Genomic DNA, 72,089 nt, shown 5'->3' with positions numbered 1-72,089 from the left:
CATGCGAAGATCTTGTGACCTGCTTCAGGTGATGGTCAGAAAATCCTTCCTAGGTTTCATAACCTCTTATATGAGAGACCAGTGAGGAAAGGTCCAAGACTTTCCTGCTTTTGCTGTATTCTCAAAATCCTTCATCTGAAAATATTCAGGTTTTGGGGAAAGGCAGGTGTTGTGGTGCAACAGCTTAAACTGCTCGTTGGGATGCCGGAATCCCATATCAGAGTACCTGGCTCAAATTCTAGTACGCTGCACTTCTGATCCAGCTTCCTGCGAATGTGCCTAGGAGGCAGCAGATGATGATTCAACATGCTTGGTTTCCTCCCACCCATCTACCAGGGAGACCAGGATTGAATTCTGGATCCTGACTTTGATATGGCTCAGTGTTGGCTGTTGAAGGCATTTGGGGAATGAGCCACTAGATGGAAGATTCTCTCTCTCTCTCTCTCTCTCTCTGTGTGTGTGTCCCTCTCTCCCTCTCTTCTCTTTGTCATTCTACCTTTCAAATAAAAAAAAATTAAAAATATATTCTAGTCCATGTGTCCTGAAATCCATCATTTGAAAAGTTAGCAGAATTCCTATAGAAATGTTCCCAAGGAGGAGGTGACATTGGCAGAATGGTGACGGATTGTCAGTGGTGGACAGATGATGAATAGCAGTGGGTCCTGGGGAAGATTGGGAACTGGACTCAGGCTGGAGTGCAGCTGCCCCTCAAAATACCTGCTGCATATGGAGCATTTACTGTGTTACTTACAATGTTCTAGGCCTGTCAGATGGGTGCAGTAATTCTCACGGCAGCCTTTGGAATTGGGTATTACTATCATCCGTGTTTTACTAATTAAAAAATGGTCTCAAAGTAGAGGCTTGCTCAAGGTGCTGTGTTAGTGAGTGATAGCTGCAGGCTATGCGGAGTCCAGGCACGTCCACCCCTGGGGCTGAGGTTGCTCTTTATGGCATGCAGCTCAACGTTTTCTCAAGGAAACAGATGGCACAATTTCTTTGAAAATTGTTTTTATTTACTTAAAAGTCAGAGAGAAAGAGAGAGAGAGAGAGATTTTACAATCTGCTGGGTTCAGTTCCCAATGCCTGCAACAGCTAGGGCTGGGTCAGGCCAAAGCCAGGAGCCTGGGACTTTCTGGGTCTCCTACATGGCCGTAACCATAGCACCAAATCCCTACCCCAATATGGCACATTCAGACTGGGTAGTTTAAGGTGATTTTAATAAAGGGGTTATTTTTAAGGATGTTGGCATGCTGATTGGGAGCCAGAGGGAATGAGGGTAGGGCCCTGGAGCAGGGAGCAAGGAGGCATTATGGTGGCCCTTAAGCCTGGAGGGGGAGGAGGAGAAGTCAGCAGTGGGATCTGGGAAGAGGTACAAGGTAGCTTCATTTGGCCCTGAGGGAAGGGAGCCTGAAGTGATAGCCTCTCTTGCCATCCTGTAGCACCCAGATCTTATCAGGCAAACTCAATGGAAAGCAAAGGATCAGCAACCTGTCTTGGGCTGTAGAGCAGGATGAGGAAGAATGGAGAGTAGACACTGAAGTGCATGGAACTTCCAGCATGGTCAGGCCAAGGGACCTGGGCTGGGAGAAGCTGGAAAAGCTATCTGGGCCCATGGTTGGACCCGTTTAGTTATACTTCCCAGCTGTGCACTGAAATATGTGACATTAGGACCATCCTAGGAGATTCAGCCCCCTTTAGTGCCACAAAGCCCCACAACGGCTCCTTCCAATTCCGGGGCTCAGAGGACTGATAATGAAACAAACAGTTCACCTGGCTTGTTCTTCCAGAACCTCAACCTGCTCTCACACTGCTTCCCGATACTTGCTATGGATTTTTCCGGTACATTCCCAGCAATCAAATGCTGGCTGACAACGTGATAATGGATTATAACTTAGGGGCAATTTAGAAGAACCGTGCCTTACTCCTGTGTATGTGTGATGCATGGCTAGAAAGACATAGAATGAATGAATGAATGAATGAGTTGGAAATGCTGTAAGCTAAAACTGAGGTCAGAATGGGACTGTGCTCCTATGCAAAGTGTCCTGGCTCCGCCCTGATCCTCACGCTATGACTTGGCCCTGGAAAGCTGGCCAAGACAAGGATACTTTGATGGAGTCGCTGTAGCGCAGGAACACGAACGTGTTGGCTGGGTGTCCAGATTCACTGTGAATCCTGAAGTAACAGTGCAACCCCATGTATGATGCCTTCTGGGCAATTTTGTTGTGGTTGCCTCTGTCTCCTGGGAGCATCTGAACAAGCAGCACTTTCGAGTTCTTATTTGGGTAGCTCTGAAATTCCGTTCATTCACTTGTGAACATTAATATGAAGCATTGATTTAGAACTTCCAGTGAACAGGAAGTGGAATTAGATGGACATGAGAAATAATGAGATGGTTTTTAATTTTTGGTGGACTCTGCGAGTTTTCATTTGCTGCCTCCCAGCCATGTCTTTCCTGGACCAGCACACACATCACAGAGCCTCCAAGAGTGGTTCTGTGATGGTAAGCGTGGTTTTAAGTTTCCATAAATTTTGCTATAGCCACTAGGAGGCTCAGGGCCAACCACCATCTTAACACTGCCTGGAACATGTTTCTTATTTTTCTTGCTTGTGGATTCCTTTTTTTATTCCATGTCATCATTATTTCAGTTTATGACTTTTAAAATAGACACCCCAAACTTGTCTAGGCAGAAACAGAAGATACATTAATATAAATAGAATAGAACTGAGAATTTACGGTGTAAATAGCATACTGATTTGTTTTTTAAAATCAGTCTTGGTTGCTTGATATCACCTGTTAAAGTCATAATGCTAAAACACCAGATTGTCATTACTAAAGATCATGGCAGCAAGTGACGCCCCTGGTTTACTAGCTGCCTTCAGCTGCTCAGGCTGTTGTAACAAAATACTGTGGAATGGGTAGTTGACACCATGAAAATGAATTTTCTCACACTCTGGAAGCTGGAAGTCCGAGATGACAGTACTGGCAGGCTTGGTTTCTTGTGATGGTTTCTTCCTGGCTTGCAGGTGGCTGCCTTCTTCTGTGTCCTCACGTGGCAGAGAGAGTGAGAGCAAGCTCTCTTGCTCTTTCTTCTAAGGACACTAATCCCATGGGATCAGGGTCCTACCCTATGACTTCATTAAATTATAATTACTTCCTTAGAGGCTTCATTTCCAAATATAGCCACACTGGGGCTAGAGGGACAGCACATGGATTTGCGTGGGAGGAGGGACACAAATATTCATTCCATGCACGGCACTCAACAAAGTGGGTTGAATGCTAGATCCCAAGAAGCATGGGCTATTCTTTGAGTCTGGCCTCTGGCACCATTACAACACAACTGTATTCTCCTTTCTGTGCTCATCGTTACTAAGTTCCTTCATGAGACATATTCTGTTTATATCTACCCCAGTAAAATGGAAAAAAAACCAAGGATTTTTGTGTATTTATCTCTGGGATAATGCCTGGCACATTGTTGGATCCAATGGACAGTCAGTGAATGAATGAATGAAATGAATACTGGTATGGATTTCCCAGTTAAGGGACAAAGAAACAAATGGAGTAGCAGGTATTTTGCAAAGGGATGAACATTTTAAATTTTGGGTAGAGTGAGAAGTTTCTGGACCATTGAACAAAATATTTTGCAGGTCCACAGCAAAGAAACATTCACACTATCCTCATGCCTTCTTGCTGTGTGTTTGATTTCAAGCTAAGCATTTATCTGGGCATAAAGAGTCAAGGCATTCAGTGGAATCAAGGGTATGTTTTTCTTACTTTTGATGTATTGAATAGTTTCTCACCATGGTGATACATTAAACTTGATGCATTGGCAATGATTTCTTGAGTACTTGATGTATTCAATTAATTTATAAGCTACCTTTCCATTGTAATTTAGGAATTGTAGTGTGTCTGCTATAGTCTGTATTTAGTGGTTTCTGAAACCTCTTAAAAGTATTTCCTTGAAGTGGGCATTAGGTGCAGTTTTTAAGCTATAGCCTGGGTCTGCCCACATCCCTTATTTGAGTGCCTAGGTTCCAGTCCCTGATCTGCTCTTTATTCTAGCTTCCTGTTAATGTGCACCTTGGAAGACAGCAAGTGATGGTTCAAGTACTTGTGTAATGGGATAAGTAAGTCACTTTGTATTCCAAGTTCTTGCCCCCACAGACATAATAATTCAAAGCAGAGGCATAAACCCAGTTCACAAATGAGAGCAGGATTTATCTAAAAGTGGGAGAGTAAATATCCACTCACATGAGTGTGGGCAACACCAAGTGGAGAGACACCTGTTGTGAGTGGCCCAGAGAATTGCCTATAAGAAGACAATGTGAGAGAGGGCCAGAGAAAGACTCATAATCAAAGTCCTAAAGCCAAAAGCAAAAGGGCCCCATCCATGTGGGTCAGTCCCTTTTATGAGGTAGGGGGTAGTACCCTAATTGAATTACAAATAGGGTGGAATTCAGTGTGCGTGAGGCTCTCTGGGAGTTTCCTGGCTCCTCCACTTGGCACGTAACTTCCACGAAGCTGTAATGGTGTCTCCTCGTTCCTGGCCCCCTGTAAACCACAGGGGTGCACTGTGGGAAAGTGGGCATACTGGATTGACTGGTAAGGAGTAGGGTTACAATGTAGGGATAGAGGCAGAAATTATAATTCCAGATTACCTATTCCTGCTCTATCTTCTTGCCTAGTTTCCCCATATCACGTGGGTCTCTATCATCCATGTAGAAGACCTAGACTGAGTTCCCAGTTCCTTGTTTCCTCTTGGCCTTGCCTTGGCTGTTGCAGACATTTGGGGAATGAATTAGTTGACGGAGACCTCTCCCTCTGTCTTTGTCTTTGTCTATTGTTCTTTGTCCCTCTGCCTTTCAAATAAATTTAAAAAAGAGAAGTATTAAATAATCAAATATTATTTGGACATGTGATAATTCTAGTGAATGAATTCTTTTTTTAAAAGATTTATTTTTAGGCCGGCGCCGTGGCTTAACAGGCTAATCCTCTGCCTTGCAGCACCGGCACACTGGGTTCTAGTCCCAGTTGGGGCGCCGGATTCTATCCCAGTTGTCCCTCTTCCAGGCCAGCTCTCTGCTATGGCCCGGGAAGGCAGTGGAGGATGGCCCAAGTGCTTGGGCCCTGCACCCGCATGGGAGACCAGGAGAAGCACCTGGCTCCTGGCTTCGGATCAGCGAAATGCGCCAGCTGTAGCGGCCATTGGAGGGTGAACCAATGGCAAAAAGGAAGACCTTTCTCTCTGTCTCTCTCTCTCACTATCCACTCTGTCAAAAAGAAAAAATAAATAAAAGATTTATTTTTATTTATTTGAATGGCAGAATTACAGATAGGCAGAGGTGGGAGTGGGGAGAGAGAGAGAGAGAGACAGAGAGAGATCTATCTATCTTCCATCTACTGGTTCACTCCCCAGATGGCAGCAATGGCTGGAACTGGGCCAATCTGAAGCTAGGAGCCAGGAGATTCTTCTGGGTTTCCCACGTGGATACAAGGGCCCAAGGACTTGGACCATCTTCCACTGCTTTCCCAGGTGTATTAGCAGGGAGCTGGGTTGAAGTGGAGCTGCTGAGACTCAAACTGGCTCTTTATGGGATGCCAGCACTGCAGGCAGCAGCTTTGCCTGCTATGTCATAGCACTGGCCCCAGGGGAATGAATTATTTTTAAAATATTGTTAGGGATGCTGATGCCCTTCTTGTAAATTGAATCAGAGGAGAGGAAACTGTCTTTATTTATTTCACTATTTTAATTAAAGTAGAAGTTGAGTGACTGTGAAACCAACTCCCCAGTGTTCTTGGTCTCCCCAGTACTATAGACCACAGCTAGCAAATGTTTACTGAAAATGTTGAATTTATGAGCATCCTAGTCTGTGCACTACTATGTCAGACATTGGCAGAAATAGAGCAGAACCATAAGGCAGGACCTCCTCTGGTTTACTGTCTCTCTAAGGAGATATTACAACCAATAAATCACTTGCAAATGATAGAGTAGAAGGAGCACATGCTATTTATGGTGCTGAGTTGCTGAGAGCTCTGTCGTGGGCCATCTCCTCTCTTTATACTCACTCCTCTGGCGATCTCTTTTAAAGCCTTTAAAGGCTTTAAACACTGTCTTCGCACTGTTGACTCTCAAATTTATGTCTTCTACCCAGAGTTCTCCCAACTGCAAATCAAAACAGTTGCCCACCCAACCTCCTTGGGCTGGCCTCATCATCCCAGTAAATGACATCACCATCCACCTGGATGGTCAAGCCACAAATCAGGGAGTCATAAAGCTTCTCCCTGGGGCTGGTACTTGTGGCATAGCAGGTAAAGCTACTGCCTGCAGTGTTGGCATCCCATATGGGTGCTGGCCAGTTCAAGTGCTGGGTGTTCCACTTCTGATCCAGTTCCCTGCTAATGCTCCTGGGAAAGCAATGGAAGATGGTCCAAGTCTCAACTGGTCTTCTGATCCAGCCTATGCTCTTCCTAGCAAGTGGTATCAGAAACATGGATCTGATTACATGACTTACACAAAATCCCTCAGTAAAATCTGTACACAGAGTTGTGCAGAGCTATACACACACAGATGAAGAATGTCTGTAACACTTGGTAGAAGCTGAGTAAGGTCTGTAGCTTGGCTAACAGTAGTGTACTGAAGTCAGTCTCCTGATTTGATACTGTCCTACACTCACACACTGTGCCATCACTGGGGTAACTGGGAGAACTACTGTGCACTAATCTGTGCACTAATTTTGCAACTCCTTTAGAGTTTATAATTAGTTACCAATAAAAATTTTTTTAAATGCTTAAACATAAAGAAAACCTTCACCGACTTCCCTCTGTCGCAAATCCAGATCCTTCCCGCGGGCAGAGAAACCGTTGCCTGCTGTGACTCTCAACCCCACCTGATGTCACTCTCCAGTCACTTGTCCTCAGCTACACTGGATTTCTGACAGCTCTGAAAACACAGCAAATGCCTTCTCGCCCCAGGACATTTCCATATGCTGTGACATCTGTCTAGAATGCTGCTCTCAAGGCTGGTTCTTCCTCATTTTTCAAAGAAGTCTTTTCTGACACCTCATATATTCTGGATCCTGACTTGGGTCTTGTCTTTGATAGAACTGTTTGTGATGTATACTTTGCCTAATGTTCATTGGTAATTATATTCTAGTGAGAGTGAGAGAAAACGAGCTGATTATATCTGTGTATTGTTGGTCAGTAGGATAGTGTTCGGGATATCATTGGTGTTCACTAAATATTTATAGATAAAAGAGAAAGAAAAAAACAAACTAATTTGCTTTAGGTTCCCAGGAAATGGGGATGCCGGTGTTGAAAAAAGGTTTAAGAAAATTTCAGGCAAGCTTGTTAAAATACAAATTAGCTAAAAATATCTGGTTTCGTAAAATGTTGCTGGTGTCTATGTGTGTGTGTGTGTGTATAAGATTCTATCTTTGAATCAGAAATATAAATCGTGTACATATACAATTCCATTTTATGCTTTAATTACTTTGAAATTTTGCTGTCTATTGGAAAATCACTTGCAGGAGTTATTATAAGGTCTAGATGTTTTAAGTCTCCATCAAAAACCTTTGAATTTATTTAAATACATTTTATCTGATATTTGTGTACAAGAAGAAGTGTGCGCTACATTTAGACTAACTTATGTTTTAAAAACAATATTATTTTATTAAAATAATATTTATTGTTATATTCTTACTAAAGTTCTAAATTTACATTTCAGATAATTTGGAAAATACAAGAAGATAAAAATAAATATAGATGTCCCCTTATCCAGAGATTCATACTTTTATTTTCTTACTATTATGTCTACAACTATTTTATTACCAAAATTGAAAAGCATAGTGTATATGAAATATTATATCTTCACTTTTATAAGTTAACATTAACATAAGCCATTTTATGACAACAGGTATTGCTTGAAAGCAACTTTAAAAAATTTATTTCTTTATTTCTTTGAAAGGCAGAGTGACAGAGAAAGAGGGAGGAACAGAGAGAAGGAGCTATCTTCATCTGCTAATTCACTCCCCAATGGGTGCAATAGCCAGGTCTGGGCCAGGCTGAAGTCAGGAACCAGGAACCCCATCCTGGACACTCACATGGATAGCAGAGACCAAAGTTCTTGGGCTATCTCCCATTGCCTTCCAGGCACAGTAGCAGGTAGTTGGATTGGAAATGGAACAGCCAGGACTCGGCCTGGCACTCTGATATGGATTGCCAGTGTCACAAATGGCAGCTTAACCCACTGCACCACACCATTGGTCCTGAAAGTGGCTTTTAAAGTAATAGGAGTTATATACTCTGATTTCTCTTCAGATCGTATGAATCGTTTGCCTTTTAAAGTGTTAGATGCCATGATTTATTTCAGCATTCTCCTACCATGTGGGTATATTTAATATTGCTATTATCTTTTATGAAATTTATGGGGAAGATGTTGGGATGCTTCAGGTTAAGCTGCACCTTGGGATGCCTGCATTACAGGTCAGAGTGCCTGGAATCAAGTCCTGACACCTGCACTTCTGATCCAGATTCCTATTAACACCTCTGGGAGGCAGAAGAGGGTGGACATGATGGCTCAAGTACTTGAGTTCCTGCCACTCAAGAGGGAGACACGAATGGGGTTGAAGGTGCTTGCTTTTGGCCTGGCCCAGCTCTAGCAGTTGTGGGCATTTGGGGAGTGAAACACAGATAGAAGCTTGCTCTCTCTCTCTCTATGTGTCACTTCTTTATCTTTCAAATATATAAATGCATTTAAATATTTAATAATTTTAGACTATTTTCTACTTTTCCAAACTTGCAATGAGGCAAACCTCTCTGCATCAAATATTTTTCAGAGTTTCTGATACATTCCAGAAGCATTGCTTTCCCATGTCTATTACTGCTTTTCAAAGCTCCTCTGGCATTTCACTTTAAACTGAGATTGCTATGAGTCAGGCCTATTTTGGATTCCTTCCAAGAGATGTGTTACTAAGGCCCAAGAACGGTCTCACTTGGGGGTGGTCTTGCATTAAAAATGACCTCAAAGCACGAATATCTAAAGACAGGATTACCCTATGTCTCCTGTACATTGAGTTCCTCAGTATCTAGGGGGAAATGTTTATATTTTGGTCTGGATGGCTGCCTGCGCTCTCATTTGCAGAAAAAGGTGGAGGACGTGGGCTAGTGTAAATTTCCAGAGCCTTCCTTTCATCAGCGAGAAGTTAGCATTGTTGAATAGATACCTGTGCTTCCGCTGGTCCCTGGGTGCTTGAGGAATTTAGGGCATGAGTAAAAGAGATGAAAGGAAATAAAGTCAAAAGACCTAGAAAATCTCACATGTTGAGTCTGAAAACAGGGTTTCAAGCTTTGTGAATTCTACATTCACAGCAGTGCATCCTGTCAGATCCGAGCCCTGGCTAATCTCTTTGGAAAATAGCACTGCCATTTGAGACATTTTTAACATGAAGCAAATGAACAACTGAAATTACAATAGGCTGACAAGTTTTCTGGAAAAGTAGTCATTTTTATTCTTAACGAGGTAGGAAATGACTACACTGAACCCAGTGAGTATTTTTGGCTCTTCCACCTGGGTCTTCAAGATTTTTCTTCAAAGTTGTGTTGACTGAACACAGTAAGGATATTTTTACAGGTCTGGTGGTGGTAAAACACAGAGACTTAATAACAAGTAAACAATGTCTTTGTGCATGTGTGTAGACAGAGTATTAATGTAGAGTTGTGTATCCTATTGACTGTGGAATTCAATATAGATATATGTGTTGGATGTCTCTTCTTAGCTCTCTTAAGAGCCTATGTGAGTGCCTGGTGAGAAGTCCAGTAACTCCAGAACAACAAAGTGTGGCATAAATATTTCTACCTTCAAAGTGGCAGTTCCAGTAGGGTTAAATTCCTTTCACACTGTATTTCCTGTTGTTCAGGAGCTTGCCTTGCTAACAGAGATACCATCACTGCACTTGTGTCATGCTTCCCTTTGAAGGCACGTTTGGGTGTTAACTAATTACTAGGCAAATAGACTAGTATTTCTAAGAGTTTATTTTTAACTATGATTTTGTACTATGATTAGGCTATCTATATGAATCTTTTCAGCAGTTTTCTGAGAATCTCTCTGTAACATCAGAGATAAAATTGAGAGATGGTAGAGCAGCAGTGATGTTAGCACTTGATGAGAATGTGGCGCTAACAAGGACATGATCACCTGAATACCAGAAAAACAATTACACTGATGCAAGACAGGTAATCCTCACCTTCCCCAGGCCTCTCATAACTTGAAGCTGTCTGTCATGAGAGGAGCCAGATCAATGGGACAAGGTGTTCAGCCCAAACTTAACTGCCTGTGGCAATGAGCTGCAGTCATTAATACAAATGACTATGATGACTTTCTTCTTAGCTAATGGAAAATCGAAAATACGCCCCTAAATTTACCCTGGCTTTTCCTTGCAAGTGTCCCATGTCAACTGTCAATGCTAACACTTCAGCCAAGACACAAAGGAGGCACTGTCCATGCCCATAGAAGGGAGGGAAGGGAAGGCATTTTGAGGATCTGAGGCCCTGCTGGAAGCCCTGCTGTGCCAGATGCAAATGTCTTTTCTGTCCAGTAGTCTGCAGCCTGCCCCTGGGATGGCTCTTACCACAGCATAAGCTCTCAGGAAATATTCATCCATGGAATGAGGAACCATGTCACCTGCCCCTTGAAAACCACATCTGACCATTCCTCCACCTTCTAGCCCAACCAAAGAATCCATCTCTGGCCTAATCTGTGATTGGAGTAAGGGAGGTCAATACAGAATTGTATTTTTTTTAATTAAAAAATATGCATTTGAGAGGGGGAGAGAGAGAGAGAGAATATTCCTATTTGTTGGTTCACTTCCCCCACAATAGCTGAGCCTGGGAGCTAAGTAAGGTTCAAGCCTCTGGGTTGTTATGGGACCCATGAGTGTAGGGGACCCAACCACATGAGCCATCAATCACTTGCTGCTTCTTGGGATGTGTATTGGCAGAAAGCTGGAATCAGGAACTGGAGCCAGAACTTCAGCCCAGGCACTCTGATGTGAGATGCAGGTATCTTAACAGCTGGGACAAATGATTGCCTCAAGGATTTTCCTGATCATATCTTTTTTTAATTCTTTGAGAAATATATTTTCTAATCCTGGGAGAGTTTGTCTACAACTTCTTCCCCCACCCCACCCTTTTCTCTGTTTATTATTACAGTTCATATCACTTTTGGCTGAATTGTTATGCAGCTAAAACCAAGTGCTGTTAATACATTTGTACAATTAAAGACAATACTATCAATTCTATCTATATAAAGTTAGTAATTTTCAATTTCAAAAGGTTGTAATTAGTACATAAATGTAAAGTGTCTCATTTCTTTTAAGAGATAGGTGTCTATAGTCCTAGTGTGATAGAAGTAAATGCACATGATAAACCAATTCAAAGGATGTTTAAGAGTGACCATTATATCCCACAATGAAATCTCAAGGTCTGCTTTTTTTGAGTGGCCAATAAACACAGTAGGAACTAATTATCTAACTTATTTAATCTATTATTTTTCTTAAAGTTATCAGACATCATAACTTTTCTCCCTTTTGTACTGACTATGCATCACTGAAAAGAACAGGCATTTTCCTACTTAACCATAATGCCATTATCACACCAGCAAAATCAATAGAAATTCTGGGTGAGTGTTGTGGTATAGGTCACTGCTTGGGATGCCTGCATCCCGTATTGGAGTGCCTGGGATGGAGCCCTGCCTCCACTTCTTTTTTATTTTATTTTTTTAAAAGATTTATTTACTTATTTGAAAGGCAGTGTTACATAGAGGCTGAGACAGAAAGAGAGAGAGAGAGAGAGAGCGAGAGAGAGAGAGAGAGAGAAAAGTCTTCCATGCACTGTTCATTCCCCAGTGGCTGCAATGGCCAGAGCTGGGCTGATCTGAAGCCAGGAGCCAGGAGCTCCTTCTAGGTCTCCCACATCAGGTACAGGAGCCCAAGCACTTGGCCATCTTCTATTCCTTTCCTAGACCACAGCAGAGAGCTGGATTGGAAGTGGTGCAGCCAGGGCATGAACTGGTGCCCATATGGGATGCCGGCATTGCAGGCAGCAGCTTTACGTGCTATACCACAGCACCGGCCCCCTGCCTCCACTTCTAATCCAGATTCCTGTTAATTCTTACCCTGGGTCGGCGCCGTGGCTCAACAGGCTAATCCTCCACCTTGTGGCGCCGGCACACCGGGTTCTAGTCCCAGTCGGGGCGCCGGATTCTGTCCCGCTTGCCCCTCTTCCAGGCCAGCTCTCTGCTGTGGCCCGGGAGTGCAGTGGAGGATGGCCCAAGTCCTTGGGCCCTGCACCCCATGGGAGACCAGGAGAAGCACGTGGCTCCTGGCTTTGGATCAGCGCCATGCGCTGGCCGCAGCGGCCATTGGAGAGTGAACCAATGGCAAAGGAAGACCTTTCTCTCTGTCTCTCTCTCACTGTCCACTCTGCCTGTCCAAAAAAAAAAAAAAATGCTTACCCTGGGAGGCAGCAAATGATGGCCCAAGTACTGGTGTCCCTGCTGAGAGAGCTGGACGATCAGGTTCTCATCTCATGGATCCAGTCCCTGCTGTTGTGAGCATCTGAGGAGTAAACCAGCAGATGGAAGACTGAACTCATTCTCTCTCTCTCTCTTCTTCAAAGAAATAAAAATAAATAAATAAATAAAATTCCATAATTGTATTTTCAAAAATGCTAACAAATTATTTTTCTCATTGTATCTTCATTTTTAATTTATAATTTTTCAAATTAAAACTTATATTTATAAAAAGAGAACAGATTTCATGTATTTCACAGGTAGAGTTCTAAGAAGATAACCATATTTCATTACCTCCATATCTCCCTTCCACAATCCCCCTCATTCCTTCCTTTCTTTTTTTTCTTTAATTTTTACAAAAATATAATTTCAGTACAGCCAATCCAGGCTTAATACACCATTAACCATAACATTCAACAAGTAAAAAGCATAGAGATCAAAGTCCTACAGGAGTATAAATAAGGCAAAAACCAACAATCAAATCAGAAGATACCTGTTTCATTCCTATACATCTTTTTGTATTCTATATTAACTACTACATATAAGAGAAAAAATATGATATTTTCCTGTTTGGGACTGGCTAATTTCACTAAATATAATTGTTTCCAGTTGCATCAATTTTGTTGCAAAAAATAAGATTTAAATCTTTTTATGGCTAAATTGAATTCCATAGTATATAATATGACTTACTTTATCCAGTCATAAGTTGATGGACCTTAAGGTTGATTCCATATCTTAGCTATTGAGAGTTGAGCTGTTATAAACATGGGGATATAAATAACTGTTTCATACACCGATTTCATTTCCTTTTGTTAAACTCCCAGTAGTGGGATATCTGGGTCATATGTTAAATAGGATATCTGGGTCATATGTTAAATCTATTTTCAGATTTCTGAGGAATCTCCATACTGTCTTTCATAATGATTGAACTATTTTACATCCACCAACAGTGGATTAGGCTACCTTTTCCTCCACATCCTCACCAGCATTTATTTTTTGATTTTTGGGTGATAGACATTCTAACTGGTATGAGGTGAAACCTCATTGTGGTTTTGATTTGCATTTCTCTGATAAATAGTGATCTTGAGCATTTCTCAATGTGCCTGTTGGCGATTTGTATTTCATCCTTTGAAAAATGCCTGTTCATTTCCTTTGCCCATTTATTAACTGGATTGTTTGTTTTGTTTTTGTTGAGTTTCTTGAGCTCTTCATAGATCCTGGATATTAATCCATTGAAAGTTTCATAGTGCACAAATATTTTCTTCCATTCTGTTGGTTTCCTCTTAACTTTGTTGAGTATTTCCTTTGCAGTGCAGAACCTTCTTAGCTTGATGTAATCCCATTTGTCAATTTTTGCTTTTATTGTCTGTGCTTCTGTGATCTTCTCCAATAAGTCTTTGCCTGTGCTGATGTCTTGCAGAGTTTCTCTGATGTTTTCCTGTAGAAATTTGATGGAATCACAGCATAGATTTAGATCCTTGATCCAATGCAAGTTGATTTTCATATCAGCAGTAACGTAGGAGTCTTTGTTCATACTCTTACATGCATAGATCCAATTTTCCCAACACCATTTGTTGAAGAGATTGTCCTTTCTCCAGGGATTGATTTTAACTACTTTGTCAAAAATTAGTTGGTTGTAGCTGCATGGATTAATTTCTGGGGTTTCAATTGTGTTCCATTGGTCTACATGTCTGTTTTTCTGCCAGTAGCAGGCTGTTTTGATTATAACTGCCCTGTAGTATATCTTGAAATTTGATATTGTGATGACTCCAGTTTTGTTTTTGTTGTTCAAGATTATTTTAGATATTAAAGGTCTCTGGTGTTTCCATATGAATTTTAGCAGTATTTTTTTCTAGACTTGAGAAGATTGTGCTTGTTATTTGTATTGGATTGCATTGAATCTATAAATTGTCTTGAGTAGTATGGACATTTTGATGAAATTAATTCTTCTAGTCAACAAACATGGAAGATTCTTCCATTTTTTGGTGTCTTTTCTATTTCTGTCTTTAATGTTTTATAATTTTCACTGTAGAAATCTTTCACATCCTTGGTTAAATTTATTCCAAGGTATTTATATTTTTGCAGCTATTCTGAACTGGACTGATTTTACAAGTTCTTTCTCAGCCGTGGCATTGTTTTTGTATGCAGAGCTATTGATTTTTGTGTGTTCATTTTATATCCTGCAACTTTATCAGACTCTCTTATAGCTCCAATAGTCTCTTAGTGAAGTCTTTTGGTTTTCCTATATATAGGATCATGTCATATATACACAAGGATAACTTGACTTTCTCCTTTCCAACTTGTATCCCTTTGATTTCTTTTTGTTTGTTTGTTTGTTTGTTTGTTTGTTTAATGGTGCTGGCTAAAACTTCCTGAACTATATAGAACAGCAATAGTGAAAGTGGACATCTTTGCCTGGTTCTGGATCTTAGCAGAAATGCTTCCAACTTTCTCCCATTCAATGTGATGCTGGCTGTGAGTTTGTCATTTATTGCCTTGATTGTGTTGGGGAATGTTCCTTCTATACTCAGTTTATTTAAGGTTTTTAACCTTAAATCACTAAAGATGTGATGTTTCATCAAATACTTTCCTTGCACCTATTAAGATAATCACATGTTTTTTTCTTCAATTTGTTAATGTGAAGTATTGCACTATTGATCTGTATTTAGTGAACCATCCCTGAATATGAGGGATAAATTTCATTTGTTCCTGGTGAATATCTCTGAAGTGTTGTTGGATTTGACTAGGTAGTATTTTATTGAGGATTTTTGCGTCTGTTCATCAGGGAAATTGGTCTGTAGTTGTCTTTCTCTGTTGCATCTTTTTCAGGTTTGGGAATTAAGGTCATGCTGGCTTCATAGAAGAGGTTTCAGAGGACTCCCTCTCTTTCAATTGTTTTGAAGTTTGAGAAGAATTGGAATTAGTTCTTGAAAAGTCTGGTAGAATTCAGCAGTGAAACCATTGAGACCTGGGTTTTTCTTTGTTGGGAGGATCTTTATTACTGATTCAATCTCCATCTTGGTGATTGGTCTGTTTGGGTTTTCTGTGGCTTCATGACTCAATTTTGGTAGATTATATATGTTCAGAAATCTCTCCATTTCTTCTGGGTTTCCCAATTTGTTGGCATACAGTTCTTTGTAATAATTCCTGATGATTCTTTATATTTCTGTGATATCTTTTGTTACATTTCATTTTTCATCTCTGATTTTATTGATTTGGGTCTTCTCTTTTGGTTATTTGGTCCAATGATGTATCAGTTTTGTTTTTCAAAAAAAGCAGCTCTTAATTTCTCTGATCTTTTGGTTTCAGTTTTATATATTTCTTCTCTAATTTTAATTATTTCTTTACTCCTACTAATTTTGAGTTTTGTTTGCTTTTGTTTTTCTAGGCCTTGAGATGCATTGTTAGATCCTTTATTTGATGCCTTTCCAATTTCTTAATATAGGCACTGTTATAAACTTTCCTCTTAACTCTGCTTTTGCTGTATCCTGTAAGTTTTAATGTGTTGTTATCTTCATTCATTTCCAGTAAGTTTATTATTTCCCTTATGATTTCATTTATGACCCTGATATGTATTTCATGTTTATTGTGTCATAGTCTATTTTTTCTGGTATTAGGATGGCTACCTCTGATTGTTTTTGCTTTCTTTTAGCATGGAATATCCTTTTCCATCATTTCACTTTCAATCTGTGTATATCCTTATTGGTAAGGTATGTTTCTTGTAGGCAACAAATAGATGGGTCTTGTTTTCTATACCTTTAACCAGTTTGTATCTTTTAATTGGAGAATTTAAGCTGTTTACATTCAAGACTATTATTGATAAGTAAGACTTGGCCCTGGCATTTTTCCATAAATATTCCTATTGGTTTTTATTTTTATTTACTTTGTAATTTCACTAGGGGATTTTCTGCATCCACATTTTTTCATAATGATGAATATTTTTCTGTTTCTGTGTGTAGCACATCATTAAGTAGCATTTGTAAGGCTGGATGAGTGGTGACACATTCTTTCAATTTCTGTTTGTTTTGGAAGGTCTTTATTTCATTTTCATTTATAGATGAGAGCTTTGCAGGGTACAGTATTCTGGGTTGACAATTTTTTTTTCTTTAAGGACTTGGACTACGTCTCTCTATTCTCTTCTTGACTATAGGGTTTCTAATGAGACATCAGCTGTCACTCTAATTGGAGATCCTTTGAAGCTAATCTGGTGTTTATCTCATGCTCATTTTAGAATCTCTTCTTTATATTTGACTTTTGAAAGTTTGACTGTAATGTGTCATGGTGACTATCTTTTCTGATTATGTCTATTAGGAGTTCTATGTGCTTCCTCTATTTGGGTGTCCCTATCTTTCTCCAAACTAGGAAAGTTTTCTGCTATTATTTCACTGAATAGGTATTATAATCCATTCTCTGTTCTCACACGTTCAGGAACTCCTAAGAAAGATATCTATCCCATGAATCTTGAACTTCTTTCTCCTCCTCCTCCTCCTTTTTTTTTTTTTTTAAAGATTTTATTTATTTGTTTGAGAGGTAGAGTTTCAGACAATAAGAGGGAAAGAGAGAGAAACGTCTTCCATTTGCTGGTTCACTCCCCAGATGGAGTGAGGAATTGGCTGGAGCTGGGCCTATCCGAAGCTAGGAGCCAGGAGCTTCTTCCGGGTCTCCCACAGGGATGCAGGGACCCAAGCACTATCTTCCACTGTGTTCTCAGGCCATAGCAGAAAGCTGGATCAGAAGAGGAGCAGCTGGGAATAGAACCAGTGCCCACATGGGATGCTGGCACTGCAGGTGGAAGATTAATCCATTGCACTACAGGGCCAGCTCCCCTCCTCTTCCTCTTTCTCTTCCTCCTTCTCCTCTTCCTGTGCCTCTCCTTATCTTTCTCCTCCTCCTCCTTCTTCATTGCCTATTTCCAAAAATTTGTCTTCTAGCTTGGATATTCTTTTTTTTCACCATTCTGTTGTTAAGACTGTACCCTGTATTTTTTATTTGACATATTGAACTCTTCGTTTCCAATATTTCAGTTTGTTTCTCTATAATCTCTATCTCCCAGCAAAATTTTTCATCCATGTCATGTATGGATTACTGTAACTCACATATTTGCTTCTCTGGGTTTTTGAGTAATCTTATGACCATTCTTTTGAATTCCTTTTCAGATATTTCACCAGTCTCTTCATCTTCACATTCTAATATTGATATGTTGTATTCCTTTTTTGGGAGTCATATTTTCTTCCTTATTTGTGTTTCTTGTATTTCTACATTTATTTTTAAGGCATCTTTGGAAACGCTTGTTGGTTCTCTTCTCTGAGTGATTTTACCTTTGAAATATGATTCTTATCTTTTATCTTTGAAATATGCCTCTATGGCTTAGTGGAGTGTCTGCTCCTTCAGTGGATATCCAGAGGCTTATGCTGGGTGGGGCCAGAAAGCTCTGGTCAGTGTTTGAGTGTGGTGCAAGAGACTAGGGTGACACCCAAGTTGGGCATCATACGTCTCTTCTTGTCTTCAGCGATGGGGATTGTACGATTGTGTCAGCTGGCATGATCACAGCATTAGCATCCTTGTGTCAAGGTGAACCAAACCAGGGTGGGCCCACAGTGTCTAGATGCCTCCACCTTGCAGGTGCATGAACCACTCAAAGGATCTGTGTGTTTCTCAGTGTGAGAGTGAAACCCTGAGCCCCTTAAGCCAGACAGTGATTGCCCAAAGACCCAGCCACATCGTCTCACATGCTCAGTCACAGAATTCCCATAGTTACAGGGTGTAGCTCTCCTGTAGTCACAGGGAGCAAGAGACCTACTCTCAGCACCAGAAGAGCTCTCAGTGGATGAGAGAGCTGTGGTGTTCCCAGAGCCAGTTAGCCAATAGAGGCTGTTCTGTGCTCCACCTTGGCAAGTCGAGTGGGCACATTGATAGAGTGAGTGCAGGGAGTACTTCATGGATAGAAGTGTATGCCCTGCCCCCTGCCAACCCTCCAGTCCAGACTCAAAGTCAGTGGGGAGCATGGATTTATCCCTCTATTAAAGTCACTCAGTCAAGTGCAGGCTGCAGCAGCCTCTACTGGCCTTATTAAGATGGCGTTTCCTCCATGCTGGTTGTTCAGTGCCTTGTTCCAAGAAGATGGTATCTCCTCTAGCCACCAGTGTCCTGCCCGCTGCTGCCTCATTGACTGTTCCCTCAGCTCCATAGCATCTCTATTTTTGTAGAATTTCCTCTGCAAACTACTCTCCAACTGTCCCCTGACAATGCAGTTCCTCCTCTTCTCTTCTGTTATCTTCCTGTGGTCAGAATCAACATGTCTTTATCCTAGTCAATCTCCTTGGATCCCTTAAAGGTATTTAACCCAAAAGGTATTTACAGTTGCCTTATTTTGAACCAGGACTCGGTCAAAGTCCACATATTGCATTTGGTTATTATGTCTTTTTTTTTTTTTGAAATGCCCCCTTTAACCTAGAAAAATCTCCTCTCTCTCCAGACCTCGCTTAATTTGATGAAGAAATCCAGTCCACTCTTCTGCAACAATTAACCTTGTTTCAGTAACTGCTAAACCATCCCGACAATGGGAAAAGAGTCTTACTATTTTAAAAGTGGTGTCTTCATTTCATGATTGATCATTTTGGTCTGGGGTTTACTGAAACTCAACCTTGAAGGCAAAGAAAACAAAAGAAAAATTCCCAATCTTGATTTGAATCCCATTCAGATCCATTAATTCCGTGGCAGGGTCCTTGTGATTTCATTCTGTAGATCTGTTTTGTTTTTTAAGATTTATATATTTATTTGAAAGGCAGAGTTACAGAGAGGCAGAGGCACACACACAAACACACACACACACAGAGAGAGAGAGAGAGATCAGAAGCTAGGAGCTAGGAGCTTCTTTCAGGTCTCCCATGTGGGTGCAGGGGCCCAAGCACTTGTACCATCTTCTACTACTTTCCCAGGCCATAGCAGAGAGCTGGGTTGGAAGTGGAGCAGCCACAACTCAAACTGGTGCCCACATGGTACTGCAGATAGTTGCTTTACCCTCTATGCCATAGCGCTGGCCTCCTGTGGATCTCTGAATTGATGGCTGCTTTCATTGTTTGATGCCCAGGTTCTCTGCCCACCATGATTTCTTCCTACTTCTTCTTAGTTCTCAGTGCAACGATCTTTTTCTTGTGAGTTGCCTTTTGGAAGGAATGCGATCAACTACCAGCTTCATAAAATTTCTCCCTGGCAAGGAGCCTCTATCAAGTGGAAGGATGTTAACGAAATTTCCTTTTTACTTGGGTATACTACCTACTTGGGTATACTATCTACTTGGGTATACTATCTACTTGGGTATAATACTTTCCTTTTTACTTGGGTATACTATCTACTTCTCTTGTTTCTCATACCAAAAAAAAAAAAAAAAAAAAAAAGCTTGGGAGGCAGAATGGAAGTTACCCCTAATATGCTCTTTGGTCACCTTAAATCTTATAGTGCATGGGCATTGAAACTATGGGGAAAGTGTCCCTTATTCTCAATGAAAGGAAAATTACCATTTAAAAATACGATTTTTCAAGGAAATGTTTAGAAACTGTTGTTATGAGGCTGATGTGGACACATAGCAGGAAAGCTGTTAATCTGCAGCACCAGCATCCCATATGGGCCCTGGTCTGAGTCTGGCTGCTCCACTTCTGATCCAACTCCCTACAGATAAACCTGAGAAAGTGGCAGAGGATGGCCCAAGCCTTTGGGCCCTGGGAGGAGACTATGTGGGAGACCTGGAGGAGGTTCCTGACTTTAGATTGGCCCAGCTCTGGCCATTGTAGCCATTTGGGAAGTGAACTAGTAGATGGAGGACCCTTCTCTCTTCTCTCTCTGTAATTTTGCCTTTCAGAAAAGTTAGATGAATCTTTAAAAAAAAAATAAAAGACAAAGAAAAAAGTAACTGGTACCTACTAGCTGACTAGTATAGGTTGTTATCGATCGCTCTATCTATCTTATCTATCTATCTATCTTTATTTATTTTTTAAGATTAATTTATTTACTTCCCAAATGGCAGCAATGGGCCAGACCCAAGCCAAGAGCCAGGCACTTCATCCAGGTCTTCAACACGGGTGCAGTGGCCCAAGCACTTGGGCCATCTTCTGTTGCTTTCTCAGGCACATCAGCAGGGAGCTGGGTCGGAAGTGGAGCAGCCAGGACTTGGAACGGAGCCCATATAGGATGCCGGCACTGTAGGTGGCGGCTTAACCTGCTGCACCACAGCGCTGGCCCCTTTTTATCCTTTCTTACACTTGTAGACTGAAGTGCTTCCATTAGCCTGTGCTCCAGTTTGACCATATTAAACTGGGTGGCACAGGTTAGCCTATTCATCTTCCTTGGCCTTCTATTCTCAATCTAAAAAGTGAGGAGGTTGAGCTAAGATCCCATTCAGTTATAGAGCTTGATGACTTAAATTCATTAATAGCAACTTTAATTTATTTTTTTATTTTTTTATTTATTTATTTTTTATTTTTTTTATTTTTTTGACAGGCAGAGTGGACAGTGAGAGAGAGAGAGACAGAGAGAAAGGTCTTCCTTTTGCCGTTGGTTCACCCTCCAATGGCCGCCGCGGTAGCGCGCTGCGGCCGGCGCACCGCGCTGTTCCGATGGCAGGAGCCAGGTGCTTCTCCTGGTCTCCCATGGGGTGCAGGGCCCAAGCACTTGGGCCATCCTCCACTGCACTCCCTGGCCACAGCAGAGAGCTGGCCTGGAAGAGGGGCAACCGGGACAGGATCGGTGCCCCAACCGGGACTAGAACCCGGTGTGCCGGCGCCGCAAGGCGGAGGATTAGCCTGTTGAGCCACGGCGCCGGCCTAATAGCAACTTTAATTTTTCCATTTTGTCTTTCGCTTCCTCTCTCTTCTGACAGGCCCTTGGTTTTATGTGTGCTAGAAGCTTCCAGAATGATTAGGGAGCCATGAACCAAGAAGTCCTTGTTCTTAATCTTCAAGTATGACTTTGCTGAACAGATAATTTCATGTCTGGGTCTATAAACTTTAGATTTCCCACTTATGAATACCTGACTGCTTAAGTCTGCTGCATTTGAATATGATTATATTAAAATGTGTGTTATCATAGAGTTGCTTAGAACTGGTGGGATTAAAACATAGGGAGCAGGAAAAATATGGTAGTACTGAATGAAATAGTTGAAATTCAGCACATGCATTGCTTACACTGAAAAAAAAATGGAATGTATATTGGGCACACACCCTGTGCTGGCATGTGCAGGACCGTTATCTTACTAAGGGCCACTGTGAAACTGGTCCACTCATTTTGGGAATGAGCAAAGTAACTTTACCTCGTGTATAACACAGTGAGGATCCAACTCGGGTCTTCTGCCTCTCATACCAACTCCTTCCCAGTGTTTAAGTCCAACTTTTAAAGTTGTACATTAGAGCAATATTATTGTTTATTCTTAGACTGTGCATAATTCAAGAACTGTCCCCATTTTTCTCACGTGTTATCCCACAGAACAGATCCCACAGACAACTTTAGACAGCTTTTCAGGATCATTCCTACTTGGAGAAAAACAGCCACAGGATGTTTGTGCCAGGCAGTCACAGAAACCACGACCTCGATTTGTGTCTTAGAGCAGCTCTTTGATGAAGCTGAATACCAACTTGAATTCCTGCTTCCCGTTTAAAAACGCACTGGTTATGAATGTGTATGGCTCTTTCCCTCTCTCTGCTTTCTATTTTTGCTGTCTGGTAAGCACAGCCGTGGCCTTTGGAAGCAGCTGGGATATAAATACAAAGTGGGAATTGAGGTCCATTAGGAATGGAAGAACAGCTGAGGGAGCACAGCAAAGCCCTGGGCTCTGCAGGGCCGACCGACCAGCCCAGGCACGTTGGTTTCGGGCTGATTGACTCGTTGGCTTTGTGCTGAGCAGGCTTTAATGGTTTAAAGGTTGGCAGAGGCAGCAGGATCTCTTGCCACGAGACTGTCCACCTCTATTTGTAATCTGCCTGGTAATTAAAGCCAGACTTTTTGATGGAGCATCCTCTCTGGCAGCATTTGAACTGTGGTATTATATTGTATGCTCATTTCTAACTCCTTGTTAGAGGTGCATAGTACATGCTAGTAAAATACTTAAGGTTGTCATGATTCAAAATTAGCTGGTATACCCTACCTGCTGATAGAGGTGTTACTTCCTGAATGTGAGCCCTTGTGTTGGAAGGGTGCTTATCTAAGAGCACAGAGAATGTTTATGACATTTGTGATTTGTTTGGCAAACCTTGGCAGAATTTTTGTTTTGGTTGTTTTGCTTTGTTTGCTTCTGAATGGGTCATTTCTTAAACTTCTCTTGAGGGAACATTGCTATTGCTTAGTAATGAGAGTTGACTTTTGATTAAATTGTAAAAAGTAATTAACATTTTCCTATCAGGAGACTAGAGGTCATGGACATGTAAAAATGGAAAACTCTGTGTATATTCAGCCAATAGCTAATTGTACTAAACGTTTGTGAAGGGCCTAACAGGTACCAGGCATTGTAGCAGTACTTGACTGCATCTCAGAAACACACAGCTCTTTTTCCATGTTGAGTGAATCTCAATTTTTTTTTGTAAAATGTATGCAGATATTTATATATATTTTCTACTACAATCATTAAATATTGTTTTGGTTTTATATATCTTGATGTCATATGACTAAAACTTCTAGGCTCCTTTTTTCTTCATCTGTTCCTCAGTTTGCTGATTTGTAAAATGGGCATAATGATAGTACCTACCCTGTAACTGTTGTGAGGATTAAACTAGTTAATATGTGTCAGTGTAATCGAATGCCTGCCACGAAGTAAGCGCTCAATCTTAGCATGTGTTCTCATCACTGTCTAGTAATTGTCTGGATTCGCTGCTTCTCTGGGTTGCTAGGAGCATTCTAATCATGCAGCATTCTCCCACAGGCTCATTCATTGAAAACCTTCCCATCACACCCCAGCCAAACTTGCTCTTCGTGCAGAATTTCCTGTCTTAGGACTTGGTACCACAAGTAGCATAAGCCAGTGCTTCCTTCCACTATGCTCCCATCTGCTTCCTTGTGCGATTCCTTGTCTTAGCATGTCCTTCTTTTTTTAAAAATGTATTTATTTATTTGAAAGGCAGAGAGAGGAGGTCTTCCATCCACTCGTTCACTGTCCCAGTGGCCACAATGGCCGAAGCTGGACTGATCTAAAGCCAGAAGCCTGGAGCTTCTTCCAGGTCTCCCACGATGGTGCAGGGGCCCAGAGACCTGAGCCATCTTCTACTACTTTCCCATTCCATAGCAGAGATCTAGATTAGAAGTGGAGTAGCTGGGGCTTGAACTGGTGCTCAGATGGGATGCCTGCAATGCAGGTAGCGGCTTTATCCACTATGCCACAGTGCTGGCCCCAGAATGTCCTTCTTAGATCTTTCAGTTAATTCTATTTCTTCTTCAAAGATCAAATCTCAAGGAGTGGTTGTTTTGTATAGAGGTTAAGATACCCACACCTCACATTAGAGTACCTGCGTGCGATTCCCTGCTCCAGCTCCTGACTCCAGGTTCCTGCTAGCTCAGGCCTTGGGAAGCAGTGGTGATTAACTGGATTCCTACTACCCACCTAGGAGACCTGGATTGAATTTCCTTATCCTGGTTTAAGTTCTGGCCCAGTCCTGGTCATTGCAGGCATTTGAGGATTGAACCAGTGAATGGAAACTCTGTCTCTGTATCTTTCAAACAAATATAAAATTAAAGAATAAAAAAATTACATCTCAAGCTTCCTTATGTTTTTTTTTAAAGATTTTTATTTATTTATTTATTTGAGAGGTAGAGTTACAGACATTGAGAGGGAGAGACAGAGAGGTCCTCCCTCCATTGGCTCACTCCCCAGATTGCCACAATGGCTGGAGCTGTGCCGATCCGAAGCCAGGAGCCAGGAGCTTCCTCCAGGTCTCCCATGCAGGTGCAGGGACCCAAGCAGCTGGGCCATCTTCTACTGCTTTCCCAGGCCATAGCAGAGAGCTGTATCAGAAGAGGAGCAGCTGGGACTAGAACCAGTGCCCATATGGGATGCCGGTGCCTCAGGGAGAGGATTAACCTATTGCACCATGGCGCCGGCCCTGCTTCATTCTATTAAGATGACCTTTCTGAACTTCTCTGAACAGATCAAACCCTATGCATTTGTCTAGCATTTAGCACAGATGTCATTTTGCATTTAATTGTATGATTGATTGATTAACATAGTCTCTCCCCAGAATAAAAATTCCATGAGAACCATCACTTTTTGTTAATCATGGTACTCCCAGAATTTAGCCCAGTACCTGGATTATATAGCCAGTGTTTGATAAACATTTATGGAAAGAATTAGAATGTTTTAGTTCATTTATTGTTTTAACTGGTTCTATACCAACAATGCAGAAATATATAAAATAAGAAGTGGAAGTGCTCCTGTATTCTATAATATCACCACTCAAAGACTCACTACTGAGACATACTTTTTTTTTTCTTTTTAAAAAATATTTATTTTATTTATTTGAAAGGCAGAGTTACAGAGAGGCAGAGGCAGAGAGAGAGGTCTTTTATCCGCTGATTCACTCCCCAGATGGCCACAACAGCCGGAGCTGGCTTTGGAGCTGGCCTATCCAAAACCAGGAGCCAGGAGCTTCTTACGGGTCTCCCACATGGGTGCAGGGGCTCAAGGACTTGGGTCATCCTCCACTGCTTTCCCAGGCCACAGCAGAGAGCTGGATCGGAAATTGAGCAGCCAGGACTTGAACCGGTGCCCATGTGGGATGCCGGTGCTACAGACTTTTTTTTTTTTTTTTTCCGAAAGAGTGGATAGTGAGAGAGAGAGACAGAGAGAAAAGTCTTCCTTTTTGCCGTTGGTTCACCCTCCAATGGCCGCTGCGGCCGGTGCATTTCACTGATCTGAAGCCAGGAGCCAGGTGCTTCCTCCTGGTCTCCCATGGGGTACAGGGCCCAAGGACTTGGGCCATCCTCCACTGCCTTCCCGGGCCACAGCAGAGAGCTGGCCTGGAAGAGGGGCAACCGGGACAGAATCCAGTGCCCCAACCAGGACTAGAACCCGGTGTGCTGGCGCCGCAAGGCGGAGGATTAGCCTGTTAAGCCACGGCGCCGGCCCAGACTGGGGTTTTAACCCACAGCGCCGGCTCCTGCTGCCTATAATTCTACCAGCTAGAGTTAACCATTTTTAGGTAACAACAAAAATCCCTTTATGGAACATTTATTTATTTATTTATTTATTTATTTATTTATTTTAACTTTTATTTAATGAATATAAATTTCCAAAGTACAGCTTATGGATTACAATGGCTTCCCTCCCCCATAACTTCCCTCCCACCCGCAACCCTCCCCTTTCCTGCTCCCTCTCCCCTTCCATTCACATCAAGATTCATTTTCAATTCTCTTTATATACAGAAGATCAGTTTAGTATGTATTAAGTAAAGATTTCAACAGTTTGCACCCACATAGAAACACAAAGTGAAACATACTGTTGGAGTACTAGTTATAGCATTAAATCAAAATGTACAGCACGTTAAGGACAGAGATCTCACATGAGGAGCAAGTGCACAGTGACTCCTATTGTTGACCCAACAAATTGACACTCTAGTTTATGGTGCCAGTAACCATCCTAGGCTCTCGTCATGAGTTGCCAAGGTTATGGAAGCCTTCCAAGTTCGCCAACTCTGATCATATTTAGCCAAGGTCATAAAAGACAGGGTGAGGATAGTAACCAATGATCCTAAGAGTGGCGTTAACCAGGTCTGAACAATTATACAGCATTAAGTGGGGAAGAGGACCATCAGTACACACAGGTTGGGAGTAAAGCCATTGGTGGTAGAGTAGAGGTTATGATTACGAAGGAATGAGGCCCAAGTGCGCTAGACAGGGCATAGAACAAAGGACAGAGTCATTATTAGAGGAGCTAAGAAAGGTGCTGTCTAAGCTACAATTAAGTTTTCTGATTGAGAGGCAAATAGAACCTGACAGAAGGGGCCTGGTAATAATCTGTTGGGCTTTAGGCCTTGTAAGTTAAGAGGCCCAGACCTATCTATCTCTTCACATGGGGTACATCCTAAGGGAGGTGTGAACCACCTGAGGGAAGGCACCCTGTTGACTTTCATTACTTAGCTGGCCTGGGAGGAGAGCTGGCCAGGTAAAGGCTGGTGATGCATAATTTTTAAAACAGATTTATTTATGTTATTTATTTGAAAGGTAGACTAACAGAGATAAAGTGACATACATATACATACATACACAGAGAGAGAGAGAGAGAGGGAGTGCGAGTACTTCTATCCACTGGCTCATTCCCCAAATGCCTGCAATGGCCAGGGCTGAAGCCAGAAGCCTTCTATCCACATCTCCTCCAAGGATGGCAGGGACCCAAGACACATTAGCAGGAAGCTGTGTTAGAAGCAGAGGAGCTCTCTGAAACTCTAATATGGGATGCGGGTGTCCTAAGAGACATTTTAACCTGCTGTACAGGTTAAACATGTTCATGTAACAACACCTATGCTATTGACACACTATTACTATAAGCTTGCCTTATATCCTTCCAGATGGTATTTCTATGTTTACTAGTCATATGATACATGCATGTTTTCTTAGAGGAAAATAGAATCCTATGCTACAAAGCCTTCAGTTTTCTTTAACACTATGGTGAGCTGTCTAGGTCTGCACATAATAGAGCTTGCTCATTAAAATCATTATGAAATATCTCAGAAGGGTCTAAGAGACAACACAAGTGTTATGGGAAAATGGCGGAGAAGTTATTGTTACCTCAGTTCTTTGTCTCACAGGGAAGAAGAATTTCCAAGCCACAGCAGAGAGATTTACATAGATTTACTAGAGTCGAAGGCCTTCAGCCAGAGTGGCATGGAGTGCTGCTTCCAAGAGAGGAAAAAATCCAAAGGAGCTGCTGGTGGTGGGGTTTTTAAATACAATTTTGAAGGAAAAAAACCTTGACAAACAAATTGGCATTCAGTTACGAGGCAGAGACAAAACCCATCAAAAGGCTTGATTTACAATTCTCCATCCTGTCTGGCCTGCCCATGATAAAACAAAAAACCATCCAGAAGGGTGGGATAGGTAACTTGTTTTCACAATAAGCTGTAAGGTCAGGAAGGGCTCCCTTGCTATTCTCGTGGTAAATTTTTAGGTTCTGAAGGAAGGAGGGCAGCCCATTTGTTCTTGCTAAAGATAATGTTTTTGGGGAACAGGCAGCTCCCTATTCCAAGTTTCTACCTGGGGACCACCCTGACTGCCTGTTCCCCGTTTGACTACTCACACAAGGCACATGCATGTACTCTCCACTCAGCTTAATAAATGAAGATTATCAGTATGCTGATCACTCCTCCCACACACACACTCGAGGAAGCCACCAGCTTGAATTAATTTTTCATTACTATTCATTTCTTTGACAATTGAGGTTTATGTCCATAATTTCTGGAGAGTCCTTGCATAGTTCCAGTTTTTATATAAATGATACAATTCTGCATGCAAACTTGCTGTTTTCCACTATTATGTTGGTGGTGTGCATTCAAATCAAAGTGGAGGTCTCAGATTCATCCATTTCCCTTAACATAGACTGTTCTGCTACAAAAGTGTCTTGCAGTCCTTCTGCTCTCACCCCTGTCCTCTTTTTTTCCTCGCTATTTCTATCAGAGCAGCCATAAGCAGGCTTGGCCCTGCTCGAGGGGACAAGCGCTGAGGGCTACAATCTGTACATCTTCAACCTGAGTAGGTACTAGCAAATCCAAAGTTCTTTCATTTTTAACAGTTGCATAGTATTCCACGAAAAGAATGCTCACTAACTTATTTATCAATATCAATTCTCCACTGCCTTTACTGGATTTTATGTTGGGGGATAAAGCAATATGAAATGTAAAATCTTTAAGTTGAGATGGCTATGCTGGTAGAGCCCTTGAGAGCTTGGAATACCCTCTGGAGTATTTAAATCCATTTGATCATCTCTGTTCAGTCAGGTCAATTATTATAATGCTACTTTTTAGCAAAAATGGATGATGAAATCAAACTCATGGATTAGGAATGTAAGGTCTGCGTGCACAGCCATAGAGCCAGCTGCAACAGCCCAGGCTTCTGGCTCGTATCTTCTTCCACTTGACTTTTCTGCCTTAGCTGAGAACTATTGCTGGGCTGGCTGCAGCATGGGAAATGAAGTCACAGCAGAAGACCCCAACAAAGCACCAGGAGGAAATACGCCTTCTTTGTCTGCACCTGTGAAAACGCAGGGTATCAACTCCCAGGCTGCCCCTGGGCTGTATTGTCCTGGAAAGGGGGAAACAGATGGCGAATTAATAGGAACCTGATAGCATTGTTTAGGGTGGAGCAGGAGGCATCCTCTGGGAAGCCAGAGAGAAGCTTTTTCAGCTAAGAACCACAACAGCCTGGAGAAGGGCTTGTGTGGCTGCTTCCTCCCTCCCCACCTTTGCCCTAGTAGGAGTTCAGAGTGGGTGGGAGTGCACAAGACTGCATTGTTTGCTTGCTGCTGTTTCTGCCACAAACTGCCCCCAGATGCCATCAGCAACAACCGAAGAGCCTGTGTGTGTGTGTGTGTGTGTGTGTTGGGGGAAGGGCTGGGTGGTAAAAGCTGAGTACAGGAATAGCCTGTACTCTGGAATGCTTAGAACAGAGAAATAGGGTCTGGAGCACGGGACAGGAACGAAGTGTCAGGGTTCGGAGTATCATCCCCACTGCCTGCACCTTCATATTTCCTTTCAACGTGTCCTGGACATCAGAGGCTCTTTCCTGAATAGCTTCAGCAGCAGTTCACGATCACCTTAGGAGTGGCAGGGAAATGTGGTTTAAAACCTAGCAATCCAGGCTCTGCCAATACAATAACCAGTTCTGTAAGCTTGGGAAAGTCACTCAGCCTCCCTGGAATTCTTATTTCTTAGGAGATACCAACAGGCCTTCATCTATGACAGACACAGCTAGTGCCTGCACTGAAGGTACAGGGTTCTAGACTGCTATCAGGAGTTAAAAACAAGCATGAATAATTCCAAGGTCCCGTCCTCTTCCCTTTCCTATCCTTATCGGGTCGTCCTTCTGGTTACATAAGCACCAACAGATTCCCCAATCCATGATCTCTGGTCTCCTACTTTTCTCTGGGCAGTGTAAATGACTACTGGACATCTATTCTCACCTACACTCAACATGTCCACACAGTACTCCCAATGCCCACTCCCAGATGTCCCCTTTCTCTAGGATTCCTTATTTGGTGATTGCCAGCTTCATCCAGTTACATTTATGTACCACTTGGGGGCGTCCTCCTGCTCTGATGACTGCAGCTTTCTGCTCAAATCCCACCAATCAACAAGCCTGTCACTATAGTTTGGATGTGGTGTGTTTCCTCAGGGTCCCTGCGTTGAGATCTTGTCCCCAGTGTGGTGATGTAGGAGCTGATGGGATATTTAAGAGGTGGGTCTGTTGAGAATTGGGAGCCTGCCCTCAGGAGAGATTAAGGTAATGCTCACACCACCCCTTGGTGATTCTTGAGAGAGGACTGTTAAAAGAGCCTGAGCCTGGTCCCACCCAGCTCTCCCTGGCTTCCTGTATCCAGATGGTTTGTTTTGCTCCCCAAGGGCTTCTACCATTGTTATTGACCATGGTGTGATATAGGCAAGGGGGCCCTCACCAGAACTGAGCTGATGTAGGCATGATGCCCCTGAAACCCTGAAACTGTGAGTTAAATAAATCTCATTTCTGTCTTGCCTGTCTCAGGCATTTGCTGGTGGTAATGCAAAGCTGTCTAGTACGTGGTTCATTGACTCTCCTTATGTCCTGCTCAGAGTATTGCTTCCTTTTCGAAGCCGAACTCACCCATGATTCTGTCCAGACTGGAGTAAAACCCAAACCCTTCATGGTGGCAAGCAATGCCCTTCATGGTTAACGCTGGCTGCCTCCCAGCCCTACCCATCCTCCTCTTTGTTTCCAGCCATCTGGAATGGCTTTCAGTTCCCTAGTGGGTCACAGTCCTGAGACCCTGCTGCAGCCTTCCCACATCAGCTGCCTCTCCCTGAGTCCCACACCCACTCTTTGCACCTGCCTAGCTCTTCCTTCTCATTTGTCACTGACTCTCCCTGAAGTGCCCTTTATGATGGCATTGATGACATGTTGTAAGGTGCTCCTCCAGAGTGGGACAAGGTGACTGTCATTCTCTGCTTCTGGCATAAAGCTTGGTTCTCTAGGTGTGGGATGAATATATATATTTTATAAATCATAGATGGGAAGAAACTCTCTAAAAGTTATCCTGCTGTATTTATTGTGTTGTGCCTCACTGTATTTATGAGACCTGCAGAAGGGACCTGTCCCTGAGGACTTCCAAGTTTTCAACAAATCCTCATAATGAGGTGGTTTCTTAGGTTTCCTTGTACCACCTGTCCCGGCTCCTCCACTTTGTTGTGTATAGTGGACCACCTGGCTGCTGTCCAGAAGGGTGATTGATAGAAACCTGGGTATTGCTGCCAAGTTTAAGAAAAATAAGATGGAGAATCCAATGTCAGCTGTCCACGATCGGGGAGTCAAAAGTGATGATATCCCTTCCCATTTTCGTCTATTCTGTCAACAGAAGCATTGTGCAAAAATGAAGAGTGTTGTGGAGCTCAGCCGAGAAGCTGGTGTTTGTGAAGGGTGGAGGGAGTGAAGAGAATGGAGACGGTTGCTAGAAAGGTCTGTGTTTTTTGTTGTTGGAGGAGGAAAAATTGTGGAGGCAGCCAGTCACAAGGAGGCTGGTAGGTCCTCTCTTGCCTGTTCCCTGCCCCTACCACTCACGCATTTCTTGGTATTTTAGCTGCCAACAGATTCATGAGATGTTGTTAATCCTGACAGAAATGATAATCCCCAGAGGGAAAAGTGTTTTCAGCCATGTGTGGGAAGGCAACACAGTAGCATCAAGAAGAAACCCCTTTCCTGAATTGGTGTAAATGTTTGCCTTGCACACAATGTTGCGAGTTTATCTTGGTCTCAGGGATATAATTTTTTCTGCTTGAATCTTTAGAGTTATTTCCAGAATTTCAAAGGCTGTTCAAAAGCCATAGTTTTGTCTAAAGTGTTCCAGTCTGGTCAGCTCTGTCAGTGGAAGGACCAGGGAGGAGAAGGGCTCACGTCGAGAGATGAGAAAGTTATTGTCCTTAAACATCAATGTGTGACATGAATTTAGAGTTTAATAAAATAAAATCTTGGGAACTGTAATGGCTTTTAAAAAACTCTGGTGATTTCTTGGAAAATTGAAACAAGGTGAATATAATTACTGAATTGTGCATGATAATTTTTAAATGGTTCATCTGTTGTAAACTGTATTTTTCCAATGCAGGGAGCATAAAAATCATGAAACTCAAATGATTAGAATTGAACTTAGAAAGTAAATCTGGATGGAAATTATTCCTTTCCTTGAATAATAATATTTGATTTCAAATTGGCTATCCTACTACTAGAAGAAGCTATGTATATAAAAGGATATTATATTTTTCATCACAAAGGTGCTTTTAAATTTATTTAAAGTTAATTTACATTGTGTTCCATTATAAGTGTTAATAAATTGCTTCCTTAAAAAAGAATTCTGGGTGCAGGTATTGTGGTACAGCTAACTGGGACATCTGCATCCCTTATCAGAGTGCCTGGGATAGAGTCCTCCCTCCACTTCTGATCCAGCTTCTTGCTAATACACTTGGGAGGCAGCAGATGATGGCCCAAATACTTGTATGACTGCTACCCATGTGGGAGACCTGCATGGAGTTCTAGACTCCTGGCTTCTGCCTGTCCTGGTCCAGTGATGCAGGTTTTTGGTGAGTGAATCAGTGGATAGAAGATTCTCTATCTCTATCTCTGTCTCCATTTCTATCTCTCTCTCTGTCACTCTACCTTTCAAAGAAATGAATCTTAAAGAGGATAAAATAAAAAATCTGTTTAGAAAAATGTTCCTGTTCACACCTTTTTAGGAGCAGAACTATTAGAATACCAAATGATTTTTCAAACTGAAATTTAAAGTATACTAGGATGTGTGTTATGTTTGGAGCCTGAGGACATTATTTTTTAATTAAAAAAATGAAATTGAAACCTGGTAGTTGTCTATATTTATGGTGTGCTATGTGGAGTCCTGTATGCATTGTGTGATGCCTTGTGCGGTGTGCTATGTGATACATTTTAGGGTGTAGTGCATGGTGCCTTGTGTGGTAGTCAAATCAGGGGAGCTGATCTCTAAACATCTGGAAGATTGTCTTACGGTGCGAAAATTCAAAATTCTGCTGACTTTTTTTTTAAGTTTTAAAATTTTATGTGTTTATTTTTATTTGAAAGGCAGAGTGACAGAGAGACAAAGAGAAATCTTCCTTCTGCTGGTTTGCTCAGCAAATGCCTGTAAAAATCAGGGTTGGACCAGTCTGCATGCAGGAACCTGATCCTCCATCTGGGTCTCACATGTGGATGGCAGGGACCCAAGTACTTGAGACTTCATCTGTTGCCTCCCAGGGTATGCGTTAACAGGAAGTTGAACCAGAAGCAGAGGCATGACTCCATCTCATGCACTCTGATATGTGGTATGGGCATCCCTTCAGTAGCTTAGTCTGATGCACCATAATGCCCACCTCTCTTCTCAATTTTTAAAAATGTATGGTACATTATTATTATCTGTGATCACCCTACCGTGCCATAGAACACTGGAAGTCCTTCTTCCTATCCTTAGTAACTGCTGACAAACTTTCCCCTTTCCTCCTTGCTTCTCACCCCATTTCTGATAACCACTATTCTCCTCTTAATCTCTATGCAGTCAACTTTAAAAGAAAAATAAGATTTGTTCATTTATTTACTTGAAAGGCAGAGCAACAGAGAATGGGAGAAAGAGAGAGAGAGAGAGAGAGAGAGAGAGATCATCCATCCATCCTCTGGTTCATTCCCCAAATGGCTGCAACAATAAGGGCTGAACTAGGCAAAAGCCAGGAGCCAGGAACTCCATTCAAGTCTCTTACATGAGTGGAAGGGGCCCAATCACTTGAGCCATAATCTGCTTCTTCCCAGGTATGTTCCCAGGAAGCTGGATGGGAAGCAGAGCAGGTGAGACTCGAATTGGTGCTCTGATGCGGGATGCCAGCATCACAAGTGGTGACTTAAGCTGCTGTTCTGCAATGCTGGCCCTGAAATCAACTTTTTTAGATTCCACATGAGTGAGATCATGCAGTGCTTGTCTTTCTGTGTCTGGCTTGTTTCACTGAACAAAATACCCTCCAGGGCCATCCGTGTTGAGAAATTGATGACAATTTATTGAGATGATTACATTTAAGATCAGGAGGCATCTCTGGTGAATATGTGTTTTCTATCAGAACTTGCTTTAGTGACTTTCCCTTATGTGTATAGGGAAAACCCAGGCTGGAGCTCCTGGACCTCCACAGGGAGTGCAGCATGTGAGGCCTCTCAATTTCTGGGTTCAAATCTTCCAGAAACCACTTTTAGCTAGGAGATCTTGAGCCAGTTACTTAGCAATTCTTTGGCTTGATTTCTTCATCAGTAATTCGGGTATGAGTCCTCTTCATAGTTTTGCTGCAGGATTAAAGCAATTTATAGGAAATTTTAGAATGGTTCTTGAGTAGTAAAGAGAAGATCTGCAATGGATAGTAGCATTTATTATTACTGACATTGGAAAGCTCATTCCTTCTAAAAAAAATTGGAGTGAGTCAAAGGAGACTAAGTTTCTCAGTTTTTTTTTTTTAATTACATTCAGCTGAAGTCAAAATTATTTCGCTAGAATGTCATTATCTTCATGCCATAGCTTAAAATGTTTAGACAAAAATAAAATAAAAAGACAAAGGGAGAAAAAAACCTGGCAATGGGACAAGTTTTGAGAATGGTTTTAAAGAAGTCATTGTATTCAGTTGGCCTGGCAGGCTACTGTAAACACTAGGAGATGTAAGTAGGAAATCAGAGCCATTGTGGGTCAATGAAATGCATGTCTTTTCAACCAAACAGATGGCTATCTGCCTAACAGAGCTGACTCCTGTTCCTCTCTGCCCAGTCATTTCCTTTGCAGCCTTTACAGAGTGCCTGTAAGAACCACCCACTCTGGTGGTTCTCAGGATTATAGGTTTTTAGGTCAAACAGAAACCCCGGGGAACCGCCTGAAAAAGACAAATGCAGGCAGCTCCATTCTGCCCAGGCTGGATGACGTGGCCTCCGCTGTTGTTTGTCGCGGAGGCTGCGGAGCCCAAATGTGTGTGAGTCTCTCCCTGTGCACCCCTCAGCTGCCAGGAACACTCGTTATTCTGGCGAGGAGATCAGATCTGAAGTCGCTCGTGTACCAGAACTTTCTCTGCTGGGCTAGAGGCTCGGCCTGACATCCCTACGCGACCTTGCCCACTACTCCGTTCATCTCAGAAGCTTGAGCAGTGGGCCCTCCACACTTGTTTTCATTTTCTTTTTCATCATCAAGCAGCTCAGCTATGGGTGAGACGCAGGAGCCTCTGGCCATGACTGTGCATCTCCTGGCCAACTCTGGGCATGGCTCGTCTTTGCAGCAGACTCTGGATCAGCTTCTGGACTTCATTTGCCCAGAAGTCCGTCTCTTCCTGGTGTCGGAGAGGGTCAGTCCAGTCAGATACTATGAAAGGCACCCTCCGAAGCGGTCCCGCTTCCCAGGGATGTCTGTTTTACTCTTCCTTCAGGAAAGCCTCGGAGAGGAGCGGCTGTTTCGCGTTCTGGACTCCCTGCAGCGATCGCCCTGGCAGTGCTACCCGACCCAGGATGCACAGGGGCGGCTATGTCCCTACCTCCTTGACAATCAGGAGTTCTACAGCCTGGACAGCCAGATGCCTGTCTGGGGTGTGAGGCAGGTGCACTGCGGGGCTGAGATCCTGCGGGTGACACTCTACTGCAGTTTTGATAACTATGAGGATGCCATCAGACTCTATGAGATGATCCTGCAGAAAGAGGCCACGTTGCAAAAGAGCAACTTCTGCTTCTTCGTGCTCTACGCCACTGAGAGCTTTGCTCTGCAGCTCTCCCTGAAGCAGCTGCCCCTGGGGATCTCAGTGGATCCAAAAGAATCCTCAGTGCTGCAGTTCAAGGTTCAGGAGATTGGCCAGTTAGTGCCTCTTCTACCCAACCCGTGCGTTCCCATCAGCAGCACCAGGTGGCAAACTCAGGATTATGATGGCAACAAGATTCTGCTTCAGGTATTTCTTTTTTATCTGTATGACCTTTTACATCTGCATGGGCTTAGAGATGATGTAACCTACTGCTGTCAACAATGGTTGCACATTGGAATTCTTGGGGAACTTTGAGAACTTGCCATGGTGTGGCTGCACCCTAGGCCAGTTAGACCAGAATCTCTGGGAGGCACTCAGATGATTAAAAAAAAGCCTCCTTGGATGATGTAATGGGGTTGAGAGTCACTGGTCTAGTAAAATGTTCTCATTGACAGATGAGAAAGCTCAATCTTGGTGAACTTGTAGTTGATGCTCATAGTTGGTATTAGAATCGGCCAATGTCGTCTTTTTCAGAATTTGCCTTTGTTGGGCTCATCAACTACATGCAAATCCTCTGTCCCCCTTTCAGACTCAGAAATATTGTAAACTTCTGCTACTTGACTTAAGGAAATGGAGGTCATGTTTATGTTTGGGGTTGTTAGGTTTGCAGTCCTCTGGACTAAATTTTTAAGCATCTTGTACACGTCAAATTTTATTAAAGCTCAAGTTAGGTAGCCAGAACTCCTTCAAAACAAAATATTGAAATAAAAGTTCACTTTTGTAACCATTCTATTGAGAACAAACACTGTGGGTGAATATTTAATTCTGACAGCTGCCCTGTGTTGTCTTTTATGGTGTATTATGTGGTAGTTGAGCCTTGCCACTCACTATTGCTGTAACATTGTACCTCAGTTTCTTCATTAGTTCAATGAACATAATGGTGGCATCTATCTGAAGTACAGGTCACTGTCCACACTAAATTACCTAACACTTAGAAAGAGTATCATGAAGATAGTGCCCAAAACTAAATTTTAAAAATATTCTTTACTTTTACTTATTTGAAAGACAGACAGAGACAAGGAGAAAGTCACAGAGAGATCTTCCATACCCTGGTTCATTCCCTAAACGCACACATCAGCCAGGGCTCGGCCAGGCTGAAGCCAGAGGTTGGCAACTAAATCCGTCTCCCACTTAGACATCAGGAAACCAAGTACCTGATTTATCACTGCTGCCCCCGAGGGTTTACATGAACAGTACCCTGGACTTGGGAATGGAGCCAGGACTAGAACCCAGGCACTCCACTATGAGATGTAGGCATCCCAAAGGGCACTTTAACTGCTGTGCCCAATATTTGCCTCCTAGAACTCAATTTTAGCTATCACTGTCCGTATGCTAATTATTTTACATGGATATTATTTAATCTTTCTTACAACCTAAGTAGTCACTATTTTCTCCATTTCCCATTAGAAAACTAAGGTATAAAGGGGTTTAGTCACTTGTCTGAGGTACAGATAGGTGGTATCTATCATGCTCCAAAGTCCATGTGGTTAACCATTGTAGTCCAATGCTCCATGCATGCATGTGCGTGTGAATGTGCAGGCACAGGGATGTCCACGATGCTCACAGCAAAATATTCTATGGCTTCTGCCCTTGAGGGATGGTCATAACCCCCTTTGAAGACCAATTGTGTAAAATACTAACAGGCTGCAACAGTTGTCTTTCTCTTGAGATAATGTTGTTGTCATTACTTTGACTCTTAGCTAATAAAACATGAATCATATGGATTTTATGTTAAAAGCTTTCTAAATTATTTGCCTTGTCTACATAAAGTGGACATTTCATAGGTCCCTAATTTCCAAGGTGTCTAAAAGTTCTCTTTTAGACTTAGTCAATCTTGCTGTCAAAAATTAATTTGTGTGTGTGTGTGTGTGTGTGGCAGGGGACACATTCTTAATTGTTCCTGTTTTGAAGACTAACCTATTTTCCCTTCATAACCACAGTCTATACAGTAAGTATCCCATGTGAGTTCAGGGGCCCAGAGACTTGGGCCATCTTCTGCTGTTGGATTGGAAGTAGAACAGTTAGGACTCTAATGGTGCCCACATGGGATGCTGACTTTGTAGGTGGTGGCTTAACTCATTCTGCCACAATGCCAGCCCCTCATTGCCCAAATATTTGTCGAATGCCTGTATTGGGCTATCTTCTCCACTGATAATTTTAATTCTGCTGCCTTAATTTTTAGTGGACGCAAACATATATTGGATTTCTTGTTCATCTTCCTCTTGTTAGCAATCACCCTGCTTTCTAACCTTCCTTTGGATTTGGCACTGCCATAGTGGTGTGTGAGGGAAGGTGAGATGTGTAAGGAAAAGGGGTGCAGAACAGAGAGGAGACAGATACAAACTCACAGCCAGAACAAATTTATTCAGGGAAAATAAATTCGCAGAGGTGGGTGATCAACTGCCAGTTTGTACACAGACTGAATATGTGTCCAAGGGTCCAGTCCTCAGTGGGCTGGGCCTTTTTATATCTTAAGGTGGGCTAGGGGTCTGGAGGTGGGGTGTGGGATGATAGATGGAGATGAGTTTCTCCATATAGGTTTTTCAAGTTTTGTACCTGGAAAAGAATATGGGGTGGGGTGGGGAATAACACAGTGTGCAAGAGTGAATTGGTGTCTTGAAAGGATGCAGGGATAAGAAGTAAATTCAAATTTCACAGGATGCAGGGGTAAAGCGCAAATTCCGATTTTATCTATTTTAAAGCAAAGAGCTAGAATGGCTGAGTTTCATGTCCTTGTTCCATCAGGAAGGATGATGTGTCTTGTCTACTTTTCAACCCCCTGCAACTTAAACACTGTCTTCCATCAAATAAGCTATTTTGTCAAATCAAAATCATGCTGTATCTCTAGCCAGATACTACCTGTTCTTAGCATTCCACAGTGAGCCCTATTGTCCAAAGTCACATTCTTCGTGCTTTCATATAGATTTTCCAGTTGTCCAAAGTTGCGTTCTTTCCACCTTTTCTAGATCTCTCCCAAATTTACTATACTTATGGTCCCTTTTCCTTGGTTTACCACTGCCATCCGTCTCTTGCACATCTCTGATCTGGGCAATGTCAAATCTGTGACTTTGGTGTGAGGCTTCTGGCAGACTCTGAATTCCAGGGCAATGACTTAGAATTGGTGATACTATTCAACTTGATGTGTCATGGGGGAAACTTTGCAAACTAAAAAGATAAAACTTCCCTGGAGGCTGTTTAAAAGGCTCTAGCAAAGACTACATGCCTTGATCCTGTGGGAGATGAGACAGTCATGCCATCATTAATCTTCAACTAGATGTGCTGCGTCTGATCACATGGCCCTTCTGACCTAATGAGGCATGGACACATCCAGTGCCTGAAGTACCAGGAGGCCTGTGTGAATGTGAAGATGCAGCCAGCAACTTGAAATGTAAGGAAAGGAAAGGTTAAACTGACCAAAGTCATTTAAGAGAGTTACCTGCAGGACGTGTGACTTGGAGGATGATCTCCAAGCAGAGATTAGGGGCTGACAGTTCAAATGAGTTTAGAACAATTTTTGGTCCACTCAGAATGTGTGTGGGAAGGTATAAACTAGGATCCAAACAGAGTCATTTCTTTAGAGAAGAGGAGGACATGATGATGCCTGTAACATATAATTTAGGACAGTAACTCTGGTACCATCAAATGGGATAGATTGGGTGGAGACTGTACTGACCACTTCAGAAGTACCTTTAGTCCAATCCAAGGTGAGCAATATTTTTAAATCCAGGGCTCACATGATAGACTTGACAAAATTTGGCAATGAATTAGAGAATGAAAAAGTAGGTGGTGACAGTGAGTCTGGACAAGTTGAGTTTGAGATGCTTGTAGGTCATTCAGGTGAGGACATTCCACAGTCAAGTGGTCACTAGGGCTGGAATTCAGAGAAGGGGTTGGGCTAGGGACATAAGTTGTTGGAAACCTTGGAAATGGTGGTTATCAAGGAAAAGAGTGTAGAGTGAGAAAAGATGAAGACTGGGCTTAAAAATTGTCCATACTTCAAGGAAGGGAAGAAGGAAGAACCAGTGAGGGAAACCAAGAAGGAGTAACCAGAGAGCAGGCGGGAAAGATCTTGGCATCACAGAAGCCAATATGTCACTTGGCAACAAGCAGTGCTTAAGATGTGGCTTCTCAGGTATTCTAGAGCAGGTTCCTCAGTTTCTCCTGTACTGGCCTCCTCGCCAGGCCACCGGTGGCTGGTTGTGTTGCCATTGACACTTGACGGGCTGCAGGGTCCTGTGATCCTCACTGTAACTGATGTCACACCCATGCTAGGCTTATGGGAAAGTCCCTACAACACCACTCAGACCACCTGGTAGTTTTTAGCAAGATCATTCTGAAGATTTGAAGATAGAAAAATAATCCAAAGAATTCTGTATGAGAATAACTTACAAGCACTTCTAGATATTACCATTCTGTGAGCTCCCAGGCCAAGGTATGACCTTGAGGTCCTTTCCAGATCTCCTCCATGTCTTCCCCACACCCATCTACAGGAGTTCTCCAGGCCAAACCCATATAGTGGAGAAAGATGGTCCTCTCTCATCTTCTCTTGGAAACAACTCCCATGTCTTCTTCCTAAGTTGACTGAATGGGAATCTTGACACTTGTCCCCATCCTTCACCTCCAGTAGTGATGTTCTGTACTTGGGACGTGAGTGGGACAGATTAATTGCAGGAGCACATGATCCCAACATCAGCATGATCTGGGTAGCCAGTATCAGCAACAGATGTAATTGTCAGCCATCCATGCTGGTGGCTTTCTCTAACTTACTCTTCTGAATGAACTAGAACTCTTGCCTGAGTGTCATTCCTGCAGCCCCTGGGCTTCATGTCTTATAATCAGCACCCAAGTTAAAATGGAAATAGCTCTCCAAGACGTAGACATATGGGAGAAAGTCATGTGTTTTTGAAAAAGATTCTATTCTACATATACACTCCTCTTTCTGTTCCATAATTGGAACCCATTCCTCTAGATTAATGCTGTCCTCTAACACTTTCTGTGATGAGGAAAATAGTCAATATCTGGGCTGGCACTATGGTGCAGCAGGTAAAAGCCCTGGCCTGAAGTGCCAGCATCCTATCCCTGGCCTGAAGTGCCGGTTCTACTCCCAGTTGGTACTCTTCCCATCCAGTTCTCTGTTATTGCCTGGGATAGCAGTAGAAGATGGCCCAAGTCCTTGGGCCCCTGCACCCATGTGGGAGACCCTGAAGAGGCTCCTGGTTCCTGGCTCCTGGCTTCGGATCAGCGCAGCTCTGGCTGTTGTGGCCATCTGGGGAGTGAACCAGTGGATGGAAGACCTCTCTCTCTGTCTCTACCTCTCTCTTTAACTCTTTCAAATAAATAAAATAAATCTTTAAAAAAAATAGTCAATATCTGCATAATTCAATATGGTGGCCATTGGCTACTACATTTATTGAGCATTAGAAATGTGCCTACTGAGACTGAGAACAGATTATTAGTTTTGTTTAATTTTAATAATTTGCACTTAAATATCCTCCAGTGGTCAGTGGTCATTGCATGGAACAGACCAAGCTAGTTCATTTCTAAGGTCTCTTGCAACTTGAAGCTTCTATAACCTTACTGTGTATATCTTCTTCACTGGCAAAACCTCATCTCTTAAAGGTGGTTCTTTATTATGTTTTTGGAAACAATTGGAAGATATCTAGCATTAATTTTTTGGAATATGGTAATGGATTAAGCAATTTTTAATACAATGTTTCAAGAACCTAATGTATGTATCTCAGACTCTGAGGCTGGTTTTTCTATACTAACTCTGATATTGGCCAGGTTTTAGAACATCAGTTATTTTTAGATTTTTCTTTCTTCAGAACCCCTACATCCAATGAATCCCCAGCAGATCCAGTTTTCCTCTGGGGTCATTTCTTTTACTACTTCCTTCTTTAAGCCCATATAACTTCAAGTGTGCAGTATTATTATGGTGTTCTAACTGTTCTAGCTTTTCACCATGGCTTCAGGCATCTGCTTGATCCTACTCATCAGTGTCAAAATACATTTCTAAATGTCTGCTATATTTATGTCCTTTTCAATTCGATAACAAAAAAGTGAGCAAATAAAGTTAAAGCTCCCTTGCCTGGCTTTTAAGGATTTTCATAGTCAGTCTGTATCAAACAGCTTCCTTTGCAATTTCATTCTTTGACCATCACTACCTTCTTGTCCTCTTCTTCTGCCAAGAACTCTAAGCTCACTCTTCCACCTATGCTTTTTTTAAAAAATTATTTTTAATTTTGCTATTATTCTGAAATACAGATGATAAAACTTTATTATTTCCACTTAAAAATGTTCAAGAAGCCTTCCTTGTTTTTCAGAATTGTGGCAAAATATTGATAACATTAAATTTTCTCTTACTTGTTTTTAAAGTGTTCATTCACAATGTTATTCAACCACCATCATCGTCCATTATCAGGGCTTTCTCTTCTAACCAAATAGGAACTTTTTACCTATTAAACAAAGCTCCCTACTCTCTTCCCTGATCCCCAGCCTCTGGTGTCTTTAATTCTGCTTTGTATTTATGCATTTGCTTATTCTAGGCCCCTCATATAGTAGAATCATACAATATTTGTAAGCTTCTTATCCCATTTAGTATGTTTTCAAGATTCATCAATGTTATAGACTTTATCAGAACTCTACCCCTTTTAATAGTTGAATAATATTCCATTGTGTGTTCATCTGCACCATGTATTGCCTGAGATGTTCTTTGTCCAGGGTTATCTTTCATTTCCTCCTCAGTTATCTACTTTTAAGGTTCTGGTCCAATTGCACTTCCTTATTGAAACTTTCTATGAGACTCCAGGGCACATGAACTTCCGTGCCTAACTACAACATTTTATACCTAAATCTTTGTAACAGGTACTTTATTATATATCCTCCTGCTCTTGTGTCATATAATTTGGGAGTTTGTTATTCTCTCTATTTTTCCCTCTTATTTTTTAATTTCCTTTGTAAGTTTGATTACATTTTAACAGATTCAATATGATTTGTATATACAAGTCTAAGAACATAATGATATTCCCTCCCTCCCTCACTCTCTCCTTCCCATCCACCCTCCTTCCTTCTACCTTTCTTTCAGTCTTTTTTTTTTAGTTTTTGAGATAACATATTTTAAATTTACATTGCAGTAAAAAGGCTTAATACTTCACCAAATAACAAATTTAACAAGTAAAAAGCAAAAAGGCCGTAGTTTAGTGAGAATATAGATAATCACTATAAACAATAATTGAATGGAAAAATGAACTCTATTTTTAGCATTTCATTATAAATGTTTATTTCCAGTAGAGTACTGAGAAAACAGCTGCTTCTGAAACATTTGTTGTTGTTGGTGGGGGGCTGGGATTCCAAGATGGCAGAATGGGGAATAACATACTCTACTAGGCTAGGGATAAATAGTTAAAAAAAAGTAGGAAGTGTACTCTCAGGGGAGAATCAGAGAAAAAACCACAGTGGAAATTATATGGAAGGAAGAGGAATGCCATGGAGATGTGTGGAATGTGCGGATGCACAGCATGAACACAAAGACAGCACACGACTCCTGCAGCCAAAGCAGACAGCAGCTTGAAGATGGAAGTGAGACCAGATTGCAGCAACCCATGCTGATTTAGCTGGAGGGAGAGCATGATATGAGTTCAGACTGGAGCCCTAGAGGCTAGTGGGTACCCATGGACTTAGTGGAAGTAAAAGAGGCACGTTTCTCTCACCCCATCCTCCCAACAAAGGCACCCAATGCCCAGCTGAGAGAGGGTGGGTGCCATTCTGGGCTTGGGCAGCAGCTTGTGTATAATCGCACCCTCATCTTAGGAGCCCTTGTGTGCTGGCACAGAAACTGCCCGAGACAGGACACCATCTTCTGGGAGGTACTGGTGGCAGCAGTGGGAGAGGGAAACATTTGGCCAGTGGTTCTTGTATATGCTTGTGATCCAGAGATTCTAGTGGAGGGAAAAATATGTGGTCCCCACTGACTTTGAACCTTGTTAGGAGGATTATCAGGGGGTTGGGCACCCAAGTAGGATTGTGAGGCATCCCCAGCCTCACAACATACCACAGGCTCTGGGCCTAAACCACCTTGGTAGAGTACCCATGGAAGGCTGGCTTGGGGAACATCTGCCTCTCTGTGGACAAGACAGGCTGGTGGGTCAAAGTGGATACTCTGCACCCAATAACTGTGGTATCCTTGTGTGCTGAAACTGTGGAGGCTCTGTGGCTGCACAAGAGGGAGCAGGGTATAGCTGGGTTTCTGAGCAGTTGCTATGTGAAGCACCACATGCTTTGGAGCTACCTGGTTGCTGGGACAGGTGATTGCAGTGAGAGCAGTGTTTGGAGTAAGGACTGTGCAGATCATTTGTGCAGTTCATGCAGAGATGCGGATGAGTTGCACCCCCTGGGGGCTAACACCCAGGCGTTGCTCACCTTGGAAGAAAGGAGGTGAGGGTACAATTATACCAACAGAGGTAACTATCCTGCTCTTCTGATAACAAGAAGAGATCTAACATGCCTACCTTGGGCATTACCCTGGATACTTGCCCCACACTGGAGGACTGACCAGAGCTCCCTAGCCACACCCAGCACACACCTCTTTGTATTCACTGAAAGTACAGACATTCCACTAAGCCACAGAGGTATATTTCAAAGATAATAGACATCAGAGGTAAAAACCAACAACTATCTCCACAAATGCCTAAATAAAAACAGAAATTTAGTAAACAAGAATAAGGAAGACAACATTACCACTTCCCCCAAAGGAACACAACAGCATTTCAATATTAGAATGTCAAAATGAAAAGATTGATGAAATGCCAGGAATGAAATTCAGAAGATTAATCATAGGATTACTCAAAAGCAATCAGAAGCAAATCCACAAATTAAAGAAAACCATACATGACATGAGTGAAAATTTTCCCCATGAAATTGAAATTCTAAAGAGAAATCAAAACGAAATACTAGAAATGAAGAATTTAATTCTTAAATAAGAAGTGTAGCAGAAAGCCTTAACAACAGACTTGGTGAGGCAGAAGAAAAAAATTCTGAGTTAGAAGCCAAATCTTTGGGAATTACTCTGTCAGACAAAAAAAAAAAAAAAAGAAGAAGAAAAAATTAAAAACCGTGTTAACGATTTATGGTATATTATCAAATGACCCATATAAGGATTGTAGGAGTTCCTGAAGGTATGGAAAAAGAGAGTGAGCTACAAAGCCTATTTAGTGAAATAGTTACAGAAAACTCCCCCAATTTGGATAAAGAAAGACATCCAAGTACAGGAAACACACAGAACTCCTAATAGACATGACCAGAACAGATCTTCCCAATGATACATTGTAGTCAAATTTTCCATAGTCAAACATTAAAAAAAAATTCTAAAATGTGCATGAGAGAAACGCCAGATTGCTTTCAGAGGAACTCCAACTAGACTCACAGCTGACTTCTCATCAGAAACTCTAAAGGCTAGGAGAGAATGGAGAAACATAGTCCAAATCTTAAAAGAAAAAAAACTGGCAACCCAGAACAATGTGCCCTGCGAAGCTCTCATTTGTGAAAGAAGGTGAAATAAATGCCTTCCATAATAAACAGAAATTGAATTTGTCACCACTCATTCAGTCTTACAAAAGATGCTTAATGATGTGCTACACACAGAGAGACAGAAAGATAGCCATCATTATGAAAGAATGTGAAGGCAGAAAATCTCCCAGTAAAAGTACAAAGGAAATACAAAGTAAATAATAGGAATATTTATGGGAAAGTTGCAGGGCCAAATTGTTACTTATCAATAGTAACCTTGAATGTAAACGGCCTCAACTCTCCAGTTAAAAGATACAGATTGGCTGAATGGATTAAAAAACAAGACCCATCTATTTCCTGCCTACAAGAAACACATCTCACCAACAAAGATACATGCAGGCTGAAAATAAAAGGATGGAAAAATTATTCCATGCTAATGGAAAACAAAAAAGAGAAGGTGTAGCCATGCTAATATCAGACAAAATAGACTTTAACACAAAAACTGATAAAAGAGACAAAGAAGGGCACTCTGCAATTATTAAGGGATCAATTCAACAGGAAGATGTGACTGTAAAAAAGTATATGCACCCAAGTACAGGGCACCTGGCTATTTAAAAGAAATATTAATGGATCTAAATGGAGACGTAGGCTCCAATGAAGAGTAATGGGGGATTTCAACACTCCACTTTCATCAATGGACAGAACAACTAGACAGAAAATCAACAAAGAAATAACAGAACTAATTGACACTATGGACCAAATGAACCTAATTGATATTTACAGAAGTTTCACCCCAGTGTTGCAGAAAACATGTTCTTCATATCAGTGGATGAAACTTTCTCTAAGATTGACAATATGCTAAGCCATAAAGCAGATATCATACCATGCATCTTCTCTGACCACAATGGAATGAAGCTAGAAATAAACAATTCAAAAATCTCTAGATAATATGCAAGCACATGGAGACTGAAAAACATGCTCCTGAGTGAACAGTGGGTCATAGAAAAAAAATCTAAAGAGAAATAAAAAAATTCTGGAAATGAATGAAGATGACATCATATCATAGCAAAAACTTATGGGGTACAACAAAAGAAGTGTTAAGAGGCAAGTTGATAGCAATTGGTGCCTACATGAAAGAATTGGAAAGGCACCAGGTAAATGAAATATCAGTGCATCTCAAGGACCTAGAAAAAATGCAGCAAATCCAGCCCAAATTTAGTAGGAAGAAAGAAATAAGTAAATTAGAGAAGGAATAAACAAAATTGAAACAAAAAATCAATACAAAGATCAAAGAAATAAAGAGCTGGTTTTTTGAAAAAATGAACAAAACTGATACACCATTGGCCCAATTAACCAAAAGAGAGAGAGAGAGGGACCCAAATTAATAAAATTAGAGAGGAAAAAGGGAATGTAACAGCAGATACCATAGAAATGAAAAAGAATAATCAGAAATTACTACAAAAGCTGCAAGCTGCATGCCAACAAATTGGGAAACTTAGAAGAAATGGATCGATTCCTGTACACATACAAGCTACCAAAATTGAGTCATGAAGACATAGAAAACCTAAACAGACCAATCACCAAAACAGAGGTTGAATCAGTAATTAAGACCCTCCCAACAAATAGAAGCCCAGGACCAGATGGCTTCACTGCTGAATTCTATCAGACTTTTAAAGAACTAATTCCAATTCTTCTCAAGTTATTGAAAATAATTGAGGGAGAGATTCCTCCCAAACTCCTTCTGTGAAGCCTGCATCACATTAATTTCTAATCCAGAAAAAGATACAATGGAGAAAGAGACTAGACCAATATCTCTGATGAACATAGATGCCAATATCTTCAATAAAATATTAATTGATTGAATCCAACAACACTTCAGAAAGATCATTCACCTGGACCAAATGGGATTTTCTTTAATAGATATTTTATTTATTTGAAGGAGAGAGTTACAAGTTACAGAGGTAGAGACAGAGAGAGAGGTCTTCCATCTGCTGGTTCACTCCCAGATAGCTGTCGTGGTCAGGGCTGCACCAATCTGAAGCCAGGAGCCTTGAGCTTCCTCCGGGTCTCCCACATGGGTTCAGGGGCTCAAAGACTTAGGCCATCCTCCACTGCTATCTCAGGCCACAGCAGGGAGCTGGATTGGGAGAGGAGCAGCCGGGACTAGAACTGGTGCCCATATGGCATGCTGGCACTTCAGGCCAGGGCTTTAACCTACTGCACCATAGTGCCGGCCCCAGACCAAGTGGAATTTATCCCTGGTATGGAGAGATGGTTCAACACTCGTAAATCAATAAATGTGATTTATTACATTAACAAACTGAAGAACAAACACCATTATCTCATAGATGCAGAGAAAGCATTTGATAAAATACAATATCCTTTCATGATGAAAACCTTAAGCAAATTGGGTAGAGAAGGAGCATTCATCAACATATTAAAGGCAATTTATAACAAACACAAGACTAGCATGTTACTGAATATGGAAAAGTTGGAAACATTCCCCTTTCAAATCTGGAACCATAACAAGAATGCCCACTCTCACCATTGCTATTCAATAGAGTCCTGGAAATTTTAGCCAGAGCCATTAGGCAAGAAAAAGAAATCAATGGGATACTAATTGAGGAGGAAGTTGAGTTTTCCCTATTTGCAGATGACATGATTCTATATAGATGGGATCCAAGATACTCCACTGAGAGACTATTGGAACACATAAAAGAGTTTGATAATTGGCAGGATACAAAATTAACTTACAAACGTCAATAACCATTGTATATACAGAGAATTTCATGGCTGAGAAAAAACTTTTAAGATCAATCCCATTCACAATAGCTACAAGAAGAATTAAATACCTTGTAATAAATTTCACCAAGGATGTTGGAGATCTCTACAATTAAAATTACAAACCATTAAAGAAATAGAAGAAGACTTTAAAGATTGGAAAAGTCTTTCATGTTCATGGATTGCAAGATTCAGTATCAGAAAAATGTCTATAGTACTGAAAGTAATTTACAGATTCAATGCTATCCCAATCAAAATACCAACAACATTTTTCTCAGAGCTGGAAAAAATGATGCTAAAATTCATATGGAATCACGAGACCACAAATAGCTAAAGCAATCTTATATTAAAAAAAAGCCAGATGCATCACAATACCAGATTTCAAGACACACAACAGGGCAATTGTCATCAAAACAGCATGGTACTGGCACAAAAACAGACCTGTAACCTAATGGAACAGAATAGAAACTCCAAAATTCAGTCCACGCATCTACAACCAACTTATCTTTGACAAAGAAGCTAAAATCAATCCCTGGAGCAAGGACAGTCTCTTCAACAAATGACACTGGGAAAACTGGATCGTCCGGTGCAAAAATATGAAACTAGACCCCGACATTACACCTTATACAACAATCCACTCAAAATGGATCAATGACCTAAATCTACAACCCTATATAATCAAATTATTAGAGAACATTGGGGAAACTCTGCAAGACATTGGAATAGCAAAGGCTTGTTGGAAATACCCCAGAAGCACAGGCAATCAAAACTAAAATTGACAAATTGGTTTACTTCAAGCTGAGAAACTCTTGCACTGCAAAAGAATCACTCAACAAATTGAAGAGTCAACCAACACAATGGGAGAAAATACTTGAAACTTCACAACTGATAAAGGGATAATATCCAGAATCTATAAAGAGCCCAAGAAATTCCACAATAAAACAGATAATCCAGTTAAGAAATGGGCTAAGGACTTGAACAGCCATTTTTCAAGAAAGGAAATTCAAATGGCCAACAGACACTTGAAAAAATGCTCAGGACCACCAGCCATCAGGGAACTGCAAATCAAAACCACCATGAAGTTTCACTTCACTCCAGTTAGAATGGCTCTCATGCAGAAATCCACAAACAACAGATGCTGGTAAGGATATGGGGAAAAAGCTACCCTAATTCCCTTTTGGTGGGAATGTAAACTGGTTCAGCTAATGTGGAAGACAATATGGAGATACCACAGAAGCCTGAATACAGACCTACTACATGATTCCCCCATCCCACTCCTGGGAATTTACCCAAACAAGAAGAAATATAAAAAAGTTATCTGTACCCCAATGTTCATTGCAGCTCAATTCACAAAGCTAAAATATGGAATCAACCCAGATGTCTATCAACAGATGACTACATAAAGAAATTATGGGATATATGCACAATGGAATACTACTTAATGGTAAAAAAAAAATGGAATTTTGTCTTTGCAACAAAATGGATGCAACTGGAAACCATTATACTTAGTGAGATAAACCAGTCCCAAAAAGACAAATATCATATGCTTTCCCTGATCTGGGGTAACTAATAGAGTACCTAAAATGTAATGTATTAGAGTGAAATGGACATTTTGAGATTTGATGATTGTTTATAGCCTTTGTCTCGTATGTTGAGAAACAATGTTTTTTTTCTTCTTATTTGTTGAACTCTTCACTTAGTGTAGGGTTAATTTTATGATGATTAATAAACTGAAAGTAGATCTTTGTTAAAATTAAGAATGGGAATGGGAGAGGGAAAAGGAAGAAGGTTGGAGTGTAGGCAAGTGAGAAGGTAGGGTAGGAAGTATCACTATGTTCCTTAATCTGTATATATGAAATACATGAAACTTGTATAACTTAAATAAAATTAAAAAAAAAAAGAAAGCATTTGGGGAGGGAGTCAGTAGATAGAGGATCTCTGTCTGTCCCTTTGTCTTTCCAAAGAAAAATGATAATAACTCAATAAATTTTAAAAAGCATAAAAAGATAAAGGTATTTGGCAGGATATGTAATATATCACCATGTTAGCATCAGATATCTCTGAGTGGTGAGACAGGAATGATTTTAATCTTTTTTTGTGTATCTGTAATAAAGCATTTATAGCCATGGTGAGGTTGGCAGGTTTCCAGTGACTGTGGTGCAGATAGAATATGTATCAGAACTTGACATCAAAGATGGAACCGGGACAAATGTCTTTGATAGGAATACCAGCATTCTGTGAGGAATGGAAGGGCTCACAATCTTTCAACAATTAGCAAATAAATGAAGGATGCTGCTGAACTCAAGGAAAAAAAAAAAAGGATTTGTTGATTGATTGACAAGGATATAATGTCTTTAAAATAGGTTTATTCTCTAGAACAACTTGGCATAAGCAAGCATTGTTTCATTTACCATCATAAATTTAGATATTTTCATTGTTATGTTCTTTATTAGCCATTAAAAATAAAAGAACGTGGTAGTTTATTTTCTTTTTGTCTAGTATTTTTTGAGGGATTTTTTTCTTTCATTCTGAGTTTCCTAGATGTACTTATTCAGACCCTATTACTCTCCCATTTCTCTCGTTTCCTTCTCACTCTCCATCTCCATCCTCTTCATACTCCACACAGCCTCAGTACACACACACACACACACACGAATTTCTTTTTTCTTTTTTTTTTTTTTAAGATTTATTTATTTATTTGAGAGAGTTACACAGAGAGAGAGAGAGGGAGATCTTCCATCTGCTGGTTCACTCCCCAATTGGCCGCAACAGTTGGAGCTGCACTGATCCGAAGCCAGGAGCTAGGAGCTTCTTCTGGGTCTCCCACGTGGGTGAGGGGCCCAAGGACCCTCACCATTCTCCACTGTTTCCCCAGGCCACAGCAGAGAGCCGGAACGTAAATGGAGCAGCCGGGTCTTGAACTGGTGCCAATATGGATGCTGGCGCTTCAGGCCAGGGCGTTAACCCGCTGTACCACAGCGCCGGCCCCACGCTCACAAATTTCAAAAGTGGAAAAGTGAAATTAAAGGATAAATTTATTTTAGTGCAAATTGTTTTGAATCCATGCATAGTTTTCTTACATTACGCATTTTCCATGAAATTTTTGAACACCCCTTGAATGCAGATTTCAAACCTTTTTGCATCTAAATAAACATGTTTCAATTCCATTTTTCCATCAACTTTAGAGTTCCCTCCTGAGTATCCCCACTTTTATTCTCTCACTCAGTAGTTTAGTTTGTGCCACACTGAAAGAGGCACTGCTAGGGAGGTACCCACTACCATGCAATAGCCGGCTGACATCACTGGTTTTGGTCAATCAATTCAAGTTAGTACCTTTCCAAAAATCTGTTAAATGTGAAAGACTGGTTTCAGCTCTTAAGAATCTGGCACTGTTTGGGGGTTTCTTATTATTGACATGAATTTGTTCCATGCAATCATTTTTCCCCTATTGCTGTCAAAATCTTTTCCTATCATATAAGAATTATTTTCGGTAAGAAACAATATTATTTTCCCATCATGTTGTGAGTCTGTCCCTTGATAGCGTAATTGTTTTCCAGTGATATATTTCCTCTTGTTTTCCAACAATTTAGATTCATAAATCTGTGACAAGTGATCTTCTTGCTCATCGTGATAATTGCTAATATTCCGATCTTGAAAAACCATAGATGTCAATCTATAGCATTTTACAAATATTTCTTAGAAAGCTGACCTCTAAATGATCAGAATTCTTACAAATGTATTTGATTTTTTTTTTTTTGGCAAAATAAGCTTTATTATCCTCAAGGGATTCATCTCAATCACCAAGCATTGTGTTTCTCCTGGAAATTCTTTATTCCAGCTGCATGCATCTGCATTTCTGTGTTAATAATGTAGCACTCACTTTTACCATTTGCTTTAAGGATCTTAGCCTTCTTTTTAAATTTTTATTTATTTATTTATTTAAAAAGATTTATTTATTTATTTATTTGAAAGGCAGAGTTACAGAGGGGCAGAGGCAGAGAGAGAGAGAGGTCCTCCATCTGCTGGTTCACTCCCTTGATGGCTGCAGTAGGGAACTGGGCTGATCCCACATGGGTGCAGGGGTCCAAGTACTTGGGCCATCCTCCACTGCCTTCCTGGGCCACAGCAGAGAGCTGGATTGGAGGTGGAGCAGCCAGGACTCGAACTGGTGCCCATATAGGATGCTGGCATCTCAGGCAGTGGCTTTATCTGCTATACCACAGCACTGGTCCTTTCTCTTTTTAAAAAGTTGACATGCCCCTCTCTTAAGAAGACTATAGAAATATCCAGCCATAATAATAAAAGTCACTTTGGGTTTTCTTAATAAGACTTTTTGTCTACCAAATGTAATCAAGTGCCTAAGTTCATAGAGGCTATGTTTTCATTTATTTCTATGTACAAATGTTCGTATTTCATTAAATGTTAAGTTTTATGTATTTATTCAATTGTTTCTTAATGATTACTAGTATGTTAGGCACTATGCTAGCCACCAGACACACAGTGATGAAGATGTACACAATCGCTGCTGTGCCAGATGCCCAAATCCAGGGGAAGTTAGAGAGGAGCAAAAGAGACATGTGCAAAACAGTGTGGTGAGTGCTAAGACATGGGAAATACAGGCAGTACAGTGAGAACTGGCCATCATATCTTTTATGATGATGATAACCATCACTTACACAGCACCACCATGTTCCAGGCACTGTTACTATTTACTGTTTGCCACAACCCTAGTGTGTTGATACTTATTGTCATCTTTCGTAGATGAGGAAATTGAGGCATGGAAATACTCATATTAAGTAACTTGTCTAGAGTTCTACAGCTAGTAAGTGGCGGAGTTAATACTTACAGGCTGGGGCTGGCGCTGTGGCGTAGAGGGTAAAGCTGCCACCTGCAGTGCTGGCATCCCATATAGATGCCGGTTCGAGTCCTGGCTGCTTCACTTCTGATCCAGCTCTCTCTGCTATGGTCTGGGAAAGCAGTAGAAGATTTGCCCAAGTCCTTGGGTCCCTGCACCTGCTTGGGAGACGTGGAAGAAGCTCCTGGCTTTGGATAGGTGCAGTTCCTGCTGTTGGGTCCAATTGGGGAGTGAACCAGCAGATGGAAGACCTCTCTCTCTCTCTCTCTCTTTCTCTCTGCCTCTGCCTCTCTGTAAATCTGCCTTTCAAATAAATAAATAAATAAATCTTTTTAAAAAATGCTTACAGGCATCTACCTCAGGTTGGGTGATATGGAGAAATTTCCAAGAGGAAATTATGTGTAAGTTTGGAGCTGACTGTGTGTAGTTTTCAGGAAAAAGAGTAAGAAGAGATCTATCCCAGTTAGATGGAATATTATAGACAAACGCTGTCATTAGGAAAAAGCAAGTCATGTTTAAGTAATTGAAAGAAGCTCAATTTTGCTATGTGGGTGTTGCAAGAGAGAAAGTGATCAATTATTGGACTGGAGTAGGAAAGGACAAGAGGATGGGATTGGCCATCTGTATTATATTTAAAGGCAGAATTTCTTTTGAAAAAGCACTAATTAATTAATTAAATGATTGATTTGGAAGGCAGAGTGACAGATAAAGATCTCTTATCTGCCAAATCACTCCCTAAATGTCCACTACAGCTTGGGCAGAAGCCAGGATCTAGGTCTCCCATTTGTGCAGTGAGGACCCAGATAGTTGAGCCACATCTGCTGCTTCCCAGTTGTGCATTAGCAGAAAGCTAGAATCAGGAGCGGCATTGAGATTCAAACCCGGGTACTTGGATATGAGATGTGGACATCTCAAGCGATGTCTTAATCACTGATCCAAATGCCCACTAAGACTGGCCCATGTTAAAGAGCTTAGGCTTTATCTTAAGAAGAGCAGGGAGTCATTGAGGCAGGATGGTGACATGAATGAGTAAAATGGCAGAAAATGAATAATGCTATGTTGGACTCACCAAAAACGCAGGAGGTGATGAATTCACAGCACAGCTGGTTACTGCCCTTGTGCACAGGTGGAGCTGCAGGTACGTATGGTACTAATAAACACAGAGTTGGCTGGTGCTTTCTTGCATCAGACTATCTGATGCAAGAGGGAGGGGCAGATTATGACATCAAAGGCTTCAGGATAGGTCAAAAGGCTTGAGACAGCCACCATGGTGAATGGAGAGGTTGCTAATAAAATGGGACAGTAGCACTAGCCTGGTCGAAGGTGGACACTGCACTCCTGGCAGCACCAACCTTCACAGCCATGTTCTTTTCCTCAGTATCACGGGCACCAATTTGGAAAATGTGAGTAGGCAGATGGATCCAGGGCTGAGAGCTTCCAAGAGACGTTAGAACACAATGGGAATAGTGCAGGCAATTTGGAGGTCTTTGGCAAGGATGTGACCAAAATGATAGTCTTTGAACTCAAATTGGCTATGGAAGCAGTGAAGACAGGAGGAGGTAGAGGGAGAAATGAGGGAGTGGAGGTGTTGTATTGAAGAGCCAATGTAATGAGATAATTGAGTGCTTGAGCAGGTGGCCTGAGAGTGCTTATGGCACTGAGAGGGGGAGCATTTTAAGGTGGACAAGGTCCAGTGGAGGGGACAAGGACTGGGGGACCACTGACTCCAGAGGCTTACGAGGATACTTTCCGGCTGCCCGGAGATGTCCAAGCTCTAGTTGTGGCTTCAGGACTAATCTCATTCTGATCTGAGATTGATTTAGGTGGCAAGTAGCAAATTACTCAAGCTTCTCCTTCCGTTCGTACTTACAGAGAATGAAATGAGAACCCCAGAGTTAAATGCATGGATTGATTTCTCCAGAATGGATGCTCTAATGTTGACCCTGAATGATTTCTTGATATGGAAAGAACCATGTCTGTTTACGTTTCTAGAAGAAAAAAGATTTCACTGACTCAAATAAAAAGGTGGGAAGCAATGTCAGGTGGTTCACTAACAGGCAACGATGACAGTTCACTCCTTTGTGGGACTCACGGATTTTTTTTCTCCAGGGGATAGGAGATCCCAGCCTCCATTTGGGAAATAAACTGCCCCCTGCTAGTTTGGAAGGGATAAACAAACAGCTTTCTTTGGAGAGTGAGACTTTGGGGATCGGGGGAAGCCTTTATGTTTTATTTTATATACTTGAACAATTAAATGATTTTATAGTGAACAATTACCACTTTTATATACAGGTTGAGCATCCCTAACCCAAAAATCTAATATTTAAAATGGCCCCAAATCTGAAACTTTTTGAACCATGATGTGGTGCCACAATTGGAAAATTCTACATCCCACCTCATGTGACAGATTGCAGACAAAACACAGGTGCATTAACATAATGTCTAAAAATTGCCTTCAGGCTATGTGTACAAGGTGTGTATGAAGTGTAAATTTTATGTTTAGACTTGGAACTCTTGACCAAAATATTTCATTAGGTGTATTTAAGTAGTCTAAAATTTGAAAAACATCCCCAAGTCTAAAATACCCCTTGTCCCAAGAATTTTGGATAGGGGATACTCAACCTGGCACAAGATATTTTTATTAAACATTAGGAAATAGAGGGAAGGAAGGGTGAAGGAAGGCAAGAAAACAAGAAGGAGGGGAGGGGGGGTTTTGGGTAGCGAAGAGAGAGAGAGAGAGAGAGAGAGAAAGGGGAGAGCAGAGTTAAAGGAGGCAAAAATATGGACAGAGATGTGGGGCAGGAGGTCAGCTGTGTGTGGTGATGAGCAAGCAGCCCACAAGGCCACAAGATGATAACTGCAAGCGCACCTTTTCTGGCCCCATGACAGTGGTTCTCAAACTCTGCTGCACATTAGAATCACCGAGAGATTAAAAAATTCTTAATTTCCACGTCACAATCCAGGCTAATGGTATTGGAATAACTGGGGGAGAGACCTGGGCACCAGTGTGTGGGGGGAGAGGGATGAGGAGGATTTAACAGCTCTTGATGATTCCAAAGTGCAACAAAATTTGGGGAGATACCTTTTTACTATGAATTTACACAAGGGTCACATCTTGTGGTGCAACACACATTTTCTCATCAGCATCCCCACTAGAGTTTCTGATGCTGACAAGGGTTCTCCTTAACACAGGTTGAAGCATCATGCTCAGGTATGGCTCCGGAGAAGTGTGTCTGTGTTGGGGGAGTGGGGTCAGATGTGTGCAGCTCTCTAGGGAATTGGCTTGGTCCAGAGAGAGTATTTAGAGATTCTAGTGGTTTTCAAACTGTGTTCTGAGAAGGTCTAGGGACCCAGGGGTGGGGCATCAGCTGCCACAATGGGAGGGAGATGGGAAGAATTAAGGGAGGCCCATAGGCAGGGCTACCTCTGTGCTTAAGCTCCTTGTACAGCTCTAATTAGATTGTTTTGTATTTGGGGATTCCACATAAGATGTTGTTTGGAAAAAGTTCTTATGATATAAAGAGATAGGTAGATAGATAGATAGATAGATGATAGGGCATGAGAATCATTGATCTAAAGCATTTGTTTGCCAATTAGGCTTTGAGATCTAAGAATGGCTTTTCATTTTTAATTGGGTGGGAAAAACTATGATACATGAAAATTACATGAGATTAGAAATTCAGGATTCATAAATAGTTTTACTGAAACACAACTATCCATTCATTTATGAATTGTCTATGGCTATTTCATGTTTTATGCAAAGTTGAGAAGATGTAATGAAGACCATCTGGCCAGCAAAGTTCAGATTTTTTTTTTTTTTGACAGGCAGAGTGGACAGTGAGAGAGAGAGACAGAGAGAAAGGTCTTCCTTTGCCGTTGGTTCACCCTCCAATGGCCGCCATGGCCGGCGCGCTGTGGCCGGCGCACCGCACTGATCTGATGGCAGGAGCCAGGTGCTTCTCCTGGTCTCCCATGAGGTTCAGGGCCCAAGTACTTGGGCCATCCTCCACTGCACTCCCTGGCCACAGCAGAGAGCTGGCCTGGAAGACGGGCAACCAGGACAGAATCTAGCGCCCCGACCGGGACTAGAACCCGGTGTGCCGGCGCCGCAAGGTGGAGGATTAGCCTATTGAGCTGCAGTGCTGGCCAAGCTCAGATATTTATTAATAAACCTTCACAAAGAATATTTGCTGACTTCTAAAAGAAGCAACACAAGGCCCTGTGTTGCTGCTGTTTTGTTTTTGAAGTTTGGTAATAGTCACATCACCATTTCATATCAGAGAATATTGAGAGAAGAACATATATAAGTGAAATACAGACAGAGGATATGTGTGCGTATGGCTATTTCCTCATTTCTACATCTGTTTTCTGACTATCCTGATTTCTGTTTTCTTACCCTGTGAAATAGAAATAAAACAGTTATGCTTCCACTCGTTAGATAGGTTTTCTTTTTTGAAGCAGTATTAGGTTCACTACCCAGTTAAATAGGAAGTACAGACAGTTCCATATATCCCTTGACCCTGTATACACACAACCTCCCTGTCAACAACCCTCCTTAGAGAGATGCATTGGTTGTCACAGATGAACCTGCATGGACACATCATTACCACAGTTGGCCCCAAGGGTTCACTCTTTGTGTTGTACATTCTATGGGTTTTGACAAATGTACAATGACATGGACCTGTCATTAAGATACCACACAGAGCATTTTCACTGCTGGCAAATCCTCTGAGCTCTGCCTATTTGTCACATCCTCCCCTCATCCGCACCCCAGCACTTAGGTTTTTATTCTCTCCATGGTTTTGCCTTTTCTGGGATGTCATAGCATTAGAATCATACAGTCTGTAGCCTTGTCAGATTGACTTATTTTAATTAATAATATGCATTTGAAGATTTAAAGATTTTTTTTGGTACCATTCTTTGGGATATTTGATTAAGGACTGGGCCAAGCAGGACAGGAACATGGTTACTGATTTTCAAGGGCTGTTAACAATACAGAGAGAGTTATCCTTTCTAGAAATCTTCTTGGGAAGAGTATGGTGCGAGGACTAAGACATGGAGCTCCCAAGACTCCCAGGATGAAAAAGTGTCACGCACTAAGGAGAGTGTGGTCACCTGCAGGGCAGGTGTTTGCTGAGTGAGGCCTGAAATTCTGGAAGCACAGAGTGACTGTTTATGGGACAGAACATCAGAGGTACCACACAAGCAATGACCCCCTTTTGTTTTTCTGCACAATACAAAGGCCTCTACTCTAAATATATAACACCCCCAAATTTAAAACAATATTGGTTTTAAAGAGATGCTGGGGTAGGCATTTGGTGCAGTGATTAATACACTGCAAGTAGCCCTCCATCTCACACGGAGTGCCTGAGTGTGAGTGCCAGCTCTCCAGCTCTGCTCAATTCCAACCTCCCACTAATGTGCACCCTTGGAGGCAGAAGATGATGTCTCCAAGTAATTTGATCCCTGCCACCCATGCGGGAGATCTGGATTGTGTTCTGGGCTTCTAGGTTTGACCTTGTCCAGCCCTGGCTGTTGTGTGCATTTGTGGAGCGCACCAGAGGCACATGCTTTGTCTGACTCTGCCTCTCTTTCTGTTGCCAAATAAATAAAAATAAATAAATAAACATTTCAAAGGGGACAAGTTATAAGCTGGTTAGAAGTGGCCCTCTGTCCTGGGATACTCCAAGAGACATGTTGTTAGCATGATCTAAAAGGAGGACCACAGAATTTTGAAGATTGAATTCTTCTTGTTCCAATTCTTATCTTGACTACAATCACATTTTTTTAATGGTTTTTTAGTTTTATCTTTGCTTGGTTGGTAATGCATCATTTCTGACATGGCGTAAGGTCATGGAATAACATCTGTGAATGTCTTTGCATTATTTTCATGTCTTGATCTACCAGAAGAATGGTGTTGTCTAGTGATAATTTGATTCTCATAGTCTAACTCTTGTCACAAAGTTAATCTAGGGAGTCAAAGAGAGGCTACTCAGAGCTGATGCTAACTATCTATCTCATTATCAGATTGTACTTAGCCACTTTTATTTGATTTGACCAACTTTACTGAAATCTGCTGTAGGCATGGTGGAAAGTGCTTAAGGCATGGCTTGCTGCAGGCACTTAGTTAATGCAACAAGTGCTTCAATTGTTGTTCCTTTCTTTGTCTGACAGGTCCAGGTGAATCCAGAGTTTGATGTTAGGAATGGCGAGCTTTCCTTTGTGGATGGCATCTCAGGAGCTGATATGACTCCCCAGAGCTCCAGGCTGACCTCTGATTCTTCAAGAAGAACCCCGGAACAAAGGGGCCGGAAGAGCCGGGGCAGGAGGTTGGGGGTGCATTCTGCGGAGTTCCCTGAGCCTGGTGGGAGCCCAGCATCAGACAGTCCTGGTGGAACTTTGTGGAAAGGCCCCAGCCAGTCATCAATGGCCAGCAGCCCAGACATGGGCACCCGGCTACATCTGCCTTCTCCCCACCTTGAATGTGGGGCTAGAATGAAGGACCTCAACTGGGAAAACAGCCTTCAGAAGTTGGAGGCAGAGACAGATGTTGATACGGGGTTCACCACCATCAATTCTGAGTCTAGAAACTCTTTCCTGGGCAGATTTTCAAAGGATTTGCAGACTAACCAGTCACCACCCTGTTTGCAAGCCTCTTCATTACAAGAAATTCCCTCTCCAAACAGCAGAGTCCTAATGGAAAGAGTTGGTTCACTGGCATTTGCTGGCCCAAGGGATGCAAGTGCCAGGAAGATCATTTCCAAGTGCTCCCTTCATCACCCAGGCCAGGGTGAAGAGAAAGAGGAGGAAGAATTCTTTATATAGAATAAAACAAATGTGGCTTTTTGAAACATAAAAAAAAATCAGATAGAATATTCTAGAAATGGGGCACTGACACTACATCATCCTGCTTCTTATTCTTTGGAGGGGGCCTGAACGCTCCCCATGCACAGATCCATATTGCTTTCATTTCAAATGTTCAAAGTCTACACAGATGCTGGGAGTGGTTCTTTATTTGCCATCAGAGTCATAAGAGGGAGAACCAGCAGAGGCAAAGAGTGTCCAACACTTGTGCTCCCAGGAAGCCCACTGACCCAGCTGGATGTGTTGAGTTCAGCACCTATCAAGATAATTGCATTGCATGCAAATGAATCGATGTATTCTGCAGGACTGATTAGTGGATGTAATTTGGTTTTAATTTTTACTTGGATTGCATAGCTCATCCCCCTGGACAGCATGGACTGTTTATTCTTTAGTGCTTTTTAATGTTTATGTGGCCTCCTTTGATAACTAGGCCCTGTTCACCACACACCCTCTTGTGATTTTGCCTTTAAAGTTATTTGCATCTGAAATGAGTGAAAATGCAAAGTGTTTTGAAAATTGTAAACAGTTTTTTTCTTGTGTAATGGGCAGAAACATTGGAAGCCAGAGAATGAGGTTACAAATGATTGCTAGGCTCCTTCTGCTCCCTCCATTTCTCATTGTTTTTGCCCTTCTCTAAAGAGGGCAGGGCTCTCATTACAAACCCAAGAGGAACAAGGGTAATGGGATGCTTCAAGAGCTCTGCTGAGCATGGCAGGAAGATTGGGCTGGTCAAGTTACTGGAGCAGGATTGCATTCCTCAGGCCATGTCTGAATCCACCTATTTCTTTGCAACATTCATTCATTCACTTACATACTTTACTCAGTACCTATTTATTGAATACCTAGGATTGAACCAGATATTTTATTCTCATCCAAATACATGTATATGGTCCAAATACATTCAGTGGCCACCCAATCCAAAAGACGTTTATGATTTTGCCACTTTATTTATTTATTTTTAAAGGTTTATTTATTTATTGGAAAGCAGAATGAGAGAGAGAGAGAGGTCCTCTGTCTGCTGGTACACTCCTCAAATGGCCATAATGGCCAAAGATGGACCAGACAGAAGCCAGGAGCCAGGAGATTCATCCAGGTCTCCCATGTGGATACAGAGGCCCAGTACTTGGGCCATCTTCCACAGCTTTCCAGGGATCATGCTTTCCAAGGTTGATGGGAAGTGGAGTAGCCAAGGCTAGAACTGGCACCCATATGGGATACTGCATTGCAGGTCGTGGCTTAACCTTAGCCCCATAGCCCTGGCCTCGAGGCCATTTTTTTTTTTTTTTTCAGAATAACAGCTTTTTTCAGATTTATTTATTTATTTGAAAGATTTACAGAGAGAGAAGGAGAGGGGGAGAGAGAGAGAGAGAGAGAGAGAGAGAGGTCTTCCATCACTGGTCCACTCCCCAATTGGCCACAATGGCCGGAGTTGCGCTGATCATGTCACAAACCAGGAGCTTCCTCTGAGTCTTCCCATATGGGTGCAAGGGCACAAGGACTTGGGCCATCTTCTACTGCTTTTCCAGGTCATAGCAGAGAGCTGGATCAGAAGTGGAGCAACTGGGACTTGAACTGGCACCCATACGGGATGCTGGTACTGCAGGCAGCAGCTTTACTGGCTACACCATGGCACCAGCCCCTATATGCATGTTTTTAAAAAAGTCTGAAGTCTGTGTGTTTCAATTAATTTATAATGTTATTAGACTCCATGGACTTCATTCTCTAGGACAGATGCTACATAAGCATATGAACCCTGATTTAGTGGGTTTTTTTTGAGACCTGGGTACTTAGTACACCTGACTGGGAAGAAGCATATATCAAGCCTGAAGATGCATCTTGTGGAAGTGAGACCAGGTGAATTTGGGAGCCCTGCCTAGCACAAGGGGTAGGAATGGAGGAGGGTTACCCACGGACAAAGACAAGTCTTCCGCATTTCTAGAATTATTTTTGTCCTTAAAACATATATTCTCATTTCTTTTTTCAAAAAAATTTTTAAAAAAGATTTTTATTCATTTTATTTGAGAGGTAGAGTTAGACAATGAGAGGGAGAGACAGTTAGAAAGGTCTTCCTTCCATTGGTTCACTCTCCAAATGGCTGCAACAGCTGGAGCTGTGCCGATCTGAAGCCAGGAGCCAGGCATTTCCTCTAGGTCTCCTATGTGGGTGCAGGGGCCCAAGCACCTGGGCCATCTTCTACTGCTTTCCCAGGCCATACCAGAGAGCTGGATTGGAAGTGGAGCAACCAGGACTAGAAATGGCGCTCATATGGGTTGTGGGCACTGTAGGTGGAGGATTAACCTACTGTGCCATGGTGCTGGCCCCTCTCATTTCTATTATATTTGTCTTTTGCAGATACAAAATTGATCTTATAAAATGAAATATAGAACTTAGCTTTGGTATGGCTTTCCAAAATGACAGCAAAAAATAATGGAAGTCTTATTTCAGTTGATCTATTTAGCTACCTTAAAATCATGACAGGGAGAAGTTTGAATTTCATTCCCACATTTTTTGTTAAATGCTATTTATATTTCTTCAACATAATACATGGGTAAGACTCTATGTACGTGGAAATCATAAAGAACATTAAGAAATTTGAATGAATACCCTGCAAAAGAGACTTTTAAAATAATATACCCTTTAAATGTCCCATACTCTATCCTACTCAACATAGAAATACAATTCACAGCACAATGAGTTGGAAATACCATGAAGTAGGTGGGAGAGTCCCAGATCTTGGTCTCAGCTTTTCAGTTTGCTATTTATGTGATCTTGAACTTGTCAGACTCTTTAACCCTCTGTTGTCTTATCTACTGTAACAACAGGTGTTAGGAGAATCAAGATTATGTATATGAAAGCATTTGGATATTATTATTAAATGTTATATTTATTGTATTTTATTTATTGTTATATTGTATTATTTGGCCCTTCAGATGAACAGTTTGAAAATGTCATGACAACAAAGATTTTTTTACAAAATAACTTTTAGTAATATCAATGAGACCACTAAAAAAATAAATCCAGGAGTGGGCATTTAACATAGCAGAGAAGATACCTCTTGGGATGCCAACATCCCATTTTGGAGTGCCTGAATTCATGACCCAACTCTGCTTCCTGTTCTGGTTTCCTGATAATGTGCACCCTAGAAGGCAGTGGGGAAGGCTCAATTATTTTGGTCCCTACCACCCATGTGGGAACACTGGATTGAATTCCAGACTGGCCCAGTCCAGGCTCTTGCAGGCATTTGGGGAGTGAACCACCAGGAGGTTCTGACTCTATCTTTCTGTCTCTCTGCCTTTCAAGTAAATAAAAATAAAGTAAATAAAAATTTTAAGAATAGGTAGAATGGATGATTTTTTTTGAAAAAAAGTAAATCCATTTTTCTAAAATTTTTACCAGTGTGCCAATTGTTTTCTGTTCCATATCTAACAAGCAAATTACACACAATAAGTAGTCAAATATATCTTAAAGTTCAACAGGATATACAACAGAATAAGCCATGAACTAGTTTAATACAATTTATAAGATTAATCAGACTTCATTATAATTATATGCTATTTCCTAAAATATAAAATATGTCAGTTTTTAAATTTGAGAGTCTCATGGTGATCAGACTATTTTATTTTTCTTTATGGGTGTATTTGAATGCAGTTCCTCATAGATGCTTTGCTTGGCTCTCTTTCACCTAATGAATTGTATTTCACACCTTTTTACAAGCATTATTTGGACACTGCTAAATAGGAACAGAAAGCAACATTTAGAAACTTGCAAACATTTGTTGCTTGATGGAGAGCAAGGGATGTGCAACTGGAAGGTGGGGTGTAGACAGGAAGAGATGGGTACATCTTAATTCACAAAGGGGGGTACAGCTGGCACTTCCACAGCGGCTTCCCTGTGGCATTTGCAGGTGCTCATGGCCTGTCAATCACTCCTGGACCATCAGCGAGGCCGGTCGCTTGTGCACGGAAGTGGCACAGATGTGAAGACCCCACTGTGCCGTCTCAGGAAGATAGAGAAAGGCCAGGGAAACAGGAAGGGAGAAATCAGAACTGCAAAGCATACACCTCATTCTCTGTTGATGAAAAACTCTGGATGTTATGGCCGTGTTGCAAAACGTGTTCACCGATCCATTAAGTCAGCACTCTCTGAGCCGGCGTGCGCTGGCTTTTCTCCCTCCTGCGACTCCTTCCTTCCCTCTACCCCTCCATTTCTTTTTCTTTCCTTTTCTTTTCCCATCATGACTCTCTCCTCCCGTGGCCTTCTCCTTTCACACCAATAAACCTTTCTCTGAGATCAGAGATGGTTCTGTGCCTTTCTCAGAATCAGCAATTTTTAAAATTTGCTGTAGCCTGCGTTAGGAAAAGAAAGGGCATTGGTGGCCCTCGCAGCATGTAATTAGGGTTCATGTTCACAAAGCCTTCATTCTGCCTTCATTGTGTGTTCAGATATGTTGTTCAGCAAGCATGGTGTTGCAGAGTCTGCCTGACGTATGGAGGATGTAAGAAGAAAAGTGATAGTGTCAAAGATCCCACTTCTGCCACAGACGTTCTGTACTGTCTCTTTCAAGAACAGTAATCCTCAAAGGGAGACAATGACATTGATCCAACCTGGTGATGAGGGCAGATGCGTGTGGCATTTCCTATATGCAAGACACTCTCCCTGGCATTTTGATCTTCACCACCGTCCTGTGAGATAGGCGCTAGGCCCCTTTTCCAGATGAGGAAATCAAGTCATAGAGAGCTCAAGAGCCTAACTCAGAATTGCATAATGAGTAAGTAGGACTAGAATCCAAGCTGGCCAGCTGGAGCCTGCCTCTAACCACCTACATCTTTGCCCTGGGGCGCAAGAAGGGGGAGCTCAGTGTTGGGATGGTGCCCACTCTGTCTCCAGTCTGAGCACTCAGAGAACAACAGTGCTCTGGTTTCTCTTCTGTTCCTCAAGCATGGCCAGAATGTTCCATCTGCCGGTGGGGGGGGGGGTGTGTGTGTGTGGTTCAAGCCCCTGCTGCAGGATACTTGTTCAGCCGATCCCTTATTAAAGTAGCCCCTACACCTACACCCAACCCTAGTCCAGTGCGGGGACTAGAGTAGATGCTTTTATGGATGTTCTGTTCAGTGAACACACAGCAGGAGACAGGAGCATGGAGGGGGCTTCCATCTGCAGATTCCCAAGGTTAGAGCCTGTCTGTAACAGGACGCCATAGGCTGGGTGGCTGAGAGCAGCTGTTTATTTCCCTCAGTTCTGGAGGCTGGGGGTCTGAGATGAGGGTGCGAGCATGGCGAGGCTCTAGTGAGGGTCCTTTTCCTGGCTTGAAGGGAAACAGCTGTTGCTACACCTTCATTTGGTGAGGTGGGCTGGGGGTGGGGGTGTGTGAAAGCCAACTCCCTGATGTCTCTCTCTCTTCTTTTTAAAAATAAGATTTATTTATCTGTTTGAAAGACAGAGTTACACAGAAAGAAAGAGAAATGGAAAGAGAAACAGATTTTCCACCCGCTGCTTCACTCCCCAGATGACCGCAATGGCTGGGGCTGGGGCTGGGCCAGGCCAGGTCGAAGCCAGTAGACAGGTGCTTCATCTGGGTCTCCCAGGGGGGTGGCAGGGACCCAAGCATTTGGGGAATCTTTTGCTGCTTTCCAAGGTGTATTAGCATGGAAGTGGAGCAGCTGGGACTCAAACTGGTGCTCCTATGGGATCCTGGTATCATAAGCACTGGCTTAACCAGCTATGCCACAGTGCTGGGCCCTAATGTCTCTTCTTACAGGGACCCCACACTCATGACCTAACCAGTTCCCAAAGGTCTTCCAATATGACCACGTTAAGGGTTAGGCTTCCACATAGGAATTTTGTGGGGAACAAGTATTCAGACCAAAGAAGACATGAACCATTTCTTTTCTGTCCATGTTCCAAATTCTGCGTCTACTCCAGATGGCCCACTCCCCACCTGCTTTTTCTCCACCTCTCAGCTGAGTACTTTTCCTTGTTTGCCTATGGTTGGCAAACCTATTCCAAGGGGCTCCCTCCTCATCGTGTTCCCCACAGAGAACGAGCATCACTGCACATCTTTCATTGTTCCTTGTTCAGCTCCACTCTGTCTGAAACGCTCTCCAAGGTCTGCGCAACTCCACTCCTTCCACAAGCAGATTCTATGTGTCAGACTCCAGATTGATCCAGGCTCTCATGCTTAAGCCAGCCAGGCTCACTGCAGGAGTCCCGGTGCAGCTCAGAGGAAGGAGTTTGGGACGGTGGGGCTTCAAAGGGTAGATTTGCTCTTTGTGTAAGAGACACACTCAGGAGTCACACAGCAGCAATGACTTCTTGGCTCTCATCACAAGGGCTGCTTGACTTGTGTGAGCACAGTTTATGACAGAGTCAAACGAACAGCCAATTACAAGTCATGTTCCTTGTTATATGTCTCTCAAAATCGCAGCTGCATTTTATCATTTCCCTCTTTGTGCAGCGGTCTAGCTCACCAAATTAAGTTGGCCTGAATTCAGCAGGACTTCTTATAGGGTTGTATTTTTGCTTTTTTCCTTGTCGTTACTCTGTCACGAGAGGGCGCTGACGCGGCACGATCGGAATTATGGAGGGACTAGCTAAGCTTTTTTTTTTCTGTCACTCCAAGAGCAGATATTTGAAAATAATTTAAATATTAGTAGCAGTTTAAAATGAACATGTTTAGAAGATTTCCCTGTAGGAGTTTCGTCGAGAGGCAGAGCCCACTGAAGGATGTCCCATTCCCATCTTGTCTAACTTAGGCTCAGTGATTTATGCTTGGCCAATCAGATATTCTCCTCATGCCCAGATGAGAAGGCTTCTTCAGGATGGGGGAGATGGGCAGCAGCATTCTGGCTCCAGGGAGGAAGCAATATCTGGTCTCTGGCCATAGTCACAGTGGAGCCTTTGGACTCAGTTGGGTCTGTGGCTGGATTGTGGCTGTGATTCTGCCAGTTAATCCTCCTTTTGTTCTTGTGTATTTTTCGAGCCTGGTTCTCTAGTCTTCTGACAAATGCACTCTCGGCTTGAATCAGCCAGCATCAGTTCTGTTTTTACACAAAATAACTGAGGCCATTATACGTAAAGCACTGTTGTAGGTTAAGGCCAAGGACAACACTGGGGCACTGTGTTAAGAAACTGAATTTTCAAAGGGAGAAACAAAGATTTGGTATTTCATTTGGGGGTTTAGTGTCTCTTTGAAGTTCTCATGGCTTTGATTCTTCTTCTCTTTTCTTTTTCCTCTTTTTGAATTGCTTCTGTCTTCTTCTTCTGGGCTGTGACGCTAAGAGAACCTGCTCCTACTCTTAGGAACGCAGGCTGAGAGGGAGGGAGGATGCCTTCTGAGAAGTAGGTCTGCGCCCATAATTGTTGAAGCTAGACAAGAGGAAACCTATGGGTTAAAGTGATTTGGCCAACGTCACCAGAAAAGGGCTGTGAATTAGTTGGAGCCTTTTTATTTACAAGTAAGAGAGACCGAGAAATAACTTAGACAAAAAGGAGGAAGAAGGAGATTATTGGATCCTGTGCCTAAAAAGACATGTCAGGGAACCACTGCTCAGAGTCACAATTTAGCCCCCACTGTGAACAGGAAGTCTTTTCTGAGAGCACCAAAAGAAAATTCTCAGAGAAGACTCTGATTGGCAGGCCTGAATCACATGGTGATCTCTGGACCTATCACTTTGTCTGGGACAAGGACCTGCATGTGGGCTTCTGGTCACGGAAGCTGCCTTTTGGCAAGGTGAGGCTTTCCACATACAACACCCATTAGTCTGTTTTATTTCCTTGAGAACCTGTGTGAGTATCCTAGGGATGTTGTCATAAATGATCACACATTTTATGGCTTGTAACAAGAGAAAATTATTCGCTGATAATAGAGGCCTGGAGTGTGGAAATCAAGGTGTTGGCAGAGCCACTCTCCCCTGGAGGCTGAAGGAGAGAAGAATTCCCTGCCTCTGTCAGCCTCTTGTGGCCCCAGGCAGTCCTCCGAATGCAGGACTCAGGCCTCTGCCTCCATGTTCTTTGTGTTTCCTTTTCTCTTTGGGGATACCTGTCATTAGATTGAGGGCTCATTGTCTTAACTCAGAACGAGCCCATCTCAACACGATTAATTTAGAATAAATCTGCAAAGACCCTTCTTCCAAATAATCTGGTGTCCCAGGTTCTGAGGTTTAGGATGAGGACATAACTTTTGAGTGGCCACCCTTCAACCGGCTAACAAGCCCTACAATTAGATGATCCTTGCTGGGTTAGTAGTTTATTTGTGTTAAGCCTGTCCCATTGTACATTCTGCTCCATTGCAACACCTCCTCCATCAGCATCAGGACCCGTCATGGTCATAACCTTGTCTGTAGGTCCTAACACAATGCTCTAATAAGAGAAGACATCAGTGTTTATTGACTGAAACGAAGAACAGAAGCCTCTATCTCCATGAACGTGTTCTATCAGCACTTTTTCCATAAATTCGGTGCTGCTCTTAACCAATGTATCAGTGTTGGATATACATGAGGGGCATCAAGAAGTTCATGGAAGACTTGAATTATCATTTAATTCCACTCTTCCTTCAATATTTTGAAGTTCCCTCATATGAATCTCTCTTCCTGTTTTTACCACCTGCCCTCTGAGGCCTGTTCTTCACCATTCCATGTAATCATTTCTGCCTTACAACTCAGAGCAATAAGATTTATGTGCCCAATATCGGGCCAGATGCTACCCTAGGAATTAATAACAGATAAAGACAAACATAAACACAGTCCATGTATTGCTTGACTAGCTGTAAATAATCTTTCTTATTTTTTCCCAAAGAAACCTTTTATTCAATGAGTGTAAATTTCATAAATATAACTTTAGGAATTTAGTGATTCTTCCCACTAAACCCTCCCTCCCTGTAAATAATCTTGACTTTCTGCCTCTCCTCCCAATATTTTTCTCGTATCAAATTCAGGTGAAGCTATCAACCACCAAACCACATGTTGCCAGAGTCTTGAAATATTTGCTTTTTCAGTCTAACTCTCCTTGTTCATGTCAGGCACCTTCCTCAGTTATTTTTGTAAATTGTCTCTGAATAACCGAGAATGGGAACCTTCAGTGGACATCAAACTGGTCCCAATAGATTGAAAAGTAGGAGGCCAGAAGTTGTTCTCAACTGCTGTCAGTCTACCATGTAAGGAATTCACCATTAGCATGCTTTGCCACCTGAGCAATGGCCTCATTAGTCTGAAAGCCTCACTGGGAAGCAATATGAATGGAGTAATATCTATCAAGACACTTGGCAGGTGAAAGAGCAATTGAAGACAGCAGTGGAGGCCCCAGCGGTGGTGGTGGGGGCTAGGTGCTCATCCTATGTGTGTGGGCAGGGTTTCCAAGCAGCCTCCAACAAGCTATCAGCTGCACGATGCTAGACAGGCACTTGGGGAATATTTGCCTCCTTAGGTACCAGAGGGAGTTCAATGGATTCTTGCAGTTTTCTCACCAGACAAAAGTTCTCCCATTTTCAAATAAAGCTGTCAATGTACACCAGAGAGCCGAATTTCAATTACTTTGCACATTGCTGAGCTAAATGAGCAAGTCTTAAAGAGCGCTGCAGATACCACAAAAATGTTCCCCCAGTAGAAAAGCACAAATGCCTTTGTCAGTGCTGCCCTATCAAGAAAATCTACCAGAGGAATGAAAGCCTAAGGAGTGAAACCCAGACTGAGATCAGACACTTAGGATATGTAATTAGTGAGCAAATCACCTCTCTTTTAAGGGTGACTCATCAGTTTTTGCCACACTGATGTGGGTCAGCTTTTGCTTTCAGTAACACCCATGAAAGTCTGGGTGACTCTGAAGTAACTTAAAGCATGATTTAACTTTGTGAGTATTTGCAGTGTGCATATAAAAAGGAGATGGACCAATGAGGCAACTGAAATTGGCTTCCTAAGGAAAAATTTCCTCTTTTGTGGTAAGCATTATTTATGGAACAGGCAAAAGTATAATTAACCTAGGTAGTTTTATGCAGTCTGAAAAAGTGACTTCATGGTGACTTAAGTGGTATTTGAGTGAATACCACCACTTGGCTGTAATATGTAGGAAACCCTTCAGTTAAGCCACAGGCTGGCATATCTCTCTCATGCTAAAATTAAGATGATGAGTTTCTGTGCCTATATTAGGTTTCACAGGGCTACTTCTGCACAAAGCCTTCAGAAATGGATGAAAATAGGAAGGTAATAACCTAACATCCTCCCAGCTGCCACACAGGCTCAGAACAGTTCCCTCATTTCTAGCACATCAAGGGGAGCAGCCAGAAATTGGCTGCCATTAGAGCCTCTAACATTTATTAAGAAAGAGTTGCCTGACCCTCAGTTTTCCAAGAGGCAAGGCTCTGCCTCTTTCAATCACTTAGCTCAGGGTCTCTGTGTACTTGCCCTTGGATCACGGTCATGTGAAGATCCAGACAGTTCAGCTGTCACAGGATGAGCACGTCCTGCACTGAGAGTCACTGGGTGGTGTGGCTCTGTCCTGTGAGAGACCTTGAAGGAGAAATGCAGTGTGCATCCGTGCATGGCGATTTTGTCATGCAGGTGGGGGAAGACTGGGGGCAAAGAAAACCTAGAGGCCTCCAGGACAAAATCAAATCCCAGGAGCTGGAACAGGAAAATGAATCAGGCCAAGATCCCAAAGATCCCACTCTCAGTGGCCGATGGCCATGGTCATAGTCCCATCACCTTTTGATTAGTATGACAAGAGCTGAACCAAGGTTCCTGATGCTTGGTGGAGGAGTTGCCATGGGGAGAAGTGTTGTGTCCTGAGCATCTTAGACATGGGGTTTGGAAAAGACAGCAGAGCCAGAGCCTGCTAGCGGTGGACATGGACTTAAAGTAGAAAAAGATAAAGTAAGCCTGCTTGTGTGTGTGTGTGTGTGTCTGTGTCTGTGTGTTTGTGGGGTGCACATTTCATAGGTAGGATAATAATCATGATGAGTGCTCAGCATATCTGAGGTGGTGAGATGTTTATTAAGTGTACAATTCAAATTCTAAGATTTTTACATCTATAAGAATTTTGAAGAACTTCATGGAAAATGTATATTTTGAGAAAACCATGCATGGATTTCAAAAATTTTTGAACCCAAACCAAGTTATCTTTTAATTCTACTTTCTCTAAACTTGTTTGAAACACCCTCATGTTAATGAATCTAATCTTCACAGCAACCATACAAGGTGCTTGTGTGTGAATTAATCCTCAGAGTAAATAAACAAAGAGGGAGGGTGTGTGTGTCCTTACTTAACAAATGTGGAAACTGAATCAAAGAGGATCTAAATCATTTCTATAACCCGTCAGTGAGTACCAGGCCATCTGGTTCACAGAGTTTGGGCTTTTTATGACCTCTTCATATGTAGTGAGTGGAGAAATGTCCTTCAAAGATACTCAATTCCTAATTCCTGGAAATGTTGGATGTTCCTTTGTGTGACAAAGGGGATTTTTCAGATGTGATTAAGTTGAGGGTTTTGAGATGGGGCAATCCTTGTGGATTACCCCATGGGTCCCCACTGTATTCATAACTGTCCTTCTCAGAGTGAAGCTGAGGGCAATGTGACTACAGAAGAGGAAGAAGGTGCTGTGATGGGAAGGCAGCCAGGAGCTGCACAGGATAGGAGACTTCCGGCTGCTGGAGAGACCAGGAGACAGAGTCTTCCCATGAGCCTCCAGGAGAGGGCAGCCTTACCAGAATCTTGATTTTAGCCCCTTTAGACCCTGTCTGGATTTCTGACCTCCAGAACTGGATAATAACAAATTCATGTTGTTTAAGGTCATTACATTTGCGGTAATAGCAGGCCTGGGAAACTCTTCATAGGAACACATGGAGATGAGGGCCTGCTAAATGATGCGTGTCTGTGAGGCTATTCATATTTTGCCACCCTCCAATCCCACCAAATTGGAGAGTGTGTATATATGTGTGTGCATGCATACGTGTGTGTATACTTGGAGAGGGGAAAGGTGTGAGAAACACAGGTTTCTAGTATGTGACTCAAATACTATAAAATATTTCAAATTTTTAAAAATAAAAAGTAAATATTGTTAATCTAATGCACGTTTGAAATCCTGTATCTTTGACTTCTCAGAGGATATTAGCAGGTAGGTAATTTGGAAGAACAAATCTCCCGATTACTGCTTGTAACAGAATACAATGCTTTCTCTCATTAGTTGGTTTGGTGAGTGTGGGCTTCCACTAATGCCTATAGACATGTTCTCTGCATTATTCTGCACTCCAGAGTCTACTCTGCCCTTTCGTCTCATCTTGTTCTTTTCTTAATAAATTGTGTTCCATATTAGAAAGACAGGACAAAGGATGTAAAAATAAAAAGCAGAGCTCTGCATGCCTATCCTGAGGACTGGGGAGGTTTCCATTGTGCTGGTACAAACTGCATTCTTTTTGCTGTGGTTCAGAAAGATGATCAGAATGCAAATGACATGAAGTGAGGTTGTAGTTGGAATAACACAGAATCTTAAGTCATAAATGTGAACTTTGACCTCTTATTA

The 72,089-nt window shown here is 42.0% G+C and overlaps 1 protein-coding gene across 1 annotated transcript; it reads left to right on the top strand.

Moving 5' to 3' along the window:
• Positions 1–34,993: 34,993 nt before the first annotated feature.
• On the top strand, positions 34,994–59,543 carry FAM124B (family with sequence similarity 124 member B). Its single transcript, XM_062202154.1, has 2 exons — positions 34,994–35,725; positions 58,893–59,543. Exons 1-2 carry the CDS (start codon positions 34,994–34,996, stop codon positions 59,541–59,543), a joined length of 1,383 nt encoding a protein of 460 aa, XP_062058138.1.
• Positions 59,544–72,089: the final 12,546 nt, after the last annotated feature.

This window comes from Lepus europaeus, chromosome 1 (assembly GCF_033115175.1).
Source record: "Lepus europaeus isolate LE1 chromosome 1, mLepTim1.pri, whole genome shotgun sequence".
NCBI lineage: Eukaryota > Metazoa > Chordata > Mammalia > Lagomorpha > Leporidae > Lepus > Lepus europaeus.
Note: the sequence above shows the minus strand (reverse complement) of the source record. Positions and strands in the feature narration are given on the sequence as shown.

Excerpts from the sequence above, each read along its gene's own strand:
- FAM124B (XM_062202154.1), top strand. The coding sequence starts at position 34,994 with ATGGGTGAGACGCAGGAGCCTCTGGCCATGACTGTGCATCTCCTGGCC. Across the intron at positions 35,726-58,892 it reads GCAACAAGATTCTGCTTCAG|GTCCAGGTGAATCCAGAGTT; the intron begins GTATTTCTTTTT and ends TTTGTCTGACAG.